General features: G+C 63.4%; 5 protein-coding genes across 12 annotated transcripts in view; 2 read left to right on the plus strand and 3 right to left on the minus strand.

The window, feature by feature from the left end:
• The first annotated feature begins 5147 nt into the window (after window positions 1-5147).
• Window positions 5148-10767, plus strand: HMG20B (high mobility group 20B). Of its 3 annotated transcripts, none has more exons than XM_049639607.1 (10): window positions 5148-5266; window positions 5544-5599; window positions 5949-6057; window positions 6576-6779; window positions 7420-7540; window positions 7873-7916; window positions 8173-8245; window positions 8521-8736; window positions 9370-9502; window positions 10087-10767. In XM_049639607.1, exons 2-10 carry the CDS (start codon window positions 5562-5564, stop codon window positions 10097-10099), a joined length of 951 nt encoding a protein of 316 aa, XP_049495564.1. In that variant the 5' UTR covers window positions 5148-5266; window positions 5544-5561; the 3' UTR covers window positions 10100-10767. The 3 variants fall into 3 exon arrangements, with proteins under 3 accessions (XP_049495564.1, XP_049495562.1, XP_049495563.1); XM_049639605.1 differs by having other exon boundaries at window positions 5152-5266; window positions 7870-7916; XM_049639606.1 differs by lacking the exon at window positions 5148-5266 and having other exon boundaries at window positions 5299-5599; window positions 7870-7916.
• A 2615-nt stretch (window positions 10768-13382) lies between these two features.
• Window positions 13383-17132, plus strand: GIPC3 (GIPC PDZ domain containing family member 3). Of its 2 annotated transcripts, none has more exons than XM_049639609.1 (6): window positions 13383-13798; window positions 14536-14721; window positions 14870-15087; window positions 16413-16496; window positions 16820-16869; window positions 16981-17132. In XM_049639609.1, the coding sequence occupies exons 1-6, from the start codon at window positions 13574-13576 to the stop codon at window positions 17130-17132; spliced, it is 915 nt and encodes a 304-aa protein (XP_049495566.1). In that variant the 5' UTR covers window positions 13383-13573. The 2 variants fall into 2 exon arrangements, with proteins under 2 accessions (XP_049495566.1, XP_049495565.1); XM_049639608.1 differs by having other exon boundaries at window positions 13386-13798; window positions 14870-15050; window positions 16355-16481; window positions 16802-16869.
• A 2783-nt stretch (window positions 17133-19915) lies between these two features.
• On the minus strand, window positions 19916-30842 carry TBXA2R (thromboxane A2 receptor). Of its 2 annotated transcripts, none has more exons than XM_049639603.1 (3): window positions 30419-30842; window positions 25380-26224; window positions 19916-21203 (listed from the first exon to the last, which is right to left on the minus strand). In XM_049639603.1, the coding sequence occupies exons 2-3, from the start codon at window positions 26163-26165 to the stop codon at window positions 20958-20960; spliced, it is 1032 nt and encodes a 343-aa protein (XP_049495560.1). In that variant the 5' UTR covers window positions 26166-26224; window positions 30419-30842; the 3' UTR covers window positions 19916-20957. The 2 variants fall into 2 exon arrangements, with proteins under 2 accessions (XP_049495560.1, XP_049495561.1); XM_049639604.1 differs by lacking the exon at window positions 30419-30842 and adding an exon at window positions 29309-29429.
• Window positions 30843-34618: 3776 nt separating this feature from the next.
• CACTIN (cactin, spliceosome C complex subunit) lies at window positions 34619-48383 on the minus strand. The gene is made up of 10 exons (XM_049639613.1): window positions 48127-48383; window positions 45177-45657; window positions 42267-42362; window positions 41613-41758; window positions 40585-40747; window positions 40376-40490; window positions 37247-37439; window positions 36464-36586; window positions 36047-36333; window positions 34619-35857 (listed from the first exon to the last, which is right to left on the minus strand). Exons 1-10 carry the CDS (start codon window positions 48291-48293, stop codon window positions 35367-35369), a joined length of 2262 nt encoding a protein of 753 aa, XP_049495570.1. The 5' UTR covers window positions 48294-48383; the 3' UTR covers window positions 34619-35366.
• Window positions 48384-50488: 2105 nt separating this feature from the next.
• PIP5K1C (phosphatidylinositol-4-phosphate 5-kinase type 1 gamma) overlaps window positions 50489-65799 on the minus strand; it is a 49767-nt gene continuing 34456 nt past the window's right edge. The window contains exons 10-19 of one of the 4 annotated variants that reach the window (XM_049639617.1): window positions 65617-65665; window positions 63900-63984; window positions 62236-62397; window positions 61380-61518; window positions 61230-61262; window positions 59942-60046; window positions 57487-57607; window positions 56285-56362; window positions 53585-53668; window positions 50489-53428 (exon numbers count right to left, since the gene is read on the minus strand). In XM_049639617.1, the coding sequence (XP_049495574.1) occupies window positions 53426-53428; window positions 53585-53668; window positions 56285-56362; window positions 57487-57607; window positions 59942-60046; window positions 61230-61262; window positions 61380-61518; window positions 62236-62397; window positions 63900-63984; window positions 65617-65665 (859 nt within the window). In that variant the 3' untranslated portion in view covers window positions 50489-53425. The remainder of the gene's footprint in view (window positions 53429-53584; window positions 53669-56284; window positions 56363-57486; window positions 57608-59941; window positions 60047-61229; window positions 61263-61379; window positions 61519-62235; window positions 62398-63899; window positions 63985-65616; window positions 65666-65799) is intronic. The other 3 variants (XM_049639615.1, XM_049639614.1, XM_049639616.1) reach the window with 3 other exon arrangements.

Below are 65799 nucleotides of genomic sequence, written 5' to 3' on the forward strand. Positions count from 1 at the left end.
TTTCCCAGCCCAGGCACTGCTGACACAGGGCACCAGATCATTCTTTGTGGGGATGGGGGTGGGGGTGGGGGGCTGTCCTGTGCATCCCAGCACAGGAGCAGACTCCGGCCCCCTCCACATTGCTACAACCAAAAATGTGTCTAGGCTTTGCCCAATGTCTCCCTCAGTTACCCTGGGTGGCAACCGCTCACTGTACTAGAAAATTCTCTGCGACAGGGGTCTGAAGCTGCATGGACAAAACCAGCAAACGCTTTCAGTAACAATGACCAGCCCGGCCCGGTTCTGAGGGAGAACATTAGTTATACATTCTTTTAATGTTTATTCATTTGAGAGAGAGAGAGAAAGAGGGGGGGGAGGGGCAGAGAGTGAGGGAGACACAGAATCTGAAGCAGGATCCAGGCTCTGAGCAGTCAGCACAGGGCCGGACGTGGGGCTCGAACCCACAAACCTTGAGATCATGACCTGAGCCGAAGTCGCAAGGTCAAGGGGCGAAACCACCCAGGCGCCCCTAAGGGAGAACATTAGTTAAACTCATTAGACCCTTACAAAGACCTCCTGGGGGTGGGGGTAGACTCAGTTATCCCACTTCACAGAGAGGCAGACTGAGGCTCAGAGAGTTTGTAAATTGCTCAAGCCACACATGAAGGGCTCAGGGCCACCTCCCGGAGCTTCTGAGGGTCCAGCAGCAGCCGGGGGGGGGGTGCCCCCTCCTCAGAGGTTTGAGACCCCAGCCCCCACACCCCTTCTTTCCAGCAGCTATGACCTGTGTGTCCTCATCCCTTCTTTGTCCTTCCCAGCAGCCCCCCTGTGTTAAATTTGTCCCTAAACAAGCCCGAGGAGGGCTGGGATGTCCTGAGAGAGCGCGAACCGCATTCTCGATTCTTCTGTGTCTTCCTACGTGCCCCGGAAAAGCAGTCCACGGGCCCCAGACAGCAGCGAGGGCTGTCACAGCATCAGCCAGGGCTGCTTAGACCGTGGTGGCCCCTCGGACTGCCTGGCCACGCAGGGCACCCGGCCACGCAGGGGCAGGTGACGGAGCGAAAGCGGCAAGTGGCAGGCTGATGTTCACATCTTCAGCATGGTGGCGGTGCGATCATTCAACACAAGATGTGGCCTCACGTTGGCACAGAAACATACACGTGTACGTGTGTGTGTGTCGTGTCTGGCATTGTGTTTCCCCCCACAAACGCAAATCAGCGGGTGGAAGTCCTAACTCCCCAGGACCTTGGAACGCGCGACCTCACGTGCCCATAGGGCCATCGCAGACATGCTGCGTTCGGGTGACGTCACACGGGTATAGGGCAGTATTGACCCACTGAAAAGGGAAATCCGGACACAGACACACGGGGCGAAGCCAGGTGACAAGGAAGGCCAAGAGAGCGGGGTGGCACCTGATTAAGCCAAGGAACACCAAAGATGGCCAGTGACCCCCCCAGAAGCCGGAGAGCCTGTGGCACATTCTCCCTCGGGGCCTCAGAAACAACCAGCTCTGATCGAGTCCTTGAGGTTGGACCTCTAGGCCCCAGAAGTGTGAGGCGATACGTTCACAGTAGTTCAAGGCCCCGGTTTGTGGTGTTTTGCTGGTGCAAGCCCTAGAGGACGATCATTCTGTGCATGTGTGTGTGTGTGTGTGTGTGTGTGTGTGTGTGTGTGTGTGTAGGAAAAGTTTTAGTAAGAAGCGTAACAAGCTGATAACGGGGAATATGGTGGATGCGTGGCGGCCTTAATTACACAGACTTTACTTCGGATTTCCACGTTATTTGCATCGTAAGATTAATTTCAAAAACAAAGAAGCTTAAGCCATCCTTAATGGATCTTGTATTTCCAGGTCTGCAGGTTGGGATTCTCTTCCTGGCCTCCGACGACACAAATTTCCCGATGAAACGCAGAAATGTTGGCAAAGAAAGGAACGCACGCAATTTACGACTTTCGGCAGCCGTGGTTGCTGGTTTTCCCCGAGAGCTGGGTATTGAGAGGCGTTTACGTTGCTAAGAAAAAGCAAGGGGGCGCGCCTGGCTGGCTCTGGCGGTGGAGCGCGCGCCTCGCCTCTTGATCCCGAGGTCGTGAGTTCAAGCCCCCAGGTTGGGTGTGGAGGCTACTCAAAAAAAAGAAAAAGAAAAAACGATTCGTAATTTGGGGGCTGAAAGGATCTGCTTTTGAAATGCACGCAGGATGTCAAGTCGAATCGGATAAAGGCTGCTACTCGTATACGTCGCTTGTTGGGGGGTGTGGGGGCGTGTGGATCGCACGAAATGGACTGAATCCATTGCAGTTTGGACTGAAGACGCTTTTGTAATTTTTTCCAGAAAATGTCCATGCCACGAGATGTTTTTTTTTTTTTTCCTCGATGCCAAGGAGCTGCAAATTGCCTTCAAAATCGACCTCAAAACACTTCATTGCTTTTCGATGTACCAGAAGACCCCCGCCCTGGATTTCCTCAGGTGGTACCTTGGGAGTGGGGACGACAGTTTCGAAGGCAACGCCAGGTCACTCAAGCCCAAGGGGGCGGGGCTTGGAGGGCGCGGCTTCCCCCGCCTTCCAGCGTGGATTTGTCACCTGGATTGTTTCCAGCCGAGGGGGCGAGAGGCAAGGGTGACCGACGAAGCAACAGCAGGGGCTGCATGGAGTCCGGGTCTGTCAAAATTCCAGGGCGCGGTCATCTTCCTCGACCCTGGGCTGCCTCGTAGGAAAACAGGTTTACTGAGATTTCATTCACGTGCCATAGAATGCATCCATTTAAGGGGTGCAATTCCGTAGTTTTTGGTATATTTATAGCTATGCAACCAGCACTGCGGGCTAATCTTAGAACATTTTGATCACGCCCGAAGAAACTCCGCGCCCATGAAGCAGTCTCTCCCCACTCGCCCTCCCCACTCGTTCCCCAGCCCCAGGCAACCACTCACTTCCCGTCTCTGTGAATCTGCCTGTTCTGGACATTTCGTATGAATGGGGCCACACACTTGTGGCCTTTTGTGGCTGGCGTCTTTCACAGAGCATCAGGTTTTCAAAGTTCACCCTTGTCGCAGCGTGAGTCAGCAATTTATTCCTTTTTATGGCTGCTAATAGTCTCTTGAACGAAGGGACCACATTTTGTGTATTTACCCATTTGATGGGACACGTGGGCTGTTTCTACCTCTCGGCTGCTGTGAATCATGCTGCTGTGAACATCCGCGTACACGTTTCTGTGTGGACAGGCGTTTTCGATTCTCTTGGGTGGATCCCTAAGAATGGGGCTTCCGGATCGCGTGGAACCTTCATGTTTATTTAGTGTTTCGAGGCGTTGCCAGGCTGTTTTCCAAGCGCTTGCAATTTTCTGCATTCACTCCTTTGTGTCTTCAGCAAGTATGTAGCGAGCAGCCCATAGGGGCACTGCGCTAGGGGTTGGAAGCGTTAAAAACCACCTGCCCCTGGGGCGCCTGGGTGGGTCAGTCGGTTGAGCATCTGACTTGGGCTCAGGTCACGATCTCGCGGTCCGTGAGTTCGAGCCCCGCGTCGGGATCTGGGCTGATGGCTCAGAGCCTGGATCCTGCTTCCAATTCTGTGTCTCCCTCTCTCTCTGCCCCTCCCCCGTTCATGCTCTGTCTCTCTCTGTCTCAAAAATAAATAAACGTTAAAAAAAAAAACAACAAACCACCTGCCCCTAAAAGAGCCACTTAGGCCAAGACACGACGTGCAGCTCCATACCTAACCTAACAGCACTTTCAACTGCCCCCCAGAAACGTTAAGTCTTAAAGGATCAGTCGGGAACTTTCTCATAAGCACCAAGTAGGTAATTTGTCTCCTGGGCCCTCTGCACCTCAAAGAATGAGATAATCTGCATAATAAGACTTCCTGCTTAGAGAAGTGACCTTGCGTGGGACAATCCTTTCTTTTCTTTTGCTAAGAACCTCCTTGCCCCACCCGGCTTCCCATAGAAACCTTCCATTTTGTACAACTCTTTGAGCCCCATTCGCGAATCCCTTAATAAAGCCAATTAGCTCTTCAAATTCATCCCGTTCAATTTTTGTTCTTCAGGGGCCCCTGGCTGGCTCAGTCATAGAGCAGGTGACTCTTGATCTCCAGGTGGTGAGTTCGAGCCCCACACTGGGGGTAGACATTACTTAGATAAGTAAATAAAGCTTAATTTTTTTTTTCTTTTGTTGTTGTGCTGTAGCAAACAAACGTGTGGAGAAAAAATAAGACAGGGTGGACGGGGGAAACCTCATCGAGAAGGTGACATTTTAGCAAAGACCTGAAGGAGATCAAGCTGTGAGCCTGGCGGATAACCTGGAGGAAGGGCACAGCAGGTGCAAAGGCCCAGGGGTGGGAATGAGTGAAACGGACATGTCTGTGTTTGAGGAGCAGCAAGGAGGCCGACGGAGGAGGCGGATGACGGCAGGGAGGTGATGTGGGCAAGGTGTGTGAGGTCTGATAGGACGTGGTGCACAACCAGTGACCCCAACTGTCATCGCGGGAGTAGGGCAGTCCCAGGCAGACCATAAGACCACGCTGCCGCCTGGGGGCCCCCAAAATCCCAGAGCAGAGGCTCCTGCCCCTCCATGTTAACGAGGTTCTTGCAGCCTTCCTGTCCCAGCCTCCTGGTCCTAACCATCGTGCAAGGTCCCCATCGCACAGGAGGGAAAGCCGCGCACGTCCCCGGGAGGCGGGGAGAGCAGCCCCTGCTGGCTCAGGGCAGGACGAGGCACAGCCGGACTCCGGAGGCCCTAAGTTCAGGGAACGGAAAGCTGACTTGCCCGCCAGGTTTGCAAGACACTGAGAACAGGTCCCACCTAGTCCTGAGGCAGGGGGCTGCCGGGAAGGACCTTAACCCTTTCCCTAGCAACCTGCCGCTGTCTCCATGACAACTAGGGAGGGGCCCGATCTGGCCCGGCAGGTCCGGGATCCCGCAGGGGCGGGGAGTCTCGCCTTCCCCGGGAGAGGAGGAACCCGAGCCGCGCCTACTAGCCCTTTAAGGGGCTCCGCCCTGCGAGGCCTCAAAGCGCCCTGATTGGCCCCGAGAGCGGCCGAGCGCAGCCGAACTTGACGCACCCGCCCGCAGCCTTCCCTCTCCACCTCCCACGCGGCCCGGCGGCTACCCCAGCCAATCGCCGGCCGGCGCGCCAACCCTCATCTGCATGGTCACACCCCAGGGAAAGACTGCACCCAATCCGACAACTCGAAGAGGCGGCATTAGCATGCCCGAGGCGGGGCGAGCGGCAGGGGCGGGCTCGGGGCGGTTGGTTGGAGCGTCGTAGCAGCGGAGAGGTCCGGGAAAGTTTCTTTGGAGGTGAAAACAGCCGCGGAACTCTGGGCCCTGCGAGGGGGTGGGGGCGCGGGGGTCCTGGGGCTGGGGAGAGGCCCCCCCCGGACTGGAGGAGGGTGGGCCCGGGCCTTCCGGGGGACCATCGCCCAACAAAGGATCCCCGGGGCGCCCGCCCTCGAGGGCCTCCCCGCCCCTGGATCCGGCCCCCCCCCACCAAACGCCCCGGGCCCGGCATTCCGGGGGGCTCCCCCGCCGTCGGCGACTCGGGCGCCCCTCACTCAGCCACGCGTCTGCCTTCCAGGTGGGGCCGGGAGCGGCCATGTCCCACGGCTCCAAGCAGCCCGGCGCGGCCGCCGCGTGAGTGCGACATCCCCTCCCCCAGCCCACTCGGGGCTGCAGCCCAGCCCCCGCCCGCCCTGTCGGAACTCCTGGATCCCCGTCCCCCAGGGTCTTGACTCCCCCCACACACACCCGGGTCAGGACCTCCCCGGTGGGTCCCCGCCGGCCTCTTCCCCCACCCACCCCTGCCACTCCCCGGCCCAGCCCCTCCCAGGGGTCTCTGCCGCCCCTCTTGTGCTCCTGCCCCGTCCCGCGAATAATGACCCCGTCGGACGCCTGCCCCCAGGACTCAGGCCCCCTCAGTGCCAGCTCCGCGGTCGGGGGTGGAGGTGAGGGTGGGGGTGACCCTGGCGTCCCGTGGCTCCAGGCCGGCGGGCGGCAAGGCTCCGGGACAGCACGGGGGCTTCGTGGTGGCTGTCAAGCAAGAGCGCGGCGAGGGCCCCCGGGCCGGCGAGAAGGGGTCCCACGAAGAGGAGGTGAGAGTCCCTGCACCGTGATGGGGGGAGGCCCTGGGTCTCGCCCACCGCCTGGAAGCTCCACCCCGGGCCAGATTTGAATTCGGTGTGGCTCCGCCCACAGCCCAGATTTTCCTCGCGGATCTGAGACCCCCGCCCCGTGCCGCATGCCACGCCCCCAAGGGGATCCTCAGTCGCTAGGTCCGGGCCCCGCCCATCGCCCAATACTGCCCTGTGGGAGGCACCTTCCCATCGTCCTATGGGCCTTTGCTCCAGCACAGAAGCCACGCCCAGACCAGAGACCACACCCACAAGCCCGCCCCATCCCTGGGCCGAACCCCGTTGCAGATGCCACGTGCCCCGCCCCTCCGATCCCTCACCCCCGGCCGGCGCTCCCCGAACCCCCCCCTCCCCGCCTCTCCCAAACCTGACCCTTCACCAGGCCATACCTCCAGGCCCTCGCTCCTTGGATAGGCCCATCCCTCTAGCCCTGCCCCAGCCCTCCAGGCCCCTCCCAACGGCGCGGTGCGGTTCTGCAGCCGGTGAAGAAGCGCGGGTGGCCCAAGGGCAAGAAGCGAAAGAAGATACTGCCGAACGGGCCCAAGGCACCAGTCACCGGCTACGTGCGCTTCCTGAACGAGCGGCGCGAGCAGATCCGCACCCGCCACCCGGATCTGCCCTTTCCCGAGATCACCAAGATGCTGGGTGCCGAGTGGAGCAAGCTGCAGCCTGCAGAGAAGCAGGTGGGACGGCGGGGGGCGGCGGAGGGGGCTGGCCCAGGACCACTGACCTTCACCCCGACCCGCTGGACACTGCTGAAGCCACCCCCGCCCCCAAAAGGACCCTTGCTTTGTTGGGCCCTTGCTTCTGCCTGAGAGTTGATCACCCATGAGCTCTCCCCAGCATGCTGAAGCGAGTAGGGGAGGGTGGCAAGAAGAGACGTAAAGTCAATAACTAACGTGGATATGTCTAAAGAAGCAGGGGTGGGGGCTGAGGTCTTATGCGATACCTTCCGAACTTCAAATCTTGGTAATTAACTGAAAGTTGCAACAACATCAGGGGAACAAAAAGCACCACTGGTTTGCACCGTCTAAGTGGGATTTCAACCAGCAGAATGGGTTCGGGAGGGCAGTCCAGCCCACGGATGGGAGCCTGTGGTCAGAAGGCAGGGAGTGGTTTATAAAGGCGGGAGTCTGGGGGGAGGAGGGAGGTCTCTGAGCAGCAGGCTGAGAAGCCAGGTTTTCCCTGGAAAGGCGGGCCGTAGGGAGCTAGGGGCAGGTTGGGCACCGTGAGCTGAGTGATGGAGATGGCTGTGGCCTTGGAGGCCTGCCTCCCGTGCCCCTGGGCCCGGCCGAGCCTCCTACCGCCCCCCCCCCCCCCCAGCGGTACCTGGATGAGGCCGAGCGGGAGAAGCAGCAGTACATGAAGGAGCTGCGCGCCTACCAGCAGTCAGAAGCCTACAAAATGTGCACGGAGAAGCTTCAGGAAAAGAAGATCAAGAAAGGTGCGAGGGGACCCAGCCCCCCAGGCAGCTGGGTCCGGGCTCTGAGTCAGGCCACCCGGGCAGACCGCCCCGCCCTCCATGGGGCTCTCGTCCCATCAAGACGAGAGACCCCCTAACCAGACAGCTGTGAGTGAGCAGGGCCGGGCGATGCGGACGTGGGGGTACGCAGACACTGGGGGGCCCAGGCAGGAGCCTGTCCCAGGATGAGTAAGGCTAACACGGGGAGGGGAGGAGGGTATCCCAGGCAGGGGGATCGGCACTTGCAAAGCAATGTGGGGGGTCCGAAGAGACCTGCCAGGCTGATCCTGCCCTCCTCCCTCCCCAACTAGAAGACTCGGGCTCTGGGCTCATGAATACCCTCTTGAACGGACACAAGGTAAGTGCCCCTCCTCCAAGGACAGTGCCTGGGCAAGAAAGGTCTGGAGGTCTTTAGACCCCTGGGTGAGCCAGAACCAACCTCACACTCACCGGAGGAAGCGAGTGTCCCGCCTCCAGGCAGAGGTGGGACAGCCACATCCTGGGAATGTTGTTACCCAGATGGCCAGAGGAATCCCTCCCAAGCTTCAGGGACGTCCCAGAGGGGTTTTGGCTGCCCTCTCCCCCAAAATCGTCACCTTGTCCTGTCATCCCAGGGTGGGGACTGTGATGGCTTCTCCACCTTCGACGTCCCCATCTTCACTGAAGAGTTCTTGGACCAAAACAAAGGTGAGCACTGAGCAGGGGTTCTTGGGGAAGGGGGTGTTGGGAGAGTGGGTGGGCCCGGGCGGGAGGTAGCAGGCCCCCGGGGAGGGGGGGGGGCGGGAATTTACCTCTCCAAGCCTAGGTGCCTACGTCCCGCAGCCCCCACCCCCGGAGCTGAGGTGTGGGGCTGGAGGCAGAGCAGTGACAGACGGCCAGGCAGGGGGACACAGCTAAGGCAAAGGCCCGGCAGAGGGAAGGGAGGTAGCGCCAGGCTCTGATCCGGCTCCCCCACGCCGCAGCGCGGGAGGCAGAGCTGCGGCGCCTGCGCAAGATGAACGTGGCCTTCGAGGAGCAGAACGCCGTGCTGCAGAGGCACACGCAGAGCATGAGCAGCGCGCGCGAGCGCCTGGAGCAAGAGCTGGCGCTGGAGGAGCGGCGGACGCTGGCGCTGCAGCAGCAGCTCCAGGCCGTGCGCCAGGCGCTCACCGCCAGCTTCGCCTCGCTGCCTGTGCCGGGTGCGGAGGCCCCGCCCCCGGGCCCGCCCCCGCCCCGCCCCCGCCGGGCCGCCCAGCCCACACCCTCTGTCTTCCGAGCTCCGCCCCGCCGGCACCACCTCCTGGCCCCGCCCCCGCCGGCCCACCTGGCCCACACCGTTTATCTTCCGAACCCCGCCCCGCCGGCTCCACCCCCTGGTCCCACTGGCACCGCCCCCAGCTGCTTCGGGCCTGGAGCCCCGCCCCCGCGACCCGCCAACCCCGCCCCCGGCCGTCCAACTCCGGCTCCGAAGGACCCCTCCCCTTCCCGAGCAAAGCCCGCGCCCACCGCCCCCCTTCCTCTCTGGCCTTCCACGCTCTGGCCTGAGTCGACCTCGGTTACCTCCTCGCCAATTTGTCCCCGCCTCCCCCACTGCGACCTCGCCCCCACCACTTTCCATTTTCTGACCCCTTCCCTCAGCCGACCTGGATCTTTCTGGGTCTAGACGTCTTGATCCCCCACCCGACCCCACTGACGCGCCGCGCCTTTGGCCCCCTCCCCGGGACCCTGCCCTTGCAGACCCAACCCCCCCCATTCTCTGACCTCCGCTTCCGGGGATCCCCGCCTGCGTGGACTGCCGCGCTGGGCTCCCGTGACCCGTCCCTTCTCTCCAGGCACGGGCGAGACGCCCACTCTCGGCACCCTGGACTTCTACATGGCTCGGCTGCACGGCGCCATCGAGCGCGACCCCGCCCAGCACGAGAAGCTCATCGTCCGCATCAAGGAGATCCTGGCCCAGGTCGCCAGGTGTGTGCCGGGGCGAGTCCCGAGGCTCTGCTCAGTCCAGGGGGGGGGGCTGTCCGGCCTGGGGCTTGGGGGGCTGCCTGGGGCTAGACGTGCTTGGCGGGCCCCGTGGAAATGACTGGGTCTCACCCTCCACCGTGGTTCCCGGAGTCTGTGGGCGCTGCCGGGTGGGATCCGGCCGTGGGATCTAATTCCGAGGCCACCGCCCACAAGGGAAGGTACCAGGTGGGGCTTGTTCGATGCAGGGGGCCGGTGGTCGGACCACTGTGGGGCGCTGATGAGGCCGGGTAGCTTATTCACACTGCCGGGTGGGATGTGCCCGTCCCTCTTGGCCAATGAGATCCACTGTGGGGTGGGGGAGGGGGGCCTAGGACTTCCTACAGCCGCGCTGCTCGGTGGGCTTTTCTGGGTGGCTCCCGGGGGCCTGGATTAGGTGGGATCGACCCCAGGCCCCCTTCGTGGCATCTGTTTGGAAGTGCTGAGGGTTGGCGGCTGGCCTGTAGTGACCCCTGGGATGGGAGTCGGGGCTGTTAAATGGTGGGGGTCCCCATCACGAGTCCCCCCCCCCCTCCTCTTTCCCGGCACAGCGAGCACCTATGAGGGTATCCGCCGCCCCATGGATCCAGAGAAGACCAAGCTCTGGTCACGGCCCCTTCTCCCCACCATGGAGGAGGATTGGGGGTCCACCTTTTGGGGCCGTGCCCAATCCTGCACCTTGGGGGCTCTAGCCCCCCTCAAATTAAATTTCTACAGCCTCCCTCTAGCTTTCAACTTCCCCAGCACCCCGAACCCAGAAAACCACCTGCTGTACGAGGCACATCTAGAACCCAGAGCCCCGAGGCCCAGCAAGGCCTGCTCACCTTGCACGTCACACTACAGGGACATGGGGACACCACACACGGGCCGCGTAGCCCAGGACACGGGGGGGGGGCCACGGCAGCTTGCACATCCAATGTGGGGAGGGATGTACCTACTCTACCGGGTCTTGAGGACCGAGCCCTGGGACACAGGAGAGAGAAGAACCCACAGCTGACACACTGGGACTCCCAGCAGGTGCTCCCCACAAGCGCCCCCACGTGGGCGCGCAGCAGGGACAAGCCTATACTCCAGGCGGGGCCCCCTGCCTGTCACCCCCCAGATTCCTGCACCCCAGCGCTGGGGAGGCTGGTACCGACCAGCCCTCCCTCATCCAGCTGAGGGGCCCATGTGGAGGCAACCTCTGCCTTTGCTCAATCGGGACTTTTTAAATAAAAAAAGTGGAATTTGAATTCCAGGTTTGTGGATTTTGCGTGTATGTGTGTGTTGGGGGGCAGAGGTGGGCCAGAAGACGTGGCCCCCAAGACGCCCCCGCGGCGTGTTCCGGACCTGCCCTCCCCCAGCGCCTGGCAACCCCACCGACCCACTGAACTGTCTGGATTTGCCTGTTCTGGATGTTTTTCACACATGGGGTCACGTGCTCTGCGGCCTTTTGGGTCCGGTTCCCTCCCCGAGCGTCCACAGGGCAGCGGGCCTCCTGTTCGCCGCTGAATAACATCCCGGCGTGTGGACGGAGCCCCCGGGGTTGTCCATTCACCCGCTGATGGGCATATGGGTTGTTTCCGCCCTTTGGTGGTTGTGAACCCTGCCGCGACCGTGTGCCTACGGGCGTCTGATCGCCTGCCCGCCGTCGCGCGGGGCTTCTCCCCGGGAGTCAAACTGCTGGCTCGCTGAGCGATCGTCTCCGAGACCGTTCGCGTCACGGAATATTGAAGACATCTCGAAACTTCGGGAGGAGCATTTGACAAAACACCCATATCGTGGATCGAATCGTGTTCCCTCAAAAACTATGCTGGAGCCCTAACCCCGGGCCCCGAGCATGTGACCTTATTTGGAAATAGGGTCGTTGCAGATATAATTAGTCAGGGTGAGGTCATCCTGGAGCAGGGTGGACCCCTGAGCCAATATGACTGGTGTCCTTATAAGAAGATGAAGATTCGGACACAGACTTGGGAGACAGCCACGTGACCACCGAGGCAGAAATGGGAAAAACACAGCTGCCAAAAAGTGCTGGAAAGGTCCGGCCACCACCAGAAGCTGGGGCACAGGGGAGGCCTCTGCTGAGGTCTGTGGGGGACTGGCGGGGGGCGGGGTGGGGAGAGCGTGGTCCTCGCCCATAAACTGATTTCACACTTCGGGCCCCCGGAACCGAGAGAGTACATCCCTGTTAAGCCACCCAGCTCGTGGTGCTTTGTTATGGCGGCCCCGGGAGACGGACACAAGCAGATAATGTCACCTCCCCAGCCCAGGTCCCTCGTCCCACCTCCTCTTGGCCCAGGTACGCCCACCGGAATTTGCAGTCTGCCGGGCGGTTCTTGGTCTACTGTTAGCCCTTAAGTATGTCTTCCAAAAAGAAAAGAGTACCGTTTTGGGGAGGGGGGAGGGTTCCTCGGTTTTTCAAGGTTTCAGAGTGTGCAATTCTGTGGTTTCTCGTGCGTTTACAGAGTTGTGCAATCAGCAGCACGCTCTAACTCGAAAACATTTCCGTCACCCCAAAGAAACCCTGGGGCGCCTGGGTGGCTCAGTGGGTTGAGTGCCCGACCTCGGCTGGGGTCATGATCTCACTGCTGGTGAGTTTCGGGCCCCACGTCGGGCTCTGTGCCGACAGCTCCGGGCCTGGAGCCTGCTTCGGATTCTGTGTCTCGCTCTCTCTCCGCCCCTCCCCTGCTTGCGCTCTGGCTCTCCAAATAAATAAATAAATAAAGATTAAAAAAAAAAAAAGAAAGAAAGAAACCCTGTACCCCTCAGCAGTCACCACCCCCCTCCCACCTCCCACAGGCCCTGGCAGAAACGAGTCCACTTTCTGCCTGTGGATTTGTCTGTTGTGGTCATTTCACGTAAATGGAATCACACACCATGCGGCCTTTTGTGCCTGGTTCTCTCACTGAGTGTTGTGAGGTTGTTGTTGTTGTTGTTTTTAATTTTTTAAAAATGTTTTATTCTCTTAATTATTTTTTAACGTTTATTTTCGAGAGAGAGAGAGACAGAACGTGAGTGGGGGAGGGGCAGAGAGCGAGGGAGACAGAATCCAGAACGGGCTCCAGGCTCTGAGCTGTCAGCACAGAGCCCCGCACGGGGCTCGAACCCGGGAACCGTGAGATCATGACCTGAGCCAAAGCCAGACGCTCAGCCGACTGAGCCACCCGGGCGCCCCTCTTTCCCTCCTTTTCCACCTGTAACCTGGAGGTCCCTTCATTTCCTCGCCAAAGACTGCTTGAAGGCCTGCTGCGGGCCAGGCACTGGGCACCCGGGATATGGCCGGGAAGAGAGAGGTCAGAGCAGCCGGCCTCCCGTAGCTGACACTCCAGTTGTGGGGACGGCCAGCTGGTGTGTCAGCTGGTGCTCAGCACCAGGGGGAAGAATCTGGGGAAAGAGATTGAGAGGTGGAAGGAGGAGGCAATATTTGATCAAGTGGCAGAGGAAGGTGAGGGGGGGGGAACCAGTGGGTGACTGAGAGATGGCATTCCAGGCAGTAGGAACAGCGTGTGCAAAGGCCCCGGGGTAGGACGGGCCTGGCCCATTAGAGGAAAGGCGGGGGGGCCCCCTTTTGGCGGGTGCGTTGTGAGGAGGGGGAGACCGGGAGGAGGGGAGGGCGGGAAGGAGTTGGGGCCGGTCCTGCAGGGCCTTGTGGGCCTCTGGAAGGACTTGGGCTTCTACCCCAGGGGAGGACGGGGCCCTGGGGGGCTGTGGCTGAGCGGGGACGGGAGGTGGCTGAGGTTATCCAAGGGTTTGTCTTCCCCCACCTTGTAGGAAGAATTAAATGAGTGCGCCTGGCAGAGACTGGGCGCTCGGCACGCTCCCTGGTGATCCGGGTCCCCCACCCCCACCCCCGGGAGCGCACAGCTGGCCCTGGCAGGGCCCGGACACCTGGGACCGCCCCCACCCGGCACCCCGCGGTGTCGCCTTCCCGGGCGGCTCGGATTCCCGGATCCCCTTACCCCAGCGGCTCGGCTGTCGGGCCCCGGGCCGGGGGAGGGGGAGGCTGCAGGAAGCGGCGGATCCGGCGGCGGCTGTGGCCCGGGTGGCCGAGCTCCGGCCATGGAGAGCGCAGCGGCCCCTGAGGCCCGGGGCGCCGAGGCCCCGCGCCCGCCCGCGCCCCCGCCGTCGCCCGCCGAGCCCCCAGCCGCGCCCCGCGCCCGCCCGCGCCTGGTTTTCCGCACGCAGCTGGCGCACGGCAGCCCCACGGGCAGGATCGAGGGCTTCACCAACGTCCGCGAGCTCTACGCCAAGATCGCCGAGGCCTTCGGGATCGCGCCCACCGAGGTGAGGACGCCGCAGCCCCGGAGCCAGCGCCCCACCCGTCTGACCGGGGAGGGGGGGGAGAGGGGTGGGGTCCGGACCCCCGGCCCGGGGGGCCCCGGCTCGCCTCCTCCCCCGATGGAGGGGAGCCGATCGCCGGGTCTCAGAGGCGCATCTCCCAGATCCTGGGGTGCCCAGGCTCCAGGGACCCTCTTCCGTTCAAAGCCCTGCGCAGAGCCCGCCCTGCGCAAAAACAATGAGCATGTTTTAGGGTGAGCGGCTCCTTTAGATTGTCCGGGAGCCCACGCCGCCGAACCAGCCCGCAGCGACCCCAGCCCTCGGGTAAGCGCCTCTGTGGTCCCTGGGCGCGCGGCTGGGGACCGGGGTTCCAGGAGGCCGCGGGGCTCAGGGGCTGGGCGTCAGGGCGGTGCGGCTCGTAGCCCCCAGGGGGCGCCGGCAGATTCAGAATCGCCTGAACAAGTTGGTCTGGGGTGTCCGGTCACCGACGGGGTATAACTGAACGTGTAGGGGTGAAGGAGGGCTCTCTTCCCGCGCAGGGCCTCCCTATCACCCCGTTCTGAGGATCCCACGCCCTGCCCTTTCCCGTGGACCGGGATCCCGGCGGCTGGGTGATCAGACCAGCGGCGAGCCTCTTCGTGCCTCGGTTTCCCTCTCCCGAGCGCATCCCCCCGGTTGTCCTGTGCAGACGGAGGGCGAGGAGCGCTGTCGCTAACTCTGGGCTTCCCCTCCCCTCGGGACAGATCCTCTTCTGCACCCTCAACAGCCACAAAGTAGATATGCAGAAACTCCTGGGCGGCCAGATCGGGCTGGAGGATTTCATCTTTGCCCACGTGCGCGGCGAGACCAAGGAAGTGGAGGTCACGAAGACCGAAGACGCCCTGGGGTTGACCATCACGGACAATGGGGCCGGCTACGCCTTCATTAAGGTGCCCACGCGGGGCGGGCGGCTTCCCCGGGCGCTCCGGGACCTGGGATGAGCCGCCGGCCCCCTCGGGTCTAACCGGGCTCTAGGGAGCTGGGGGCGGGGGTGTCGGTGGCTGGGGCGGCCCCCTGAGTGACTCTGGGTCCCTGCAGAGGATCAAGGAGGGCAGCATCATCAACCGGATGCAGGCCGTGTGCGTGGGCGACAGCATCGAGGCCATCAACGACCACTCCATCGTCGGCTGCCGCCACTACGAGGTGGCCAAGATGCTCCGCGAGCTGCCCAAGTCACAGCCCTTCACCCTGCGCCTGGTGCAGCCCAAGAGAGCCTTCGGTGAGGGCCCCCTGGGGTCCCGGGGGCAGGTGGGGTGGTGCTGACGAGCTCTTCCAGAAGTGGGTTGCCTGGAGGCCCGGTACACCGGAGGATGGGGGGAGGGGGGGCGACGGGACAGGATGGAAGGTTCTAGAAGCCTCTGGTGACATGACGGGGAGCTTCCGGCACTGTGTCGGGCACAGGTAGGCAGTTTCTAGATTGTTACAGCCAGCCGAGGGGTGGAGGTGTGTGTGTGGGTGGGGGTGGGAAGACTGGGACGGGATGAGAGTTTCTCAACCTCAGCGCCATGACATTTGGGCCCAATCATCCTCTGCGGTGGGGGCCGTCCTGTGCGCTGTACGATGATGAGCAGCACCCCCGGCTTGGACCCAGCGGCCGCCAATGGCAACATCAATGTCACCTGGGGGCGGGGGAACCACCCGCCCCTACCACCAGGTTAAAAACCTCTGTTCTAGAATGTTTAGGATGGTCTGTTGAGGACTTTCTCGAGGAAGGAGCCGGATGTCAATTTCCATCCTGGCGCCCCGTCTTATTTCCTCATGGACTCCCCTCCCCCCCCCACTTTTTTTTAATGTTTATTTTAGTTTTGAGAGAAAGAGCATGGGGGGGGGAGGGGCAGAGAGAGAGAGAGAGAGAGAGAAAGGGAGAGAGGATCCCAAGCAGGCTCCGCACTGTCAGCACAGAGCCCACGAATTGCAAGATCGTGACCTGAGCCAAGACGAAAGATGCCAAGTTGGATGCTAGGCTCCCCCCCCCCCCCCCCCCCCCCGGGAGGCTCAGTCGGTTAAGCTTCTGACTCATGGTTTCGGATCAGGTCATAATCTCGCCGCGGTTTCATGAGTTCGGGCCCTGTGTTGTGCTCTGTGCCAGGACTCTCTCTCTCTCTAAGTAAATACATAAGCTTAAAAAAGAAAAAAAAAGTGAGACAACGCTTAGCTAACGGAGCCACCCAGGCGCCCCTAGAGAGACTTTTTAAAAACAGGAGAGATGGGGCGTCTAGCTGGCTCAGTCGGTGGAGGGGACGACTCTCCATCTTGGGGTCACGAGTTTGAGCCCCGTGCCGGGCAGAGAGATTTCTTAAAAAAAAAAAAAAACAAACAACATAAAAAAACAAAAAATAAAGAGAAGGGAGATTTGGGGGAAGAAAGGATTCTCAAGCAGGGTCTCTGAAGATTCACCCATGGACGTAAAGGAGGGCTTTGAAGGATAGAAGGTTCTAGAAAGGCTCAACGGGCAGCTTCCGAGGGATCCGCGGACGGGGATCCTGCAGAACAGATGCCCCTCCCCCACCGTGTCCCCCGCAGATATGATTGGCCAGCGGAGCAGAAGCAGCAAATGCCCCACGGATGCAAAAGTGACCAGCGGGAGGGAGACCCTGCGACTGCGTTCCGGGGGGGCCGCCACAGTGGAGGAAGTGGTGAGTGAAGGGGACGGGAGTCTCCAGGGGCTCTTACAGCAAGCACTCCGCTGACTCAGTGCACCCTCGGGTAAGACCCTCCCCTTCGTCCAGCCTGGTCCCCGCCCCCCCTCCCCCCACCTCCTGCCTCCTGCAGGATGCCCCCTGGTCGTGTGGCAGGACAATAGCGGTGACACAGAGCGCTGACTCCTGCCAAGCCCCGCTCCCCTGTCACCTGAGGGGCGGGAGCCCCTGGAGGGGCTGGGCTGGAGGGACCCCGGGCTTCTGACCCTCTGCGGTGCTCCTCTGTCCGCCACCTCCCCCCCCCCCCCCCCCCCCCCCCCCCCCCGGTTGTGGGGGGGGCGCCCCGGAGGGGCGACGACCTGCTGGAGAGCTACATGGGCATTCGGGACCCCGAGCTGGGTAAGGGGCCAGGGTAAGCCGGGTGGACCCTGGGGGGAGGACAGCCCACAGGGAGGAGGCAGGGGCCCCAGGGAGCACCCTCACCCACCTCCCCTCCTCTCTGGCCCGCAGCGTCCACCATGGTGGACACAGCCAAGAAGACGCCGAGCGTCCAAGAGTTTGCGCACCGTTTAGATTCCGTCTTGGGCGAGTTTGCCTTCCCGGACGAGTTTGTGGTGGAGGTGTGGGCCGCCATCGGCGAGGCCAGGGAGGCCTGCGGCTAGTCTGCCCCGGCGCTGAGCGCAGCCCCAGCCCAGAGCCCAGCCCCCTGCCGCGGCCCTCCCCGCCGGTTCCCGAAGCCCAGCCCTGCGCCAGAGCCCAGGCCAGCTCGGAGACTGGGCTCCTCTCTAGAACCCAATCCACTCCCGAGACCCTACCCAGTTCCAAAACCCAGTCCCCCTCCAGAGCCCAGGCCAGCTCTGAGACCGAGATCACCTCTAGAACCCCTACCAGTTCCGAGAACAAGCCCAGCCCTGAGGTCAAGCCTTGCTCTGGAACCAAGCTCCGTGCGGAGACCCAACCCAGCTCCAAAACCCAGCCCTCTTCTAGAACCCAAGACGGCTCCGACGCGAAGCCAAGCCCTGAAATCAAGTCAAGTTCTGGAGCCCAGCTACGTTTCAGGACACAGCCGAGCCCTGAGATCAACCCCGGTTCTGGAAGCCAGCCCGGATCTCTGACCAAGCCCTGCCATAAAACTCAACCGGACTCTGGAACTCAAGACAACCCCGTGACCCGACCGTACCCGGACACCCCGTCCAGTTCAGGGACTCTCGTTAGTTCTGGAGCCCGGGCCAGACTCAAGAAACAGCCCGGCCGCAGTGGCCACACCGGCCCAGGATTGGAAGAGGGCCCCCAAACCCAAGTCTGCTCACGAGCCCAGACGCAAGCTGAACCTCGGTCCAGACCCAGACCCCAGCCCTGCCCTAAAACCCGAGTGCCCTCAAATACCCACTCCCAACCCGGGGCCCGGTCCAGTTCCGGTGAGGAGTCCAGCTCAGAGACGGAGCCCAGTTCTACACCCCAACCTGGTGCTACAACCAGGCCCGTCTCCAGAATTCACACAAGGTCTGGAACCGCAGCCCTCCCTGAGGCAAGGCCCGCCTCCCGAGCCCAGCTCGACGCCGAGCCCCGCTCTCACGGCAGAACGCAGACCAGCTCTAGAACACCGTCGGACTCCGGGACCCAGACCGACCTCGAAGCCTGGGCAGTTTCCAGAGCTCAGTCCCGCTCAGGCACTCCACCCAGCTCTGGAGCTCAGCTCAGTTCTGGAGCACAGGGCGCGTCTGAGATCCCGTCTGGCTCCCCAGGGCGGTCTGTGGCTGAGGCCCCGCTAAGTTCCAGAATCCAGCTGAACCCCGGCATCCTATCTAGGCCTGGGACCCAGACCAATGCAGCAACAGACTTAAAGTCCACAAATCTGTCTGGCGCTGAGAGCAGACTCAGTTGCGGGACGCAGACTTGTCCAAGAGCTCGGTCGACCTCTGGGACTCAGCTCGTCTCAGAAGCCCTGCCGAGTTCTAGATGCCAGCTTCAAGCCACGGCCCAAGGCAGCTCTGGTATCGAGCTGAACTCTGGGAAGCAGACCAGCTCTGGAACTCAGCTCATCGCTAGAGCCCAGCCCAGCTCTGGGACCCAGCCCAGCTCCAGAAGCCTGATCAGTTCTAGAACCCAGCTCAGCTCTGACACCCAGCTCACTTCAGAGACCCAGCCCCGTGCAAGAATTCAGCCCAGCTCTGGAGCCCAGCTTGGCTCCAGAACTCAGTCTAGCTCGGAGACCTGGCTCAGCTCTGAGATTCAGCTCAGCCCCGAAACCCAGCTCTGTTCTAGAGCCCAGCTCAGTCCCAGGATTCAGTTCAACTCTGAGACACAGCCCAGCTCTCGAAGCCACACCAGTTCAAGAATACAGCCCAGCTCTGGAACTCACTTCAGTTCCCGAACCCGGCCTGTTTCTGGACCCCAACCCAACTCCAGAACCCTGATCAGTTCTGGAACCCAGCTCAGTTCTGAGACCCAGCCTGCCTCAGAGACCCAGCCCCGTGCAAGAATTCAGCCCAGCTCTGGAGCCCAGTCCAGATCCAGGATTCGGTTCAGCCCTGAGACCCCGCCCAACTCTGAAACCCAGAGCAGTGCAAGAACTCAGCCCAGCTCTGGACCTTGCCTTAGTTCTAGAACCCAGCCTGTTTCGGGAACCCGCTCCAGCTCCAGGACCCAGACCAGCTCAGAGATCCAGCACCTGCAGATCTCTGGCCTTGACCTTAGAACCCAGGCTGGTCTCACTTCTCCAGCCCCCAGAGCCCTGACTCTGGCCCCTAGCACAGTCTCTCGGCCTCAGCCCCGGCCCCATGATCTGGTACATGGAACCCAGGCCGACCCCGGCCTGAGCCAAAGCCCAGCAACTTCCTACCCGGCCCCTCAGCCACAGATCCCCTCAGCCCCCCAGAAACCAGCCCTCTTCCCCAAGCCTCGGCTCGGACCCCAACAGTCCCCCCCACCCACCATATCTGTCTGCCCCCAGGGAGCAGTTCTGCCCCCAGGGAGCCCCTCCTGCATTCCCAGCCCCTGAATGCCTGGCTCAGGGACCTGTCCCCTCCCCCATGTTCAAGGAGTCATCAGAGCCCCTCCCCCACCAAGGGGAGCTATAGTTTGAGGAGGACATCTGTTGGCCTCCGTGGTCTCCCCCATCCTGCCTCCTGCCCCTCCCAGCCTGGGTCCCCCCTGGAAGCAGCAGGTGACCTCATTCCCCCAGCAGGTTGCAGGGGTGGGGAGGGGGGCGGGTGGCAGGGAGAGTGGAAACAGGGGCTTTAGTTTCACCGGGGCCTGGCTCTTGAGAGCTGTAAGCAGATCCCAGGTCTGTGGAGTGGAAAGCTGGCAGGGGTGGGGCGGGGCGGGGTGGGCTGGGGGGGAGGGGGAGAGGCCTGCGGGCAGGAGGTGGAGAAACGGGGAGCAGGAGGGGAATTCCGTCCTCATGTACCTCGAGGGCTCGTGGGAAATAAAGGCACCTCCCACCCCGGCAGCTGGATGTGTCATTTCTGGGGGGAGTTCCTGGGAAGACAGAGGAAGGGGCAGGCAGGAGGGTTTAGGGGGCTGACGTGACCACACCGGGTGCTTCTCAGGCGTCTACTCTGTGCCAAGCTCTTTGCCAAGCGCTGTGCATGAGCTCGGGCACCTGCACGAGCACACACACACACACACACACACACACGGGTGGTAAAGGCTCAGTCCTCTGTCCCTCCCATGGATGTTTATTGAGCATCTGCTGTGGGCCAAGTGCCTTCTGTTCAAGGCCCTGGGGTCTGAAGTGGTGTGGGAGCAGCTACCCGAGTGAGGGAGTGAGCCCTGCTTGGGACGGGGGCGGGGGGGCTGGGTAGCAATTGTTCACGTCCCAGTCCTGCCTGTCTCTGTCTGTCTCCTCTCTTTTCCTCACCTGCGAATGGGTTTAATGCCAGAACCCCAGGGACTGTAGGATGACAGGAGACCGGACCCACAAAGTGCTTAGTCAAGACTCCAGAAAGGAGGTGAGGAGTCAGAACCCAGCCCCCTCCCCTCCCCCTTCCCCTGCACCCCAGCTCTGCTCAGGCGGCCGCCCGCCTGTCGGTGAAGATCTATGCCGTCTGGACCCAGAGGGAAACAAAGACGGCCGGCGGGGCTAAGACGTATTTTGGCCAGGGAGGGGGTGTCCTGCCTATTCCTGCTCAATATTTTCTAAACAGGGCCTTCTTGGGTGGGGGTGTCAAGCTGACCCAACGGTACCCCCCAGTAAGCAGGTCGTATCGGGTCCGAGGGCCCCCGCTTCTGGAGGATTTCTGGAAGGGGAGGCTTGCAAGTCTGATCTCCTCGGACACCCACCCCACAGGCCTGCCCACCCTTGGGGGGAGGGGGGAGAAGGGACGGGAGGGAGGAGTTAGGGAGTCCCCAGGGCGGATGGAGGACAGCCCGCAGGCCTGCCCTTCGGCGTCTCGGTCCTTCCGACGCTCCCGGCTCCTGGGGCTTCCGAAGAGACCGGCCGTGACCCTCGGGAGCGCCCCGACCGGCTGTCCCCCCGCCGGGTCCTACTGCACCGTGGGCCTCTGGGTGAGCTGGGGCTGCAGGGACAGCGACCTGGGCCGGGCGCCGAGGCAAGGGTGGAGACGCCGGATCACGGCCCGGCGGAACAGGATGTACACCCAGGGGTCCAGGATCTGGTTCCAGGTGGCCACGCGCAGGTAAATGAGCAGCCGTTGCTCCGTGGCTCGCGACAGCTGTCCGGTCGGGCTCATGGCGGGCGGGCTGCGCAGCACCGTCTGGGCGATGAACACCTGCCGGGGGTCAGAGCGGTTAGCCAGGGACCCCGCCGGCCCCCAGCCCGGCCCCTCACCGGCCCCTTCCCTGCGGGCCCCCCCCCCCCCCCGCCCCGGGGGCAGCTGAGATCCAGTGCTGGTTGTGCCCCGGCTTTGCTGTGTGACCTCGGGAGAGCCGCCTGACCTCTCTGGGCTGCAGCTGATGGAGCTAGAAGACAGCACGCTTTTCCTGCCTCTCTCGGGGGCACAATTAAAAATGGTGGGAAAGAAACAGAGACCTGGAGGGGGAAGCAGGCGGAGTCACCGTTCCTGCCCCAGCGTTACTGTTCGATTCGTGCGAAAGGTAGAATACAACATTGGACTATAAAGTTGCCCATGAAATCCTTAATTTTTTTAAGTTTATTTATTTTGAGAGAGAGGGAGAGAGAGCGAGAGCCAGGGAGGAGTAGAGACAGAATCCCAAGCAGGCTCCAGGCTCCGAGCCATCAGCACAGAGCCCAACGCGGGGCTCGAACTCACGAACCGTGAGATCATGACCTGAGCCGAAACCAAGAGTCAGACGCTTCACCGACTGAACCACCCAGGCGCCCCTACTTAATTTTTATATCATATATTTTATTTTAAGTAATTATATCTTGCGTTGAAATTTATATTTTATGTAATTATATTTTATATGATTTTGACACAATTTTATATTAAATAATTCCATGTTAAACTTGTATACTGAATCATTTAAGTATATTTCATTACTGTTGACATTTGTGTTTAATATTACATATGTCATATAAGTTATTTACAAATATATAATACAACGAATAGCTAATATACTGTTAATTATAATATATAGTATTTAAAATATATATTACAAGTATAATCATATAACTGTATCATTGATACAATTAGGTACAAATGATAACTCAATAACAATGTAATAGTTATAATGTATATTTTGTAACTATAATGAAAATTTATGTTAAGCATGATCATAATTCACATGATGTTAAATTCTTCTATTAAAATAAACTGGTATATTGAAATTATATTAACATTGGGACACCGGGGCTGGTTCAGTCTAAAGAGCCTGTGACTCAGTCTCAGGGTTGGGAATTCGAGCCCCACGTTGTGTGTAGAGATTCCTTAAAAATAAAATCTGGGGGGGGCGCCTGGGTGGCTCAGTCGGTTAAGCGTCCGACTTCAGCTCAGGTCACGATCTCGCGGTCTGTGAGTTCGAGCCCCGCATCGGGCTCCGTGCTGTCAGTGAGGCACCTGTTTGGGATTCTCTCCGTCTCCCTCTCTCTCTCTGGCCCTCCCCTGCTTGTACTCTCTCTCTCTCTCTCTCTCTCTCAAAATAAACAAACTTTAAAAATAAAAGTAAAATAAAATCTTTAAAAACTTGTATTTATATTGTTTCCTGAGCACCTACTGTGTGCTGGGCAAGGCTGGGGGCAGACACACTGGGTCCCTCCGGCGTGGGTCCGCAGTCCCCACCAGGATGGTGGCCAGGCTGTCAGAGCGTGCGGGTGGGGGTGGCAGAGCCACGGTGGAGGAGGGGTGAGGCCCGCAGGAGCCCAGAGCGGGCACCTGAGCTGACCGAGGGGGAGGGGCGGTGACCGGCTGGCGGGTGGGAGTTTCCCCAGGTGAGTTCGCAGGGAGCGTCTGGGGGCCTGTCTTGGGGGGCGATGGGAGCCAGGGGAGGCTCTAGAGCGGGGGGTGGTCAGGGGCCAAATCTGGCCCTCCGCGTCTTTCTGCCTCCTTTTGTTTGCTTTGTCCTTTGCTTTGGTTTTGTTGTTATGTCGAGAATGTCCTTCCACGTGTGAACAGTGGGAGAAAAAATAGAAAGGAGCATATCTGTGGCACGTGAAAACGACATGGGATTCAAACCTCGGCGTCCACGAACGGAGCCCAGGGGCGCAAGCCACGTGCATTTTCCCCGTCGTCGGTGGCTGCCTTCACGCTCCCTTGGGCCGGGCCGAGTCGCTGTGACGGAGACCGTGCCTGGAATATTCCCTGCCCGGCCCTTTATGAGAAAGCTTACCCCCAAAGGGGACTCAGGAATTGTTTCGTGAGGCAGGGGTTCTACCCGGGATGCCTTCCCCCTTCGGTCTAGCGAGCGAACTCCTATTCATGCGTCAGAGCCCCAGTTCTGACGACTCGGAGCAGGACGGAGCTCCTTCTGGGTGTTACCAAGAGCCAGGAGGCTGGAGGGCAGGGTCCTCGTCGGCCGACGGCTGTGTGTATCTCGGCCGGGGGAGGGAAGCAGGGAGCCTGCGAGGAACCCGTTCCCGGGGTGGGTGCCAGCCACGGGCACCTACGGGTTCCCGCGGGAGCGTCAGTTACAGGACGGTGCTTCTGGCTGACGGAGGTGTTCTTGACCTGTCCTCGGCGTGTCCCTCCCAGGCCTGTTCTCACGGATCTGAGAACACTTATGTATTCACTTATTACTAGTGCATCCCTCACATGTACTGGGCGGCACCTGAGTCGGGTCCCTCCAGGGCTTCTCCCTCCCCCCCGGGGTAGAAGCCCAAATTCTCCCCTCGGCCCCCCAAGGCCCTCGGCGACCTGTGCCCGTCCCCTCTCCGCCCTCCCGTCCTCCCTCCCTCCCCCTCCCCCACTCTGCTCCAACCACACAGGCCTCCGGGCTGTTCCTCCCACACTCTAGGCAGGGTCCTGCCTCAGGACCTTGGCCCATGCTGCGCCCGCTGCCTGGAATGCTTTCGCCCTCAGAGCTCCACACGGCTTACCCCTCTACCATGTCTTTGCTCAAATGTCACCTTCACCAAGAGGCCCCTGACCAGGATCTGCCCTCCAGCCTGCAATCCCTTGGGACAGACACCCAGAACGGGCCCTGCTCCGCCCTGAACCCTTGGGGCTGGCGCTCTGAAACACGGATAGGAGTTTAACTGCTAGACAAAAACCAGGAAGGCGTCCCAGGTAGAATCTCGCTGAATCGCTAAACGACTCCTGAGTCCCCTTTGGTGACAAACTTTTTCTTAAAGGACCGTATAACACTCGAAACGCGGTCTCTGTCGCCACTAAGCTCTGCAGCGTGAAAGCCCCATGGAACCGAACGGGCGCGGCCGTGTTCCAACAGGACTTTATTTCTGGAGGCGGAAATGGGAACTCCGTGGCATTTGCACGTGTCACAAAATACGATGCGTCTTTGTACCTTTCCTCTAACCGTTCACATATGCCAGACGTTGTAGCAAAACAAACAAACGAAAAAAAACAAGGCAAAAGCAAGAACAAATCCGCGATCTTTCCATTCGCGGGTTGCCTTGTTTTGGTTTGTTTTTGGGGTTCTGTTTTTAAGTGATCGCTACGCCCGACGTGGGGCTCGAACTCACGATCCTGAGACCAGGAGTCGCCCGCTCCAGCGGCGGAGGGAGCAGACTAAGTTCACGGCCCGCCTGCCCCGCTGGCAAGAGCTCCCGGAAGCACAGGATGTCTGCTGTGTCCTCGGCGCCTAGAGCGGAGCCTTGTACACAGGAGTCGCTCGTGACACGCTTGTTGGAAGAACGAACGAATGAGCGAGCTCATTTCGACCTCGCCATCACGCTTTCGGATCCCCGTAACCAGACAGCAAGGCTGGAGGAGGAGGGGAGCCCGGAGCCAGAGTCACACGGCAAGTCCTCATGGGACGTGGGCTGGGGACCGCGTGTCTGACTTCAGACGCCAGACTCGTCCCGATCAAACAGAAATGGAAAGACAACCACCCCGAGTGGCCAACTTACACCAATCACTCGCAGGGCTTGGGCCCAGCCTCCCCGACTCGGAAAACCTGGGCAGGCCTGGGTTCCAGCCCAGAACCAGGCACGGAGTAGACTCAGGAGATGTTTGATGATTCAGCAACACTACCTAGAGTGGCTTCCTTGGCTTTGTTAAGAAAACTCCTATTCATCCCTCAAGACCCCAGCTCCCACGCCCGTCCCCTGGGAAGCCTTCTCCGATGCCCCAGATGGAATCCTGGAGCCCCTCCCTGGGCATCCCCGTCGCGCCCCCGGCTTGGGGGTTATCTGCGTCCCGCTCGTGAGCTCCTCGAGGAAGGACGCCCGAACCCTGGGGTCCGTGCCCACGTTTTCCCGGGCGGGTGACAACCGGGAGACTTAAATCCATGCGGCTGAGCCCGGTCACCAGGAGCGGCAGGAGCCCCGAGCAGGCCCCCCCCCCCCCCCCCCCCGCCCGCCCGCCACTCACCAGCAGCGGCATCCAGCAGATCGTGGCCACCACCATGATGCCCGTGAGCTGAGCCATCATCTCGACCTCACAGTCCCGTGGGCGCTGCTGGGCGGCCTCCTGGCCGTGGTACACGTGGCACAGAGTGGCCACGCTGATCGTGTTGAGCAGGAAGGACAGCCCCACCGAGAGGCCGCCCAGGAGCGAGAACAGCAGGCCGAAGGCCACGTCCCCGGGCTGGGCGCCGAGCGTCAGGAAGCACCAGGAGCCGGGATACTGCACCGTGTAGCGGCCGACGCCCAGCAGGGGCAGCAGGCCCAGCGCCAGCGCCGAGGTCCACACCAGCCCCACCGTGGCCCAGGCGCGGCGCCGGGAGGCGGCCGCGGGCCGCGAGAAGGGCCGGGTGATGCCCAGGTAGCGCTCCGAGGCCATGGCGGCCCCCAGCCACAGCGGGCAGAGGCCGAAGAAGACCATGACGACGCCCATGAACTGGCAGAGGCGGCAGCCGGGGTCCACGGCGCGCCAGTCGAAGAGGATGGCGTGCTGGGCCACCACGATGGCGCCGGTGACCAGCAGCCCCACGAAGTCGGTGAGGACCAGGCCGCAGAGGAAGGTGAGGAAGGAGGAGCGGGCGTGCGAGCCGCCCTGCCGCGCACCGGCCAGCACGCTCAGGGCCAGCAGGTTGGACGCCAGGCCCACGAGGCAGAAGGAGGCGGCGAACCAGGGGGAGGCGATGAGCTGCCGCTCTTCCAGGGTGATGTTGGTGGGCCGGAAACAGGGCCCCGGGGCGCTGCCGTTGGGCCACATGGCGCCGGGTCACCAACCCATCGGGCCGGGGGCGGCGGGCGGGGGCGGCTCGGGCACACCTGGGGGAGCAGGCAGAAGAAACGCGGGTGATCCACGCTGCCCTTGAATCCGCGCGGGCCTGGCGAACTCCTACGCGGGCTTCAACGCCCCAGTCCAAATGACCCTCTTCGCTTTTCTTTGTTTTTATGTTTGTTTATTTTGAGAGAGAGAGAGAGAAAGAGAGACAGCACGGGCAGGAGAGGGGAGGCTACGAATGGTGACACCACGACACGAGCCGAGATCAAGTCGGACACTCAACTGACCGAGCCGCCCAGGCGCCCCGAATAACCCCTCTTTGAAGAAACCTTCCCCGACTTGCCTCGCTCCCCGCTCAGTCGTATCACTACCCGTACCGCCTCCAACTCTGTCCTGCCCCGGTGGCCGTGACCCTCAAGGGTGAGGACCACTGCCGTCTCCTCTGTGACCCCTGGAGACCTGTTAGTATTTTCTGGGTGTCCGAGAAGAACCCAGAGAGAGGCCCTGGGTTTGAACGGCAGCCCCAGGCACCCCCCGGCGTGGCCCCAGGCAAATGATTTCTGCCCTCCGGGCACCACCGCCCCCTGCTTGTCACCCCTCTGAGCCCCTGTCACCCCTCTGAGCCCCTGTCGCCCCTCTGAGCCCCTGTCGCCCCTCTGAGCCCTTGTCGGACTGCAGAATCCAGGATGGGTGGGGAGGGCAGCTGGACATCGGCCAGAGGTCCCGGCTCCCAGGCCGGCTCTGAGGTCAGCCTCTGGGTCACCAGTTGTCGCGCACGCATGGCGGGGGGCCCGACACCTCCCGCGTTTTAGGACGACGCTTCCTGGCACATGTTGCAATCGTGTGGATTCTTCCCCGCCGCCCCCGTTTTCAGGGCATTGTTTTCATAATAAGAAACAAACCCAGAAATCCGGTTCCATTCTGGGAACAGAAACACGGCTCATGGGCAGTGACAGACTCCCCGGGGATGGGCTATAAATGGCAGCGAGAGGGACCTGGTCCTCGCGGTGGGGCCGGGCGACAAAACCAGAGACATCTGGGCCTGACTTCTGCGAATGTGGACGAACACACCAGATGTGGGGACGTCAAGGAGAAATAAATTGAGAGATCATTCAAAAAACAGCTCCCGGTTCCCCAAAAGACAGGAAGGCTCCCTGTGTGGGCAGCAGGGGTTCCCGGGGTGGGGGTGGGGAAGAGCGGGTGAAGGCGGGCAGACATGGGAAGTACGGGGGTGGCCGGGCAGGGAAAGCTCACAAAGGTCCTACTGTGACACCCATTTTGCAGAGGGGGCAAACCGAGGCACGTTAGTTAAATCTCTTGTCCGAGGTCCCACAGCCTGGCCCGAGTTGATCTCAGGGGGTAAATCCAGGTCTCGTTACGTATAAATGCGTGTAAACGATTCGAAGGTTTGCCAATAACCAGATGGGGGGCGTGGGGTGGAGATTTCCTTTAAGGGATGGGATTTTCTTTCTTTTTTTTGTTAATTTTTAAATATTTTTGAGAGAGACAGAGCGTGAGTGGGGGAGGGGCACAGAGAGGGAGACACAGAATCCCAAGCAGGCTCCAGGCTCCGAGCTGTCAGCGCAGAGCCCGATGCGGGGCTCGAACCTACAAACTGTGAGATCATGACCTGAGCCGAAGTCGGGCGCTCAACGGACTGAGCCACCCGGGCGCCCCCGAGGGACAGCATTTCCTACAAGTGGGTCAGATGGGCCCGGGGTCCAGGCCTCGCTGCCTACCCTCTCACTGACTCTGGTCTAGTCGCACGCCTCGTCCCTTCCTGTAAGGGGCCTGATGACGGGAACGAGTGGGTCCGAGTACAGGGCTCAGGGCCTCGTGGGTGCCCTCAGGGTGGTGGCCGTGGCCACCTTCCCACGTGTTCCCTGCTGTGCTGGCCTGGTCCCTCTGCTCAGCGACTCCTTACCCAGCTTCTGACACCCGCACCGACTTTCCCTCCCAGGCTGAGCGCCCAGACCACCTCCTCGGCGGCGGCGGGGTGGGGCCTCCGGTGGGAACACTGAGGCCCCGGGAGAAGTGCGGGGGCAGCATGGCGGGGGGCTTTCCGCGGTGACCCGCAACCTTCCCCTCCGCGGCAGGGCAGGGGTGCGTGCTCTGCCGTCACAGATTTGGCCTGCATTTGGATTCCCCTCGGGACGGGGCACTCTCTCCCTCCAGAGCTGGAGTGCACCGTTGCGGGACATTCCCGGGGACTTGGGCTGTGCCTGCGACCACTGACCTCACCCCAGGCTGGAGTGACCGCGAGCTAGGGGCTCCTCCTGGGCCCACAGCGCCAGCCCCTGTGGGAGGCTCCGTGAACTGCTGATTCGACTGCTGATTCACCCGGAGACCGCCTCACGCCTCCCGTGTCTGGGAACAAACCTGTGACCCAGAGCTCTCGGCCCCAGGGGGAGGCTGGAAACTGGCCTGACTCCCTCTGGCCACAGCCTCTGGTTTCCAGTCCCCTCGGGGACAGGTCCTGGTGACAGCTGCCTTCCCGAGTTCCCCAGGCAACCACGCCAGCCCCGCAGGGGCACCTGGCAAAGCCTCCCTTCCCCTCCCCCCACCCTCACCCCCAGACGGGCTGGGAGCGGACGGCAGGGCCCTGTCCTCGCCACAGCCCGAGGTCCACAATCAGCACCGTGTGGCCCTTCGGGGGAACCCATCCTCCTTTCTGTGCCTCGTGGGGGGGCCTGGCGCCCAGATCCGCTAGACAGACTCAGGATTCCGTGGCCCAAGAGCAGGGGGTCCCGCTTCCAGAACCCGCAGGGCCTCGAGTCGAGAATTCCAAGGGGCTGAGGTTCTAGAGCTTTGATGGGAACGTGGCTGGGTCCTGGGTCCAGAACTTCCGTCTCAGCTCCTGGCTCCAGGGTCAGCCCACCTGGGTGAGGCCTGGTGGCTCCTTCCAGCTGCCCCAGAGCCTCAGGCACCAGGCCTCCCATGCCCAGCCCCCTGCGGAATGCGATCTCCGGTTCCCAAGCGCCAGGCCCCTCCTCTGCCTGTGGGTGGGTCCCTGGCTCTCCTCCCCCACCCCCTCCTGTCGGCCGAGCCAGCCATCTCTCAACACGTCTCTCCCCCTCTCCCCCCACTCGACGGCTTGCAAGGCCTCCTGTCCCCACGCCCAGGCTCACCCAGACTCCCGCAGGGGCGACGCTGACCTCTGACCGGCTCGCCGGAGTCCCAGGCTGGGGGGGGGGTAAACTGTGCCAAGCCTCAGTGTCCCCTCCTCCGTGAAACGGGGAGAAAGCCTCAGCGTCCCCTCCTCTGTGAAACGGGGAGAACCACGACACTGAGCCGCCTGCTGGCATTCCGGCTGATTTTCTGGGCCCGACCTGCTCCCACCCAGGCCCCTCCCCGCCCGGGAGCCTTCCCTGCCCTGCGGGAGCTCAGAGGTCGGCTCCTGGCCGGCCAGGCGCACGGGGGCAGCCCTGAGGTGGCCCCAGCACATTTGCTAAGTGCTCTGAGCGCCGTCCAGGTGACCAACGGTGTCACCTTTTCAGGGACCAGGCCAGCCCGGGGCCTGACGCAGGCTCGCAGGCCCACGGGTGTGGACCCCTCCACAGACACCGCACACCAATGTCAGCCCCCAGGCCTGCCCCACCTCCCCTCACCACACCATGAGGCTTAATTTCCGGGACCTTTTCCTGTTTGTGACACCAAGCCGGCCCCCACCCCAGAGGGTGCAAAGTGGGGCCGCCAGGGCCCGCCCCACTAGGTCTGAGCCCAGCCTCCGCCCTGACTCAAGGGGCCCCCGGGAGCCTCAGTTTCCTTATCTGTACAGTGGGTGCTCTCCAGGGCTCGCCACTCACCTGCACAAGAGGGCAGGTGTGAGGTGAGGGGACAGGCCTGGGGGCCCTTGGCCGTGGTTGAGGATGGGCACTGAGTTACAGTGATGGTCCCGACGTGGGCTGAGACCGGCCACACACGCACAGACACGGGCTCGCAGCCACGCCCAGCGCCTTGCACCCTCCCTGCGGCGCCGAAGGACCCTGAGTGGCCCCGCAGGCTCCCAGGGAAACACAGAGGCACGTCGCGGGCCACACCGGGACAGGCGCCGGGCGGACGGCAGGGGCACGACGGCACACTCCGGTCGCAGACCTGGTCTCAGCACCGCCCGGGGACACCTAGCACCTGGCGACCGGCGGTGGGGGGGGGGGGGGACACACCCACAGCGGGGCGGGCCGCCGGACACATCCTGCCCGCGCTCACGCCGCGCCCCTAACCTGGCGGGCCGGCCTCACCTGGAGACGACGATCCGTGGCCTGCGCTGGGGTCGCCCCTGTCGCACAGCCCGGCTGGCCGACGTGCGGGTGTCGGGCTCAGGCCGGGGAGGGCGGAGCGGGGAGCAGGGCGGTCGGGCCTCCCGGGGCCCCCGGGGAAACCGAGTCACGGCCGGGGGCGGGACGCACAGAGGACCCCGGCGCTGCCCCGTTTCCGCAGGGCACGGATGGAGGGCGCGGCAGCTCAGGACGCCAGGCTGCGCGACGTCCTCCGGGGCTGGAGGAGGGGCGCCGAGTCCTCCCCGCCTGGAAGCGGGGTCCGCGGGGGCTAAAAATAGCCCAGGATGGGGGCTCCGCGCAGCGGCCCGCGCCCTGTCGGTCCCTGTCTGTCTCTCCTGCGTCTCTCACCGGCCCCTCCCCCTGGCGCTGGCCACGCCCCTCAGGCCTGGCCTGGCCGATGGGGGTCAGGGGGCGCCCCCCAGTCCGCTGGGGACCCGGCTCGGCCCCCTGGGCTCAGGGACAGGGATGCGGTGGCCGGGGCCCTCTCGGGGGACTGTAGCCTGGGCCCCCCCCCCAGCTGGGCCCCCTCTTTGCACTTCTGCCGCCAGGCCCCGCGTTGTTCACCGTCTGGGCAGCACCCGAGATCGGGAGGGGCCGGGCGTCCCCCTCCCCTCCCCACCCCCCCTCCCGGCAGAATCAGGCCCCGAGGGGCCCAGGGCTCTAAGCCGGTGAACCTGGTGGGGCTGGGCCTGGCACACAGTAGGTACCTAATCAATGCGGGGGTCTGTTTAGAGGGGAGGACGGGCGTCCTGCTGAGACAGGCTTTCCTGGAGCAGGTCGGTGGGACGCGGTGGGTCGCCGCATTCCGGGGGGAGGGTCCTGTGAGGACAAAGGCTTGGAGATGGCAGTGAAACCAGCGAAGGGACCGCCCCTGGAGGGCCGCCTGCAGTGAGGGGGTCCGTTTCCCCCTGGCCTCCACCCCCCACCCCAGTGTCAGGTGGGAAAGGCTGTCGGCCCGGTGCCCGCAGGACTGATGGGAGGATGAGGCGTGGGCTCCCAGGCAGGGTCCACTTCCTTTTGAAGACCCCCCCCCCCCCCCCCCCCCCCAGACCCAGGGCTCTGGGCCAGCCTCCTCAGCCACAAAAACAGAGGGTGACCAGGCTGGGGACGGCTACAGCACGGGCCTGTGCTAGACGGTCCTTAGGTGGGTGAAGGGGGTCCGGGAGCCCTTGAAGCTGCGTGCAGGGCAGGACTTGGGCGTGGAGGGATCCCCTGGGCCTCACTGGCCCCACGTCAGGCCCCGAGTGGGCCAGGACTGACCGGTTTGGCCTAGACTCTGCCCCACCCAGTGCTCGGGGATCTGGGAGGGTCGCCTGAGGTCAGGCTCTGAGTGAGGACCACGTGCTCCCGCCCTCCCCTGCGTGTCTGACACCCCTTCTCTGGCTGCCCCTCCACCATCCTTCCCGCCTCCAAGCCTTCACTCACACCCAGCATCCTTCCAGAAGGCCCCTCCCCTGCCCTATCCCATTGTCTGAGGCCCTGAGGCAGTGAGCCCATCAGCTCTCATCCTTCCCGGTAGGGGATCCCCCCAACTCCCAACTCCGGCCTCTGGCAGAGCCCTGGCTCAGAGGACTCCCCCCCCACACCCCGCGCCCCCCGCCCCGTAAAGCCTACTCTCCTACCCTCCAACCCTCTTCCAGTGCAATTCTGTGTCCTAGCCCATGTGGCCGGACAATGTGGAGTCAGACCTGCCCTCGAGGATGCCCCCCCGTGGCTGGAGAAAGAAAGACCGGGGTGGGGAGCGTCGGCGCCGGGGCTTTGTAGGATGGACAGGAGTTCGCCAGGTCCGAGAGACACGGTGGCGACAGACACTCCCCGTTTAAAACTTAAGAGAGGAGACCGAGCGTGCGGCTTCCGGGAATCGCAAGGAGGCAGATGTGATGGAGCGGCTGTGGCGCGGGGCTGGAGGGAGGCTGTCCTCTCCCCACTTCCTCTGGGCCGAGATAACAAGGGCAACGTCCCTTCTGGGAACCGGCCACAGCAGGCGTCGGAGAAGGGCACTGGACTCGCATTTGGCCTGGGCCTCGCGGCAGCTCTGCGCGGCGGCGGGGAGAGACGCTCGTGAAGACAGGGAAAGACCGGGGGGGGGGGGGGCCGGCTGGCTCCGTGGGCGCAGCGCGCAACTCTCTTGGTCTCAGGGTTGTGAGTTCGAGCCCCATGTTAGGTGTAGAGCTTACGTTAAAAAAAAAAATATATTAAGAACAAACAAAAAAGATGGGGAAACTGAGGTCCGGAGGGAAGAAATGATGCGTCCACGGCCGCGTGTGGGTGGGATTTGAACATGAGCTGTGACTTCCACCGCCTCCTGTCCTCCCTGCCTCCCCGACCCCACCCCGCTCAGTCAGCTAGGGAGGCCTGGGAGGGGCGGAGATGGCCTGGGGGGAGCGGACGGTGGGAACGAGGCCAGGCTCAGGATGTGCCCCCCGTGGCTGTGGTTTCCGGTGGGGGCCAGGAAGGGAGTGTCTATTCTTAGCCTCCACAGCCAAGGGCGGAAAACGACCCGGTGGGGGGTGGGGGCAGCTTAACGCCCCGGGTGGACCCTGGGCCAGGGTGGGGGCCACGGTGCCTCCCGTCTGCCTGAAGCGCCTCCCTGACCCCTAGCGCGTGGTCCTGTCCGGCTCACTCACTCACCGGCTGTGGCTCCCCAGTGCCCGGGGGAGGAGTCCAGGGCCTGGGCTGTGGCCCTGCCCTGGCCTCACCTGCAGCCCCGTCCTGCCCAGCGCCTGTGCCCCTTCTCCGGAAAGTCTTGTGTTCCTTCCCGGGTCCCCAGACCCACTGCCTGTCCCCGCCGTAGCCGTACCTTGAGCTGGGGGTGTCTGAGCCCAGGCCTCCTCCCTCCCCCCGGGGGCTCCTGGCTCTAAGCTCCCACCGGTCGGGAGGGGGCGGGGGGATGGCCATTCCGTTCTCCCTCCTAGTGCAGCCGTCTCCCCCCCAGGGCCGGGTCGTCACCCCGCCAGGACTGCAGAGGGGGGTGTGAGGGGCTGGGACTCTCGGGGGAGCAGATGGGAGAAACTGATGCCAGGACATGGGCAGTGGCCCGGGAGGTGGGATTCTCCAAGCTGCAGAAACCCGGATTCTAACCCTGACCGCCGCTTTCCAGGCCTGAGGATGTGGGCGGCCTCGTAAGGACAGAAGCGCGCGCCCTCCCGTGGAGCCAGGCGGGTCCGGATGGCGCCCGTTAAAGGCCTCAGGCGTCCTGTGAGCAGGCAGCCAGCTGGGGCCAGAGTGCCTCCTGGGCCCGCCCCACTCAGCCCTGCTCCCAGGGGCCTGTCGCGACCTCAGGGACAGCGGCACCCGCCAGGAACCAACTGGTGCCAACCGCCCAGATCCAAAGGAGATTCTGAGATCGCTGTGACAGTCAAGTGATGTCGTCTGCCAGGGGGTCTGAAGGGGACAGCCGTGCCCCATATGATGCCACAACGGGTGCTCCTCACCGCGGACCATGGTTTGGGCGGGCCGGGGTCTGCGGCTCAGAGGCCCCTTGACCAGACGCACCTCCGGGCTGAGCCAACACACCGTGCTGCCCAGCGACCTGGTGTGAGGGCAGGGCTGGGAGTGACCAGCGGCCTGGGGAGGGTCCATCTCGGCTGTGGATCCCGGACCGGATGCCTCCCTGTCGTGGGGGGTGGGTAGGTACCGAACAGCATCCCCCCACCCCCACCCCCACCCCCACCCCCCCCCCCCCCACGGCCGACATCCCCTGGGGCCTGGGAGGGCAGCTACTCCCCTTCCAGCATCCGCTCCTTGTGGGAGGGGCAGGGGCGAGAAGGCCTGTGGACTTCCAGAAGCTTCCTGAGGGGCTACTGCTGCGGACTATTTTGAAGTGTCATGGTTGTTTTTAAAAGGTCTTTCTCGGGGCGCCTGGGACTTTGGGCCCAGCATCGAGCTCTGTGCTGACAGCTCAGAGCCTGCCTGGGATTGTCTCCCTCTCTCTGCTCCTCCCCCACTCGCACTCTCTCCCAAAAACACTAAAGCCAACAGTTAAAAACTAAAAAATTAACCAAGAAAAGGTCTCCCTGGCTGCGCTGAGGGCCTCGGTTGCGACGTGCCCGCCGTGGCTCCCGTTGCTCCCCAGGACGTTACCGGCCGGACTGCTGGCTGCGGGGCGGGGCGGTGGGGGGGGGGGGGCGCCGGTCTGCAGAGCTTCTGAAAATGTAGAAGTACTCTAAAATAAAGTGTTTATTAAAAAAACATGCAACTCTGTGAATAGGCCAATTAAGTGAAAATAAGGTATTTCCCCACACCTTAAAAAAAGTCATTTTAGAGAAACAACCTAAAATCTTTCCGGGGCGTCCGGGTGGGCCGGCCGAGGAGCCCAGGTGGGGCTGGCCCCCCTTCCCACGGAGACGTCTCTGTAACAAAACGTTGAAAGAAACGTTCCTGGGGCGCCCCTTCCCCCACCGCTGGCAGCGTGTGACCCGGCGGCGGCCGCACCTGTCAGGCCCGCAGAAACGCGGAGGCAGCTCCGTGGTGGCCAAGAGAGGATCTCCAGGAGCACGGCTGTCCCAGCGTGGGCGGGGGATGGGGTGGGGGGGCACCCGGGCCCGATGGGGGGCACCGCGGCTGCACGCCCAGAGGCCGGGGAGGCCTGACCCGCACCAGCACCGGGGCGGGGCCGGATGGGGGACCAGAGTGCGGGGGTGGAGGGGGCGGGGTCCCGCAGCCGCCCTGGACTCGCCCCCGCCCCCCCCCCCCCCAAGGCCTGGCACCCCCAGCTCAGGGCGGGTGCCGTGGGGCAGGGCTCGGGCCGCAGTTCCCCCGCCCCGTCCTGCGTGTGAGGACCCCGGGCCGGCCAGGCCGGCCTGCCTTCCGCTCTCCCAGGCGAGGGGCTCCCCCGGGGAAGGCGAGCGTGCGCGCGGGGAGGGCCCGGGGAGAGGTGGGCCAGTCCGGGCGGGAGGGGCCCCGGCCGTCACCGCCGGTAGCGGTAGCGCTTGAAGTGGAACCAGAGCTGGAAGATGCCGTTGGCGAACTGGCAGCGGAAGCCGTGGCGGTGGGAGTACTCCCACTCGCGGTTGACGATCTTGAAGGCGATGTCCTCGTAGGGCGGCCCCGCGTGGAAGCGCAGGGTGGCGAAGTCCTTGTTGTCGGCGCAGGCCTCCAGGAAGTACTCGGGCGTGGAGCGCTTGTCGATGAGGTCGGGGTAGAAGATGTTGAACTTGTAGCCCTGCACGATCTTGGGCGGCGGGTTGTCGAAGTCGTAGTGCGTCTGGTTGTACTTGTTCCACTCGAAGCCCGTGTGCACGCGGTTGAAGAAGCGGGGCTTGCGCGGCCGGTACTTGTCGGCCCACAGGTAGGCCTTGCCGGTCAGCGGCATCTCCACGCTGAACTGCGCCTCGTCCTGGCCCATGCCCTCCTTGGCCCGCCGGAAGAAGATGTCCTCCGCGCTCTCGCTCGCGTCCCCTGCGGGCGGGGCCGCGTGTCAGCCGCCCCTTCCGTGCCCCGACCTGGCGGGTCCCCCCGGGCGGGGGCACCGACGGCGTGTGTCCCCACCCCCACCCCACCCCGAGACCGGAGGCGGGCGGGGGGGAGGGAGGGGGGGGCCAGGGCCCCCCAGGGGCTCGGGGACACGTCTCCCCGCACGGCCCTCACCTGTGACCTGCAGCTGCTGCCGGGACAGCTGCAGGCGCTGCTGGTCCTCGTCGGGCTCCAGCACGTGCGCGTCCAGCGGCAGCTCGTGGGCCGTGAGCAGCCGGGGGCTGTACTTGCCCGCGTCGTAGTCGTCCAGGCTCTGCTGGATCAGGTCCTCCTCCATGAGCACGGCCTCCCCGTCCGCCTCGCCCTCCGCGGGGGCCGCCCCTTCCGCCTCCGGCTCCCCCGAGCCCCCCTCGGAGGAGGAGGGCCCGGGTGGGGTCGGGGCAGGGTCCTCAGGCTCCAGGCTGCGGAGACGAGACGAGACGAGACGAGACGAGACGGGAGGGATGGCGGCGGGCGGCGGGGAGGTCGCGGGGGGCGGGGCCTGCGGAGGTCCCCGGCCGCGGGGTGGAGGGGGGACCTCCGGCGACCTACCTGTGGCCGGGCGACGGGGGCTCCTGCTTGAGGATGGGGAACAGAGGCTCGCTCTCCACACCCTGCTCCTGCTTCAGCTTGTACAGCTTCTGCCGCAGCACGTCCTGGTGCCGCTCGCGGAGCCTGCAACGCCGGCCGGCGGTCACCCCCACGCCCGGGGCCCTGTCCCCCCCCCCCCCCCCCCCCCCCCCACCCCGGGCCCCCCCCCCCCCCCGGGGCCCCCCCCCCCCCCCCCCCCCCCCCCCGCCGATCTCATGACCCCCTTTCACTCAGAGGGAGGACCTGGAGCCTGGGGGAGCAGCAGCACCGCCCCCCCTCCCAGGCCAGGGGTGTGGAGGGTGGGGGTGGGGCGGGGCGTCTGGGTCCGGGTTTGGGACTCAAGGCCACAGACCCTGCTGGGAGGACCGAGTCCCTGAACGGGGGAACGGGGGGTTCGGGGGACTCGTGCGCCTCGCGAGCCACCGAGCCGGGCTGAACGGCACACGGGACGCGGGGGCGGCGAGGAGAATAAACTTAGAGATGTCGCCGCAGTCAGCAGCACACAGGGCCGTGTTTACACAGCGCGGCCAAACACGCCGAGAATCTGTACACGGAGGGTGCGCAGTGGGCAGAAGGCGCGCGGGGGGGGTGGGGTGGCGTGCAGGGAACAGCGGGCCTGGGGCCCGCGTGATGCCAGCTGACCCCCACCCCCACCCTCCTGCGCAGGCCCCGCCCCCAGCGGGCGTGTCCAGCGGGCCGGAGGGGCGGGGCGGCTCAGTGACGCCGGCGTGACGTGACGCGGACCTGGCGCGCGCCATGTGGGCTCGAAGCTGCTGCAGCAGGCTCTCCCAGTAGCCCATGTCCAGGTTGGGGCCCCCGGCCCGGATCTTGCCCTCGATGCCCTGGAAGATGACGTGCAGCTGGCCGTACGTCTTCCCCTTGAAGACCGACTGCACGTCAGAGCTGACCGAGGCGTTGACCCCTTCTCGCCGCTCACCTGCGGGGGGGGGGGGGGGCGCTCAGCGGGGGGAGGGGGCGGCGGCAGGGCTCCCGACCCTTCCCTTGGACCCTTCCCTTGGCCCACACGGCTCCTCCCCTGACCCTGGCTGGACCCTGCTAACACGGAGCTGGCACCGGGCCGCGGATCCTAGTCGGGAAGGCTCTGAGTGGGGCTGGGGTTGCCGGGCGGACATTTCTCAGCCTGGCATCGGGGTCGGCCAACCCCCAGCCAGCACTGCGCCCCCACCCGCATTGGAAGAGCGAGGAGGGATGGATCGCCCGCCAGCCAGACTCTCAGGAGTTCAGATTTTGCATCTTGGGTAAATAGTTCACCCTCTCTGGGCCTCAGTTTCCCCTAGTAAGGAGAGCAGCTCCTTTCCCAGGCACTGCGGGAAATCCCGACACCGCCCCAGAAGGCAAGCCCGCCCCTTCTCGGTCCCATCCAGATTTAGCTGGGGACACAGGGACATGCCCCCGGCTTCAGACTGAGAAGCCCCTGAGGGCAGGGCTGGGTGCCACCTGACCCTGCCTGCAGCCTCCTTGTTGCTCCTCAAACACACTGAGCCCTGCCCCAGGGCCTTTGCACATACGCTGCTTTCCAGCAGTAACATGCTCTTCCTCATCCAGCCTGCCTCCCAGACCCCACCAGTCGAGAACCCTGTGGACCGGGAAGCCTTCCCTGGACCACCTGGTTGCTCCCCTCGGCCTGGATGCCTGATTAGTGGCTTCCCCAGGGCAGGGACCTTGCTGGGCTTCTGACTGCTGCCTCCTAGCACTGCGAGAACTCGGCGTGCAGCTTCTGGCACGTGCGGGGTGACACGTGCTCCCGGCTAAGAACCGGCTTCTGACACCACGGCCACTAGACACTGGCTCCAACAGAGCAGACAGGCTCAAAAAGGACCCAAGTCCCTCTAGGCAACCACCGTGGGACCCCCGAGTCAGCATCTAGACACTCGTCCCCTCTGCCGACACCTGGATGGCCCCAGGCAGCCCTGTCTCAGACCATACAGCAACGGCAGGGCACCGAAGCTGCCTCCCGCCGGCAGGGCCGCACCCCGTGCACACCTGCACAGCTCACGCCCCCCACAAGCCCCGCTCTGCCACACCGCGGTGTAGAGATCGAGTCGCGGGTTCGGATGCCGCCCCAGCATCCCGCGGGGCCTGGCGGGGTCCAGGCGGGGGACGGAGGGCTCTGGGACAGCGGCTTGGGGAGAACCCACAGGGAATGGTAACGGGGCCCCCCGCCGCAACACCCACACTGCTGCGCGCCCACGTCCAGGTAGACTTTCCCATGAAAGACGAAAGAAAAAGCCCAACTTAATTTACAAGCACAACACACGCTCTGCGCGTCTCCGGGAACGATCTTGGAGATCAGGCCGAAAAGAGAAACGGAAACACAAGCGCATCTCTGAGGACACCCGGGGCCAGCTGGGACCCCAGCCAGGACAGGGGAGGAGGGACAGTGGACGGAAGGGCCTCTGCTGTCACTGAGAGAAGGCAAGCGGCCACAGAAGGGGGTGAATCGGCAGCTGGCAAGAGACGACGGGGGACTCGGCGCAGGGGACCCCCGGCAGGGTGGCCCTCGCTCTTCCACAGCCGGTGGGTCAGGGTCTTCTGTGTCTGGGGAGCGCCCCGCCCCCATCACCTGGCAGAGCACAGACGTGACCCGTTTCCCGAACTACACGCTGTCCAAGAACTTCCCGCCCTCCCCCACGAGTTACTGGCGGATGTGTCCCACACGACGAGGGGACAAAGCACAAGAAAGGGGGACGTGGGGCAGTAAAGAGGGGCTCCGACACGAGAGAGTGAGGAGGCAGTGCGGGGTGACAGACGACGCGCACAGGGACAAGGGGGAAGGAGGCCCGGGGTCGCCGAGGGGACCCTCTGGGGGGTCTGGCCGCCTCCCCAGTTCCGCGGGAGGCCCGGGCCTGGATCTGTGCCCAGAGCCACACCTGTGGCAGTCAGGGCCCTTCCGCCCAGAGGTCTACACCCAGGGCCTCACTGCCCCCAAGGGAAATCGCTCCGCACGTTTCCCAGAGCAAAGGATTTCCTTCTTTCTCCAGAAGTTACTGCAGGATGTGCTGGCTGAGAGGGCGCAGGGAAACAAAACAGCACTTAACAAACATGACGAAAGACATTCCTCCTTTTCCTAAGAGGAAGCCGTCCCCCCAACCTGGGCTGAGCAACAAGGGCATTTACATGGGCCTGGGGGAGGGGTGGGGGGCAGGCACTCCAGGCCCCTGGGGGTGGAAGGGGTGGAAGAGAGAGGAGCACGGTCGGTCAGCAGCTTCTAGAACAGGGGTCTCACCCAGGGTGATCCTGCCCCCAGGGGACACCAGGTGATGTCTGGGGACATCTGTGGCTGTCACGACTGGGGGGGGCTCCTGACGATGGGAGGGCGGGGGTCAGGGCCGCTGCTCAGTACGCCCAGGGCCCAGGATGACCCTCCCCCACCCCCCGAGGGTCACCTCCCTGGACACTGCGCGGAACCCTCTGGAGGGAATGGAAAGCGAATTAGGAAAAAACACCAGATTCAAGAGACCGGGGCTCTAGGGGCTTCCTGGACAAGTGGACAAGCGGGGTGCCGCCCTCCCTCGAACACACCAAGCTTCTGGCAAAAACCCGAAACCGAACAAAACGGGCCCCTGCTGGTGCCACTCCCGGGAAGCCCAGCGCAGACGCCAAGCGATCTCTGAAGGAAGGGAGTCCCCGCCCTGGGCTGAGCCCCCCCCCCCCCCCCCCCCCCGGGGGAGCCGCGGGGGCCAAGCTCCTGGGGCTCCTGCTGCAGCCCGCCGCTGCCCCCTGGTGGCTCCCGGAGAGGCCTTGAAGGTCCCCGATGGGGAAACCGAGGCAGGCGGAGAGCCCCGGGCTGAGACAGCTCCCAGCCCGCCGGCGCCCGGATACGGGCCCCCCAAGAGCGCGGCGCGGGGCTACCTGGGCCCTTGCCCGAGGCCTCCAGCTTGCGGAGCTTGGCGATCTCGTCCTCCGTGATGGTGGTCATGTCCCGCCAGAAGTCCGCGTTCTTGCCCTGCTCCAGCTCCATGTACACCTGGAGGCGGAAGGTACGGAGGGGCGGTGAGGGGCGGTGAGGCGCCGGGGGGGGGGGGGGGGGGGGGGGGGGGGGCGGCGGGGCCGGGCGGCACCTGGATGTCCTCCAGCAGGTCCTCCATGTCGGCCACGGTGAGGCCGTTGAGGAAGGTGTAGGGCTCGTGCATCTCCACGGCCAGGTCGTCGTCCTCGGCGCTGATGTACTTGGCCAGCAGGTCGATGGGCTTGGCCCTCCCGTCCCGGATGCGGATCTTGGAGCTGCCAGGGAGCAGGGAGGTGGCGTCAGGACCCAGGAGGCCCCCCCCCCACCTCCTGAAGACCCTGCTTCGGGGGTGGGGTGGAGTGGGGGGGTGGCTCGTGTGGGCGCCAGGGGAAGAGCCTGGCCTGCAGGGGGTGGGGGACACGGAGGTCTTCCTGGAAGAGGGGGCATTGGGCGGTCGGAAGACACAGGCCGGGGCCAGAGGGGCAGAGAGAACCACCTCCTTCTAGTGGAAGATCTGCTCCCCCAGGGGCAGGGGAGGGTCTGAAGCATCAGTGCCACACCCAGGGGGACGCGTGTCAGAAACGGACACTTGTCCTACCCCAGGGGAGCCCCGGAACCAGGTAGGTCCGAGCCCCAGGGGCTGGTGCAGCTGGTGGGCAGCAGGACAGAGGGGCTGGGAGCAGGCTCCTGGTGCGCACGCGCCACCGAGGCTCAGACACCTGCCGTGTGGCCTCAGGCGTTCCCCTGCCCCCAGGAACCTCGCGTTCCCCGTCTGTAAACCGGGCTGATGAGCACGTGGCCCCGCGGGCTGCAGCGTGCAGAGGGAGAGCCACGGTCGGTACCGCGAGGGGCCCGGCACCTGGCTCAGCTCGTGTGGCACCGCGACACGGAGCAAGGATCATTCGGAGGTCTCCTCGGCACACAACTCAATGCGGGAGACAGGAGGAGATGGGGGGGGGGGCATCGGTGACAGGCTGGAGGGAGGAGCAAACAGGAAGTGGTGCACGCAACAAGGGGCAGGCAGGGACTCCCCGGGGAGGCAGCGGGTGGAAATCCGAAGGGCGGGAGATCGCAAGCGGAGCAAAGGGCCCGTGCAAAGGCCCCGGGGCAGACGGGGCTCCGGGCGGGGGCGGGGCGCACCGCAGCTTGGCCTGCTGCAGGTGGAAGTGGTCCTCCTGCTCCTCCCACGTCTTGAAGTGCTCGGCCTCCTTCTCCCGCTGCAGCATCTCCAGCTCCTGCTCCCGCATGGCCTTCTCCCGCTCGCGCTCCAGCCGCAGCTGCTTTACCTGCAGGCGCACGGGGAGGGCGGGGTGCTGCAGGCGGGCCTGGCCGGGGGTCTTGTGGGGCCTGCCCTGTACCCTCTAGGGCCACGGGGGACCCTGGGGTCCGGAGTGGGACTACAGCCCGGGCCTGGCCCCGGCCCTGGACGCGGACCGGCCAGGGAAGCCTGAGGCCTCAGATGGACCCTTGGGCCGAGGAGCTTCTTTCTGCTGGAGGCACGGCAGCCAGGAGCAGCCGAGACCACTCTGGCCCCGCCCCCCCCCCATCCCCCGCCCCGAAGGAGGCGTCTGAGAGCAAGGCCCAGAAGTCACGGGGCCCTCGGAGAGGTGGGAGGAGACGGCTGGTTGGAGACGCAGCCCGCACCCCTGGATCCAACCGTGTCTGAAGCCAGCCTCCCCGGGGGTTTCTGTGTCCACCCACCGGGTCGGTCCTTCACTTAAGCCAGGGTGGGCCAGCCTCAGGCCCTCGCGAGGGAAGGCCGGCCCCGTGCAGGCCGGCCAGGGGCAACCCCACCTTCTGCAGCTCCAGGCGATTGTCCTCCTGGATCCTCTTGTTCCGCTCCTTCAGCTCCTTCTCCTCCAGGTGGCCGATCCCCTTTTTCTCCAGGGCCTGGAAGGGCCAAGCACATGCCCGTTGAGCAGAGACGCCTCCGTCCCGCCTTCCCGGGCACCGCCCCGGGGTCCCCTGTGCCACCCCCTCCGAGACCCAGACGCGGATCCGGCAGGCCGAGCGGCGGCTTTGCAGGTAAGGGGGTCCGGCCCCGAGGAGTGACGTGCCTGCGGCCACAGCGCCCTGACCTCCTCCGAAGACGCAGCCCCCTTAGCATTCCCAGAACCAGCGTGACAGGACCGCTTAGAGCAGCCTCCGGCACGGGCAGCCCCTGCAGTAACGTGCAGCGGGGAGGTGGCCGCCCGCCCCGGGGGCTCCCGAGCGTCACTCACGGGAGCACCCCACCCGGGACCTGCCAGGCTGCTGCACGCAGAAGCCCAGCTGGGTCAGCTCGGGGTGCTCACGCCCTCGGCACGTCCGACGCCCGATGCGAGCGAGCAGGGGCGGGACAGAGCCGGAAAGCCCGCGTCGCTAGAAGGGGCACTGTGGTCCCCGTGCTCACAGACCCCTGGGACATCACGCCCCACAACAAACGCTCCTTCCCCGTGTCCTCACGTCCTGGAGGGCGCTCGGGGCGCAGGGTCTGCAGACCCCTCGAGGACTCCGACATCACAGCTGCTGCCCTAGCCGGGTGCCCAGCCCGCACTACCAGATGAGCGCTCCCCCACCGACCCGGCTCCGAGGGCTGTTCGAGGACGCCCCCCCCCCCCCCCCCCCCCCGCCACACACACACCTGCGCTGCCTGGTTTGGGGCCACCCCTTGACGCCCGTGCCACCCCCTGGCCTCCCCAGCCTCAGCCTGGGCTGCCGCCTCAGGCGTTAACGGTGACCGGACTTCTCGCCCCTACGGCCACGCAGAACGGCAGCCCGGGGCACGGACGCGAAGCTGGATGGCCCAGTTCCAATCATGCTCCATCACTCACCGCGGGAGACCTCGGGCGGCCGCAGCAGGGAGAGTCGGCTCAGGGAGAGCGCTGTGAGCAAGGCCGGGCACAGGGCGCCTGCCCACTCCGCCAGCCCGTGGCCCCGGGACGGGGGGGACAAGCGCTGGTGCTGCCCAAACCGTGGGCCTGCCCGGAGAGGCCTCAGAGGCTGAGCGGGGGGCCGACCCCCCACGTGCTTATCACAGGAGGGGCCGACGGCCTCCCGTGGGGCCAACTCTCCAGGGCCGCTGCGGCTCCAAGAAACACTAGGGAAAATATCTGAGCACACGCACGTGCAAATCACACCAAGCTCGCTCATTTGACGCTCACTGAGTGCCGACCGTGAGCCAGGCTCTGGGGACAGAGCTTGCCCTGCGGAGCTCACGGCCTGGCAGGAATCACACGTTATGGATCAGACCCCGTGTTTAGATGTCAGCTTTGCAACGAGACCTCTCTGCACCCGCTTATCTCATTTTTGGATGAGTGAGCGCAAATGGGGGAGGGGGCTGGGGAGGGGGAGGGAGGGAGGCAGAGAGAGAATCTCAAGCGAGCTCCACGCTCAGGGCAGAGGCCTACTTGGGACTCGATCTCATGACTGTGAAATCATGACCTGGGTTGAAATCAGGAGTCGGCGCTCAACCAGCTGAGGTACCCAGGTGCCTCGTGGCTTGGCTTATCCTACTTTTAATGTTTATTTATTTTATGTTTGAGGGGAAGAGAGAGAGGAAGAGAGAGGAAGGGAATGCACACTCACGAGTCGGGAGAGGCAGAGGGAGAGGAAGACACAGGACAGCAGAGAGTCCGACGTGGGGCTTGAACTCACGAACTCACAAGCCGTGAGATCGTGACCTGAGCCGAAGTTGGACGCTCAACCGCCTGAGCCCCCCACGCGCCCCGGACTGGCTGATTTCAAACTACAGCCAGGGCATCCCGACACCTGCCTGCCTTCTCTCCTCTGCGCGCTCTGCTAATCTGCTTCTCGACAGGCTCTCCCCCACGAGACGGCTGGCTCCGCGGGATCTCTCTGCTGCTCGCTGACGCCCGCCAGGGCCCACACGGCCTCCAGCACCAGCGGGCGCACGGCACACGTTTGCTAGTAAAGCGCTAGGGAGGGCGAGGCCGCGCCGAGAGGAAGAGCACCCGTGGGGCCGAGGGGGCCGGGCAGGCCCTCGGAGGCGGGAACGGGTGAGCTGAGATCCTCAGGAAGGAGAAGGAACCAGCCAGAGAAAGAGGTGGGAGGGTCCCGGGTCGGGGAATGGCGAGCACAGGCGCCCCGAGGTGGGCTGTGTGTTCAAGACCAAGGCAAGAGACGGTGCCTGGAGCGCATGCGGTGAGCGGCGGACCCCTGGCATCTGACCGTGGCCGCCTGCTCTCGCGCCCCCAGGCCCTCCCTGCCCGCTCTCACCCCCCACGACGAATGGGTGCTGGGTTAGCGTGAAGCTGTGTCCAAAAAGATCCGTCCACTCACCAGCCCGGGAACCCGTGGAGACCTTTAAAACAGGGTCTCTGCGGGTGGAATTAGTTAAGACGAGGTCACATGGGACCTAAACAGTCTCCCAGCTGATGACTGGTGTCCTCGGAAGGAGGCAGAAAGCGGGACACAGAGGCACAGGGCGCAGAGGCGCAGCCTCCAGGGCTGGGAGGGAGGGAACGCCGTGCTCTCAGTCACAAGCGCGAGGCGGGACTGGCGGGTAAGGGACCGTGTGTAACTTTCGTCGAGAACGAGGTGTTGGCGACGGGGACCACGGAGCATCTGTAACCGGAATCCCGCCTTGGGCGAGCGACGCAAAGGCCCCAGAGGCCGGGGCTCGTGAGCACGCGTGCGGACGGAAGACACCCCTGAGGGCAGCGCCCCACCCGGGCCGCGCGCCGGGCCCCGCCCCGGACTCACCTTGTTCCAGATGAAGGTGCCCAGGAGGTTGTTGTCGCCGAAAGGGTTGTCGGTGTTGGTGTAGCCCATGTACTCCTCCCCCCAGCCCATCTTCTCCCGCTTCTTCCTCTCCTTGGCCTCCTTCTTGGCCAGCCGCCGGGCCCGCTTCTCCTCGGGGGTCTCGAAGGCCTTCATCAACTCCTCCTGCTGCTTCCGCTCCTCCCGCAGCCGCAGCCGCTCCTGCAGGCTGTGCTGGTGGCTCAGGGCCGCCGCCGCCTCCCGAGGGCTCTGGGAGCGGTCCGGGGAGGCCGAGCCGGACGCCGAGGAGCCCGGGGACCAAGAGCGCGTCCGCCGCCGGCGGGCCCACCGGCCCCGCTGCTGCTCCTGGCGCTCGTCATCGGAGTCAGACTGGGAGGACCGGCCCCGCGAGCGCCAGCGTGGGGGCGGCGGACTCTGGCTCTGCCGCCTTCGCCGCCGCCACCGGTGTTCGTCCGAACCCGACCTGGGGAGGGAACCCGCAAAGGTGCGCTCGCTGCCAGTCTTTTGTTTGACAGATGTTCACCGAGCACCTGCTATGCCAGGCGCTGTTCTAGGTCCTGGGGACACAGCGGTGACCAGCAGTGCCACCCACGGTCCCCGCCTTTGGGAGGCTCACGTCAACAGATAAACACGCAGCGTGACCCTAGACAGTGCTACGAGTCACAAAGAAGAGTGACTTAGCGTTAGTGGATGCAGATCTGAGGAGGCAACTGGACGATGTGGGGGAGGGGGCTACAGGGAGAAAGTGATCTGGGCAGCAGTCACAGCAAGAGCAAAGGCCCTGGGGCAGGAATTTACTCGGCGTGTTCAAGAAGCAGTGTGGAGGCCCATGTGGCTGGAGAAGAGCGTGAACAGGGGGGAGTGAGGAAGGAAGGAAGTGAGGGCAGCGAGGCAGGCTGGGGCCAGATGGCACAGAAGCTCTAAGTGTAGGAACCAGAGGACCTGATCTGTCCAAGGCGACAAGAGAGAGCTTACAGGAGAAGGTGGTGTTTACACTGGTCCCGCAAGCTGGGCAACAGGGAAGTGGAATGAAGAGCCAGGAAAAACACTGGGCAGGGGATGGAATGTGCGAGCCCTAGAGAGAGATTCTTTAATGCTCGGGGCCCTTTGAATGTGTACAGCAGCAACCAAATTTCTTTATTTTGTTAAATGCTCCACCTACGAAGCTCGGTGACAAAGCCTACACCCTGGAAACCAATTTCTCGGGAGTCCCTACGTGCAGACTACGCATTCGATCCAATTTTCATAAACCACATCGACTCGAATTACAGACCTAGGATGACTGATTCTTGTAACTCAAACACCAGAAAACAGCAAACGGAAAACATGCAGGCACGACAAGGCTTCCTGCTGTACGTGAACCAGTGGGGAAAACACCAACACCAGGGACCCCAACCAGGGTCAGCAAGCTTTCTCTGTAAAGAGCCAGACGGTCTAGGACACCACTGTGCTGTCCCTACTGCGAAAGCAGCCCCGGACAGACAGGAACAAAGGGACATGGCTGGGTCCCAATACACTTTCACTTGTGCACGCCAAAACCTGAATATATTCGGAGATCTCATACAATTTCCACATGTCATGAGATACTCCTTTTGACTGCTTCCTCACCATTTCAATACGTAGAAACTGGGGCGCCTGGGTGGCTCAGTCAGTTAAGCATCCGACTTCGGCTCAGGTCATGATCTCACAGTTCGTGAGTTCAAGCCCCGCATCGGGCTCTGTGCTGACAGCTCGGAGCCCGGAGCCTGCTTCCGATTCTGTGTCTCCCTCTCTTCCTGCCCCTCCCCTGCTCACCCTTTGTCTGTCTGTCTGTCTGTCTCTCTCTCTCTCTCTCTCTCTCTCTCTCAACAATAAACATTAAAGGAAAAAAATATAATAAAAATGTAAAAACTATTCTTGGTTCACAGGCTATGGAGTCTTGGAGTCACAGGCTTGTAACTTTTTGGAATTCCTGGGTTGCAATGATCTTAGGAGACTCAAAAAAGGAAAAACCACCTTCTCAAATGTAGAGGGAAGTCAACCATGTCTGACTACAGCCACTCTGGCCATGGGGTGAACGGGCCCAAGGGATGGGAGACTGGGCATGCTGGGAAAGCCCCCATGGAGATCTTGAGGAAACTTGGGCCACAGTGGGGCAGGGACTGGCCTGAACGTCACGGGTCACATCCCGGGACCTAGGTCTGGAAGTTGGTCCCTGGCACCGTTCTCGTCCCTCTATGCCGGAGGAGACTCCAGCCAAATCTGGCCAGGTGTCCCATTTCCAAAAGAAAGGGGCTGCTGGCCGCGTGGAAGCTGAGACCCAGGTCCTAGGAGTCAACCCAGTCCTGCCACCTGTCACCAACAGCTCTTTCGTCTGACACCCACTTCCGAGAGCAAGTGTTGCCGCCCCGACTCATGAAATCCCTCTCAGACCTACCCGTTTCCCCACCGAGCCTCCCACTGCCTCCTCTCTGACAGCCACCGCCGTCTGTTGCCTAGACAACTGCACCATCCTCCTCCTCCTCCCCGTTGTCATTCCAGCCAGCCTCCTCAGTCCCTTTTCCACGCGAAAACCGGAGGAAGTTCCACAAAGTAAGTCAGACCCCATCGCTCTGCTCAAAAACCTCCCCATGGCTCCCTGCCTGCCTCCGAGCAACGGCCAACCCCGTCACCACGGCACACAAAACTGCGCGATCCGGTCTCCTCTTACCGCTCCGACCTCGTCTCCTACTCCCCTTCCCGTCCCGCCTCGCTCGCTGCGCTCCTTCCGTTCCCTCCAACCACCAGGTGCCCTGCCTGGAACGCCGCTCGCCTCCCTTTCGCTGCCTGGTGAACTGCGACTCGTACTCGGACGTCCCCTTCTCCAGGAAGCCCTCTCTGACTAATCCGTGGGTCTCTGGCTCCCCGAGGGCGGGAGCCGGATCCCCAGCGCTGTTCACGCAGAGACCCTCACCTGCGCTCCCGGCTCTGCCGCCTCCGCCTGCGCCGTACTTCGTCGTCCCGGCGCCGGCGGTCTCGCCGCTCATGGCTCCCGCTCCGACTTCGGCTCCGACTCCCGCTCCGTTGCCTGCGGCCCCTGCGACCAGCCGACCGCGAGCGCGAGCGTGTGTCCCGACCCATCAGCTGAGACGGTGGCGGCAGAGCTGACACAAATATCCGGGGCCTGCGCCGGGGGCCTTCTTCCCCTGCGGCGCGCGCCTGGCTGCCCCGTCCGCGCCTGAGCCGGGAGATGGAAACCTATCTCGCCGCCCCATCCCGCGGGGACTCCGACTCCCCGTAACTTCCCCACTGCCCTCAAACGTGGCCCGCGTGACGGACTTCTGCCGGACTTTCGTCTCCGGGGTTGGGGGCTCGCCCTTTAGGCAGTGCTAGGGGTAGCCCCACGTGGGTCCTCGCGCCTTGGTGGGGGGGCGGGGCTAGGAGCCGTGGGCGGAGCCAGAGCGAACCAGGAACTGCGAGCGGGGCGGAGCCTGGGGAGGTGGGACCAAGAACAATGGGCTCCGAGGGAAAGTGGAGCCGACGTGGGCGGGGCCCCCAGGGAGGGACCAAGAGGAGGCGTGGTCTGGGGGCGGGGCCAGGGGAGGCGAGCGACGCTAGCGAGGTCTCAAGCCGGTGCGGGCGTGAAGCTGCGAGGTCGTCGGTTGAGTCCAGACTGCTCCGGAAGGCGACGGAAGGCGACGAACTGAAACCAGGTCGGAGAATGAAGAGCCTTGAGGCTGGGCCGACCCTTGAGAGCGACCATCATATTCCATCGCTCGAAATGAATACGTATGTGTTTCCAGGGTTAAGTTAAAAAAAAAAAACAAACTTGGATAACTCCACGAATTCACCGTCAACCCATTTTACGGACAGTAAAAACTGGGGCTCAGAGATGGAAAGTCACTTTAATAAACAGTGCCCCCACAGCCCCAACGAGGCAACATGGAGCTGGGATCTGAACTAGGTTGGGGCAGCTTTGTTCTGTGGGTGCTGGGGTGTCACAGGAGGGCTCTGAGCAGGGACAGATGGGCTGGGGGCGGGGGGCACGCTGGTGGAGTCCCTGCTGGACTCGTGAGGAGGATGGACCACAGCAGGCAGCTCTGGAAGACCCTGAAGTCCTGTTCCAAGCTCCCCCAGCCCACCCCAGAGGATGGTACTTGATATCCTAGTTGGAAGCTCTTCAAATGTTTGTCTTGGAATACTTCACGACATCATCCTAAATGCTAGCTTTGCATGCTCTGCTTGGAGCCAAGGCGCAGAGTGGGGCTGCTGGTGGGGAGGACTTTCAGAAGACCACCTCTTGATAACAAACCTGCTTTTCATGGGATGCGGACGGGGGGTGGGGGTGGGGGGGGGGGGGGTGGGGTCTGGCCTTGTAACTTTCTTTTCTTAATTTTTTTTTAACATTTATTTATTATTGAGAGACAGAGCATGAGCAGGGGAGGGGCAGAGAGAGAAGGAGACACAGAATCCGAAGCAGGTTCCAGGCTCCGAGCTGTCAGCACAGAGCCCGACGCGGGGCTCGAACTCACAAACCAAGAGATCGTGACCTGGGCGGAAGTCGGACGCTCAACCGACTGAGCCACCCAGGCGCCCCTGGCCGTGTAACTTTCAAAATGCACATGTATCTTTGACAGTATCTGAATACTAATCTTTGAACTGACGTGATGGTGAGCACGTTCCAGATCATCTCATCTGCACGTCTAGTTTATAAACGAGCTGTGCCGTTCTGCATCCTGATTTTAACACTGGACTTCCAAGGTCCTGCTTACAAATGGGACCTTTCAAAGCAGCGTTTCTTGGATTGGAAATCCTGGACAAATACTTTTGCTATAAAAGGGGTCCATGCATTACTCAACTTGAGCAAGTTTGGCAGAATGAATACAAACTCTGGGGAGTGTTTGTTCTTTTACGCTGGGCTGCACTGATGTCAGAAAATTATACAAGTTTTCTGAGTTGAACTGGAACCCCAAGCAGGCCACGGCTACTAAGGAAGGCATCTAGGTCCTGTTGTTATTTAAAACAATTTTTTTAAAATGTTTATTTATTTTTGAGGCACAGAGTGCTACGAGGGGAGGGGCACAGATGGAGACACAGAATCTGAAGGAGGCTCCTGGCTCCAAGCTATCAGCACAGAGCCGGACGCGGGGCTCGAACCCACGGACTGCGAGATCATGACCTGAGCCGAAGTGGGACGCTCAACTGACCGAGCCAATCAGGCGCCCCATTCCTGTTATTTTAAATCTTACCAAGGTTTCCTTCTGCTCTCGTTCAAAGTCAGTCCTCACGTTCTCCAGCAGACCACCGGCACGCACAGAGGCAAAGAGAACGAGGGCTGATGCTTATTACCCGATTTATTAGAGAGATCTCTCCAACGTAAAAAGAAGGAGGGGTGGCGGGGATGGGGAGCGGGGGCCCAGGGCTGCATATGTTATTTGGGGCCAGCAGCGGCTGCACAGTTACAGAGGTGCCCACGGCTCTGGGTTTGAGCGAGACGGCATTCTGTGCCCGATGAGGCCGCGCTCCAGATTGTCACACACCAGACCATAGGGGCTGAGCACACGGAACCCCCTGAGAGAATTAAGACACACGAGGTTTGCAGTTTCGTTGTTTTGAAATCAGTTCGACCATAAAAACGAGATGGGGGCGGGGCAGGCGATGCAACGGAGCCACCAGAGAAAAGGCGGTGGAGGGCGTTGACCTGCAGTGCGGACCCAGGGGCTGCAGCGACAGTACCATGGCAAGGGACCCCAACCGGAAGGGGAGTATTGCACTGAGCCAAGTGGTGGAGGGAGGGGGCGAGGCTGGACAGAGGCCAGCGAGGGCTCTCAGGAAGTTGCACCTAGACAGTCTCAGGAAATGCCTTTCTTTTGCACAGACTGCCAGCCAGCGCTCAGGCTCTCAGCTCTCAGGGATCGCAGCCATCAGAGATGAGCCAGGAGGGGAGACAGGGTGTCGCCACGAAGGAATTTAGATTCCTGTGCGGGGGGGGGGGGGGTGGGTGACAGCTGGCTGGGTCCAGAGCCTTCCTCTGGGTGGGGGTGGGAGCTGGGAAAGGCCATGAATTTGCTACACATTATAAATAAAGTCTTGCCTTCCGGCCCCCTGCCCGGAAAATAAGCAAACCCCTCCCATCGGCACAGTCTGCAGGCCACGCTAGCATCCACGTGACAGTTCTCTGAAAAGGGACAAAGGATGCAACCAGCACAAAACAGGTCTCCAAGGGGGTCTTAGTGACCTGCACAAAAATAGAAATGTTATGATATCCAGGAGGCTTGCAAAGTTCTCTTGTATCAGCATCCCAGCAATGCCTTTGTCCCGTGATTCGGGAAAGCCCAAGGGGGCCAGCAGGGCTCCCCCGCTCCCTCCTGAAGCTCCAGGTGGCTGACGAGCCCTGGACACGGGGCGCGCTGCTCCGGGACTGTGCCTGCTGCTCTGGTCATCCCTGCAGAACTCACATCCGTGCCCGGGCACGGGCTCTGACACCGGCTTCCGGGTGACACAGTGGTCCTTGTTAGTCATCAAGGTCTGAGATGCACCTTCGGACCTCTGTCTGCTCCGCCGTCATCCCCTTGATGGGAAGGGGTAGGGAGGGACCGGCGACTTGTGGCATGCAGCCAGGGCACCCGCAGACAGATGCTGGTCTGAGATCCAGGTGAGGACGCTGCCCAGGGTCTGGACAAAGGCTCCTTGGGCAAGAGGGAGAGGACATAGTTTTGCTTCTCATCTGGGACACCCACGGGCTTGTTCTGACGGGTCGTCTGAGGGCTGTCTTCCCCGGGCTGCATGCTGGCACGTCCCGGGAGCCCCTGTGCCAGCAGCTAGGGGACGGCCCCCAGCATGCAACCTGGTTCTCCAGGGAGGAGTGGACAGCAGCCAGGCCAGCAGGCTCCCTCCAGGTGCACGAAGCGAGCCGGGTGAGGGGACACGAGGGCAGACGAGGGGTCCACACAGGGAACGGCAAACTATGCAGCCCCCAAGGGACTCGGAAAATCAAAGTCCTGGATCAGCAGGTTCTCCACCAGGGAGGCCAGGGCTGGGAGAAATTCTTCCAGGTGAGGCTTCTGCTCCAAGCCAGCTCCCAGCTCTCCCAAGCAAGCGAGCCAGCCAGTGGGGGGCAGAGTGGGCAGGGGGAAGCCACCCCCACTGTGTCACCTTTCAAGAGGTGGGAGTGCATTTGCGTGGGGGCAGGACAGACCCTGCGATGCTGTCGGCTCCCACCGTCCCCTCTGGACACGATGGGGTCTCTGAGCCCGGAAGGGGCTGCCCCTGCTGAAGATGACAAACTAGAAAATTTTTGTTTTTCACGAAGAATTTCTTCTCTTATCATTTAACTCACAGATGCATCGCTGTCTTAAAACAAACAAACAAACAAACAAACAAACAAAGAAACAAACACCCATCCCAGTCCTGGGGGGCCTGGAACTGGACAGCTAGGCAGCCTGACCATGGGGGGGACCCCTGTGCCGGGACGTGATCTCCGGAAGTCCCACGGCCTGGGGCCCAACGTCGCCCTTCGCTTGGGCCCCTCTTCTGGACAGTGAGCAGGCCGTGTGGGGACCACAGGGAAGTCCACTGTCCTGAGCTCTGGCGAGAGGGGCGGCCGCCGGCCATTCCTACTCAAAGGTCAGCTGGCAGGCAGGTGGTGGGAAACAGATGCAGAGATTACAGGCATCAGCGGGGTGGAGAGCCCCCGCCCCCCAGACCACCGGTCAGCCACCCCCAAGGACGGATGTCACGTGCCTGGCCACAACACCTAGCCAGGGGGGGCCTGTGGTCCCAGGCACCGGCGGGGACTCCGTGGTCCTTCCCTCCTCGGCGCCCCGTCCAAGCAGAGAGGCGGAGCCTCAGAGTGTGGGTTTCAGCCTGGGTGACCGGCCCCCCCCTCAGAGGGCGCCAGGTCCCCGAAGCCAACTGGCCTCGTTCCCTCGGCGACACACATTCAAGCACAGCAAAGAACCACAAGGTGCAGTGGGGTGGTTTCTCTTCTTTTCCCATCACGTCCTTTTTTTTTTTTTTTTTTTTTCCCCTTTTTTATCTTTTTCTAAAAAAGCACACGTGTGCTGCCGTCTTTGTGCAAAGAGTAAGGACCCAAAATAAATACATGATCGGACACTCAGGGAGGTTCACAGTCTCACAGGCGTAGGTAGTAGACGGGAGCTGGGGGCCGCGGCCGTCGTGGAGCGAGGTCCGGCGGGCGGGCGGGCGGCGCCTCCGGGAAGCAGCCAGGGCGGCAGCGAGCGCTCGGCTCTGGGTCGGTGACTGCATAGAAATTACTGCGAAAGGCAAGGGCGCGGGTGAGGACCCCCACCCCCACCCCCGCCCTGCCGCGAGGGCCCGAGACACCGGCCCCCTCCCGCCCCGGGCCTGCGTTTCCCCGTCTGTCCCGGGGCCCGAGAGGCCCCGGGCGTGGCGGGCCGGGGCGCACTTACTGTGTCGCTCTCGCCGTCGGAGGCTGGGTGGACCTGCGCGCTATAGTGCAGCGGGGAGTACACCCAGCTCCTCTCGTCGGCGGGCTGCAGGGCGGGCGGGCGCACGTGCAGGAAGGGCGCGCAGAAGAGCAGGGTGCGAGGAGGCGCGAGAGAGGCAGGCGGGAGGAAGGAAGAAACAGAAATAAAGGAGGCGGACCCCAACGCGGACGACGAGTAGGCGGCTCAGCCCCCGCTGTCCTCTCCCCGACAGGCCCCAGCCCCACCTGGACGGCCCCCTCGGGCCGGCGGGGCCGAGCGGCGGCAGTGCGGGGTGGGCGGCAGGGCGCGGCGCGGTGCACGGGTGGGGGGTGCAGGCAGGGCCCGGAGCAGCGGAGGGGAAGGGAGGGGCGTGGGGCGTGGCCTGTTTGCTGTCCCCTCCCCTCCTGCTCGGCCCTCCCCCGCCCCCTCCCGCCCCCTCGTCTCCGTCCTAGCCCCGGGGGCAGCGCTCCGGCCTCAGTCCTGCCTGCTGTGCGGCCGCTGGGGCCGCCAGCTGGGGCAGGGCCCTGGCGACCCTCCGCTGGGGGTCCCGGGTGATGTGGGCAGTCGGGGGCACAGGGTGGAGGCTGTTTCCTCATGCCCCAAACGCACAGATAGCCGGGTGACACCCAGGCACGGGCCACCCAGACAGCAAGCAACACAGGCCCAGCCAGGGGGTGGGCTCTTCCGGCTGTGACGGGGAAGGGGGTCGCCATTCTGGGTCGGACTGGCGGGGAGGGCACGTGTGCCTTCTGCACCCACCCACACGTGTCCGTCCTGGGTCTGCTCCCACCACAAGAATCCTCCCCACCCCCAGCTCCCTTCTCCTTTTTCTTTCTCTTCTCTCCCCCCCCCCCCCCCCCCCCCATTCTTCAGTGCCTGTAGACCTACCCCCTTGCCCCGCCTCTGCTGGGAGCAGTGGGCCTGAGCACGCACCTGCCCTGGCCACGCCCCCCTGGGCCGTCCATGGCCCCCAAACCCACGGGGGCCACAACCCAAAACGCCCCCAGACCTGCCCCTCCTGCCTCCGACCCCGACCACCAGCCTCGTCTCTACAAGGGGTGGCTTCTTCATGGCCTCGTGAAGGACAAGCACCAGCGTGCGGCCTCTATGCTCTCTGAAGAGGTAAGCCCGCCCCACCTTGGAGCCCCCACCTCTGCCCACCCCACCCTGCCCCTCCTCCAAGCTCTTGCCGCGGGACCTGCCCCCACAGGCCAGACCCCCCGGTACCCGCGCAAGGCACTGCCCGCCTCGGGGTGCCTCGGCCAGCTCATTCTTGCCCCTGGCCCAGGGATACACCCCCTGAGGGTGGACTCGTGCAGGGGCACACAGGCCCTGCGGCTGCTTACTGGTCACAGCACAACAAAAGCCGCTGCCTGCCTGGGAGTCCCCGCGCGGGGTGGGGGGGGGGGGGGAGCCGCCGCAGATAGACGACGTCAGGGTAGCTGCCCCTGTAGGGCAAGAACGTGGGACAAGAGGGTCTGTGCCTGCACTCTGCAAAGAGCCTGCCCAGGGAAGCGATGGTGGGCAGCAGGACGCAGAACCCCATGGTGACCCCACTAAAGTGGGGCCAAGGACACACGGTCCCCGGTTCTGCAGGCCCTCGGGCCTGACCCACCCATCTAGCCCTCACGCTCTTCCCTCGCCTCCCAGGTGCCCCCCACTGGCTTCCGCTGTGCCCCCCACGGAGCCCGGCCTTCCCTCTCCCACCTCCCCACACCCCGGTGATTCTAGGTCAGGGTCAACCCCTCTCCAGGCAGCCTTTGCAAAGCACTCCCCTGGGGGCCCTCGGGGCCTCCTCTTAGATCATCCTAGGGGTGTTGCATCCCTGACTCACGAGGACACAGCACGGCAGGAAGGCCTGGGGAAGCGGTTTCCACCTCTCGGGTTAGCTCAGTGCCGGTGACCAGGGATGCTCACAGGCATTTGGGGCTGGGGGGTGTGAGCCTCTGAGGGGCCTCGTCTTGAGAACAGAAACTTACTTCAGATACTCAACCTGTTCTGCCTGCTTGGAGCGCTGTGTGGCTCTGGGCAGGTTACCTGGCCTCTCTGGGCCCTCATTTATTGCTCATGATGCCAATTATCAGGCCACTGCTGCATGAGGTGCACATAGCGTCCCAAGCCCATTACGTAGAGGAGTGTCTCCCAGACACAGGGGCTGCCTGGGAGCCTGGACCCAGATTTCATGTAAACCGTGGGCCCTCGTGGGCTTCCTGGGGAGCCGAGACCTTGGTCCCTCCACTGTGAAATGAGTATGGAAAGACCACCTCCTCTCTCCTGCGGCTAAGAGCCTGGCTTTGCGGTCCCTTTGCTGACCCATGTGACCACCTGCTTCCACAGGGCAGACGCCCCTTGGGGAGCCATCGGCAGCGAGGTCTGACTATGGGACAATGTCCTCTGACCTGTGCCTGACTTGGGCGGGCTGGGGAGAGGGGCAGAGGCCGCCAGGGGCTGGGGTCAGATGCAGGCCCCGCCGCCACGGCCAAGTCCCCTTATCCCCGGCCGTGTGTGCCTACGGGCCCAGTGGTGACATCACCAGGGGACACGTGGCTGGTCTCGGTCAAGGTGCTTACTTCCCCAAGTCCCTTCTCAGAGGCCATGGGACAGCCGGGACCTGTGGCTCTCTGCTGCCCAGGGTGGTGGGTTGGGGGCTGGGCTCCCTGGAGGCCTGCTGTGGTCACTTACAGTCCCTGAGGAGCTCAGCGTCACGGCCCGCAGTCGGCGATGCCGGGGAGAGTAAATCCAGTACCTCCCATCGGTGAACTGGGCGGGCCGGGCGAGCGGGGGGAAGAAGCAAACAGAGGACAGGATGAGGCAACGGAATCCGGCGGGGAGGTTAGGTGGGGAGGGCGCGGGGGGCAGGGGCAGGGGCAGGTAAGCAGATGGCCAAGCGGGAGGTGAGTCTGGGGGTGGCGGGGTCCCGCTCTGGCCCGCTACCTCCTCCGCTGCCTGCAGGGCCTGGCCGCCCGCTCAGGTGACAGGACCCAGACGCGCACATCGAACACGGCCCCGGGGCCGCCTCGCACACTGATCCGCACAATGGGACACAAACCAAGCCCCCCGGGACGGGGAGAGGACGGCGGGGGTGGGGACGCACACACAGTGCACCTGTTACGACTCCAGGCCAGACAGAGGCCCCAAGACAGACAGCAGTGTGGTGTTAGCTAGGAGACAGCGGTGTGGCAGGACCCAGGGGCAGAGACGAGATCATAGGTCCGGGAGGGAGACAGGCAGGCCCCTCCACTGCACGAGGCCACCTGGCCACCCGGCACCCATCTCACCCAGGCTCCCGGCCCAGCTAACCTGTCTACCTGTGGGAGATGCAGGGCGGGAGGCGACCCCCAGCTCTGGAAGAGAGGTCCTGGGTCCCCGGGTCCCCGGGTCCCCGGGGCAAGGCCCCTTCCTGCTGCGACAGACCCCACCTCCTCCAGGAGCAGCCGTGAGTCCTCGGCCACGAGGTTGGCAGCATGAAGCACACCTGTCCCACCTGCCCCTCGCCACAGTCCCCTTACCTCCCCGAGAACAGAACCCACCTGGCCGTACCCCCCACCCCCGTCCCAGCAGGAGAAGGGCCACGCAGCCTGCAGCCCTTAGCAGCCAGCCCCGGGGCTGCCCGGGACCTACGGGGCCCTGTGGGGCTCGGACCTCGAGGACAGGGCAGTTCCCCTGACGTGGGGTGGCCTGGCCTGGAGGGCGCGGGGCAGGGCGTTCCCACAGCACGTGAACGTGTGGGTGTAAATGTGTGCGAAGGCACACTGGGTGTGCGAGAGTGTGCGGAGGGGCGCGTTGACCCGTGAGTGCGCGTCTGTGTCCACAGGAGTGCCTTGTGAGCGTGTGAGTGCGTCTGGTCGAGGGCCGGGCGACGTCGGGAGCTGCAGGGGACTTACAAAGTAGATGTCAGTGGCAGGCGTGTCCTCCTCATCCGAGGCCTGGCTGGCGGGCTCCGAGGCCTGGCTGGCCGTTTCTGCTTCGGCAGCAGCAGAGGCGCAGGCTGGGGAAGCCTCCACCCTGGGGACACAGGGACACGGGAGTCCTGGGGGCAGGGCTCTGGACGGCAGCCACCTGCCCCAGCCCCCGCCGCAGGGTCCTGCCTGCCTCCTCCCCTCTCATCAGCGGGGCAGCACAGACGCGAAAGACTCAGGAGGCCAAATAAAACAAAACCTCCCCATCACTGCTGAGGCCCGGGAGATAATCGGCCCTCCCGCGAACGGGTGAGCACACACCAGTGGGCGGGCAGGTCCCGGCGTCACCGTCACTCCCCGTGCGACCCTGAGGGTCCTTTCCCGTCCGAGCCTCAGTTTCCCCATCTGTGGAGGAAGGACGCCGGGGACCCACCATGTTGGGTCAGAACCTCTTTCTCCTCTTCACCGAGCACTTCCTCTGGGCCAGGCCCTTTCAGGAACCTTGCCTGAATTCACCCAGCGAGCCTCCACTGGGGAGGGGACTGCCACCCTCCTGAGTTACAGACAGGAAAGAAACTGAGGCTCCAGATGGAAAGTGAGGCGTGTCCTAAGCCGAGTGACCGGGGATGGATTCCATCTCCTGAGCAGAATGACAGGCTCTGAGATGGGGGAGCACCTCTACCCTTGGAGGGATGGGCTGTTTTGGGGGCAAAGACCGAAAGACGCGTTATGCTGTTAAGAATTCAGTTAAGGGCAAAAAAGCCACGGGTAGCAGAAGCCGCTGTGTGCGCACACACGGGTCTGTGCGTGTGAAATAAATTCTATTTTTTTTTTTTTTTTACCGTTTATTTGTTTTTTAAGGTTTATTTGAGAGAGAGAGAGAGAAATAGAGAGCGAGAGAGTGCGACATCAAATGTGAGAAGGGGGAGGAGGGGCAGAGAATCCCAGGCAGGCTCCGAGGCATCCGAGCAGAGCCCGATGTGGGGCTTGAGCTCACGAACCAAGAGATCACGGCTTGAGCTGAGATCAAGAGCCAGCTGCTCAACCGACTGAGCCGCCCAGGCGCCCCTCAAAATAAACCCTGGATGGCAAAGTGCAGCCTGGGAATGTGTGTCTGTGAGAGTGAAGTGAGGTCTCTCGAAACGCAATGGAAATTTTAAAAAGCACATAAAGCAGAAATCGTGGCAAAAGCAAGAAAAATTTGATCACGATGCCAATTATAGGACCAAGCACACCAAAGAGGAGAAACCAGGATGTGACACAACTGAGTGCCATCGATCGATACATCAGACAGAGCGGCCCCAGAACTTTCCATCCCTTCACAGAGAACACACGTTGTTCACACACGTCCGCTGACCTTAAACAATGAATCCTGTGGGGCACCTGGCTGGCTCAGTGGGTTGAGCATCCGACTTCGGCTCAGGTCATGATCTCACAGTTCGTGAGTTCCAACCCCACATCGGAGTCTCTGCTCTCAGCGCAGAGCCCATCTCGGATCCTCTGTCCCCCTCTCTCTCTGCCCTTCCCCCGCTTGCGTTGTCTCTCCCTCTCCCTCAAAATAAACAAACATTTAAAAAACGAAATCTGTATTGGAGCAGACAGGCTAAATGTTTTTAAAATCTACGTGGATTTTCTAGTCTGCTTCCTTCAACTTAAAGCTAAGATTAAGTACTGAAAATGTAAATAAAACAGTCTTCAAATACTCCAAAGTTGGGAGACACTCCTAAATAAACCTTGCAGCAGGGTCTCCATGGACGTGGGGGCAGATGGTTCTCTGGGGGCGTGCGGGGCAGGGCACGATTCTGGCCACAGGTGTCCCCAGACACCAGCCCCATGTCCTCTGGGGGCCAAGAGCCACTGCCTCGGGTCAGAGAGGCCGTGAGAAGCGAAATGACACGCTTCGGCAGGCCAGTATAGAAGAGCCGCTTCTCGCTGAGCCCACGGACGGCGGCATCAGCGCCGGGTGGCCCACGCGCGGCCGGGAGCGCCTCCTTGTCAGAGACACACGGGAGCCTGAACCCCCGTCTGCGCCGGAGGAGCAGGAACGCGCACGGAAACAAACCAGGAGTCCCTGAATCGGGCACACGACACGATGGGGGAAGCGGGCTGAGCCCAGAAGGCTCCCTGGGGAGCCGGGGCCCCACTCCTGCCAGCTCGGGGCTCCAGGGGCTGAGAAAGGATCCCAGGACTGGCGCACAGCCGGCGGCTCTGCCGGAGACCCGACGCCCCGGAGGAGCCCCTGCGCGGATCGCCCACTTCCCGCTGCCCGCGCCGCCCCTTCCAGGACCCCATTCCCGGCCCCAGAACGCGGACTCCATTACCCAGCCTGCCTCGGGGGCCAGCTGGCCACGTGGCCACGCTCAGCCAATGGGATCAGAGCAGAAGCCGAGAACAGAGTCGGGCAACGGGACGGCGGCCGGCCCGCTGGCTGGTGACTCACCCCGCGTCTTCCTCCTTGGGGACCACGATCTCCACGCTGCACGCGGACTCCACCTGCACCGTGACCTGCTGCAGGTCCTCCTCCACGTGTGTCTCCTCTTGGGACCTGGAGGCAGTGGGAAGCTGCACCTCACGCTCTCTCACCGGAACTCTGCCCCCCCGGGGGTGGGGGTGGGGGTGGGGGTGCACCAGGCAAGCTCCAGGCCGGTGGATCTCCAGTCCTGGTGGGAAGCTGGGAGCCTCCGTGGGGTGCTCCCTCTGGGTGCCACCTGACCAGCGCCCTGAGCTGGCCCAGCTCACCCCTGAGGTCTGCAAGGGGGCAGGGACTGACCGTGACCCCAGTACCAGCAGGGGAATAATGTGTGAATGGTGGCCTGGATCCTGCCCACCCTCCCGGGGGTAGCTGGGCCCTGGCCTGGAGGTGGGGTGGTTCCCGGGGGGGGGGGGGGGGGTTCAACGATCCAGGCCCTTGATGTAGACGCGTCAGAACATTCCGGCAGCCAGGAATGGGACAATGTCTCCGCAGAGCAACACCAGAGAGCAAAAAGGTTGTGGAGGCTGGAGGGGCAGCTGGACAGGGGGAAACGCTTTCCACCGAAAGTGCTTTATGCCATAACTTTCTTTCCAACTGGCAGGAATATTTAACCCCCAAACTAAGGAAGGCAAGCCCTACAGGTCACTTTAAGATTCAGCAAGAGAAACCACCCAAGTGCCCCCCGGGGGGGGGGGGGGGGGGGGGGGGAGGGGCAGGCGAAGCCCTGTGAGGTGGAAGAGAAGCAGCGGGGGGCTTCGCGTGCTCACAGCCGGCCTTGACCTGTAAGTGTGCACAACAAGGGGCCTGCGGTGGCACAGGCCTCTGCTTGTGTCAAGACAAAGGCAGAAACAGGCCGTGTGTACGTTTTCTCATAAGCTCATAATGTAGTTCCAGAAAGAGACAAAAAAACAAAAGACCCGTCCAGGGGTTGCCCCCATGGAAGGGAACGGGCATGGGGCAGGGGGGGGGCATTCACTACATTCTCTTTTGTACCCCTTCGAAGAAAAACTAATAAAATTAAAAGATCAACAGGCAGCTGCAGGGAAGGGAGTGGGAGGGTGGAAAGAATTACAAAGTGACTCAAGATTCTGTGCCGTTCTAGGCCCTAACTTAAATCCGCGCCCAGGCAAGTGGTCAGGGAGGCGGGGCTCTGGGCGGGAAGGCAGACGGGGTGCGAGGGGGAGGGGAGGAGAGAGGAAAGGCCTTGCGGGGAGACCGTGGGGCCAGGTGGGGAGAAGCTGGGGTCTCGTCTCACCGGCCATCCTGTCCGGAAGACTGTGTGCGCCGCCTGCAGAGAGACGCAAGCAGGTGGAACCGGTGGCGGTGGCGGAGGCCGCCCGCCCCACCCGGTACGGGATGTGGCCACGCCCCCGCCTCGCGGAGGGAGACGCCCCCGGCCCCTCACCGGTACCGTGGCTGCTCTGAGGTCTCCGAGGGAGATCGCTCTGGGATGGAGAGGGACGTGGAAGACAGGGTTGTGGCGATGGAGGCGGTGGTGGCCTCCTCAAAAGATGGCGGCGTGCAGGGCAGGAGGTCGGGCCGGCCTGTGGGGAGGAGGCTGTGGGCACCTGCAGGAGCCGGGCCCCCAGGGCAAACCTTCCGGGCCTCTGGCTCCACCTGTGGCTCGGCTCACCTTCTGCACCCATGCCCCACCCCCACCTGCCACCCAACACCACGTCCTGCTGGCCAGCTTTAAGAGGGCAAATGCACTCCAATTTACCCCTGGCACAACAGCTTCCGGCAGCCCACCCGTCCTGGGGGCCCACAGGTCCTGCTCCACCTGCCCACCTCCTCGCTCACTCTGCTGCGACCACACAGGCCTCTCACTGTTCCTCCAACGCGCCAGGCCTACTACTGCCCCGGGGCCTTTGCACATGCAGTCTCTCCCTTGATGCTATCCCCCCAGACCCTCCCTGCCTGGCACCTTTAACCTGGAAACTGGGAGGGACCTTCCAAAACACCATGCCCAACCCTATCAAGTGCTTCATCCCTCTGGGTGTCTGCACGCCTGGTGATGGGGTGGGTCACCTCTCCCTCCGCAGCACTCCCCAGAGGGCTGTAGATCTCAGACTGGGATGGGGGCGGGGTGACTGTGACCCAGGCCCTTCCCATCCAAGTACCAGCTTCAGGGAACCTCTCCTCACACTGGGGTGCTCCCTGCGTCCCCTCCCCTCTCGGCCCCCCAGGGACGTCGTCTTTCCCCAGCAGCCCCCTGATCTCTCCTGTCACCGAGGCGCCCGCTCCCCAGCCTGCCCGGTCACCTTCGTCCTCCAGCGTGGGGTAGCTGCGGGCCCCCCGAAGGTCATACTGGGCATCTTCCCGCTCGCTGGGGATCTGGCTGGCCGAGAAGGCGGCCGTGGGCCCCAGGGGCTTGACAGCCAATGACGCACCACGGCCCTTCTTGGACGGGGAGGACTTCAGGGCTGTGGAGAGAGGCGCACTGGCGCTCAGGGGCTGCCTGGGAGCCCCCGACAACCCTGAGGCAGGGGCCCCCAGCCCCCATCCCTCCTTTGCGTGGAAGCCTGCTCGCCACCCCCTCGAAGGCCGCTGCCTGCACACACGGCCCCCGCTGCCCGGCCTCCAGCTCGGCCCTCAAGCCTGGGCAACGAGCCGCTGTCTTTGTGGAGAAAACCCTGCCCTGCTTTCTACCCGGCTCTGCCTCGGGAGGCACCAGGAGGCCCCCTTGTCGCAGCCCGCCCTGGCTGTGGCCTCCACTTTCAGACAGGAAACAGAAGGCCTTGGGGCGTGCAGGGCTCAGCACCAAGGGCCTGGTCTAACCCGGGACGAGTGCCTGTGGAATGCGGCCCAGCCCTTCCGGGCCCCAGCATCCTCGCCTGTAACAACAGGGTCGGACAAGGTGGGTGAGCCCTGCAACACCCTCGGCACCGGGCCCAGCCCACCGGCCCCCGTCACGGTGTCCTCCCCGTCCCTGCTGCGAGCTCTGGCCCCGGGACGGCCGGCACAAACCCCAGCACACAGTACGTGCTCAATTCGCCTTGTGAACAGCCCTCCGGTACCTGGAGGCTGGTGAGCCCCCCGGACCACAGGGAGAATGACGCCCCAGGAGAGGTTCCAAGGCGTGGCACGCGGACGCCGATGAACAGCCCACTCTCAGCCCACTCTCGGGAGACAATCCCACTGCCGTCAAGATTCAAGCTCCCGGCTAGATGTCATTGAACGTAGCGTTGCGTTGGCTCGACGAGCCGGCTCCAGGGGACCAAGCTGGGTCACGGCCCACACAGGCCTGGCCCAGGCCGGGAGAGCAGGTAGGCACTGGGCACTTACCACCTACTGTGTGCCAGGCCCCAGGCTAGACACTGGGGACACAGAGCGACCAAGGCTGACGAGAACGCTGCCTTCTGGGGACACAGGGAGCGGGGGGCAGATGGCGGACAGACACATGGGGAGAAAGGCCCCTTCTGGGATGTGTGCCGGGATCTGGGACTCGAGGCCCAACAGACACCCAGGGGGCAAGAGCCGCCTCTGTCCTGCGTCCTCCTCGACAATGCCGGGTCCCGGCTGTTGACCGGCCGCCTCCTCGTCCACCAAGGTGGTTTCCTTGGTGACGGCACGAGGCTGCAAGTGGTCCCCCTCAACGTGCACCGGTGCAGGGTCAAGCCCAGCTGCTGCGTGTGTACAGATGAGGAAACTGAGGCACAGAGCGGGGCATCGCTTGCTGGAGGTCACCCCGGCAGGAGGCAGTGCAGCCAGGACTCGAGCTCAGACGGTGGGCCCCAGGCCCTGCGCTGGGCCCCGTGAGGGTGGTGCCCTGACTCTCCCGTTCTCTGGACCGAGTCCCTGACCGAGGCCCGAGGATGGCCGAGTAGCGGGAGGTGACCCTGTGGGCTCGCTCGGCTCTTGGCCGCCCTGCCTCCCGTCTCTGCACCCCGGGGGCCCTCCTGCCCAAAGTGCCTGGGAGGCTCACAGGAGTTCTTCCGGAAGACCGTGTTGCTCATGAACTTGAAGAAGCGCTCTGCGTAGAAGCTGGGCCGGTGGACAGAGACGGTGTCCTGGGAAGAGAAACGAGGGCCCGAGGGCAGAAGGGCGTGAGTGCCGTGGTCCCAGCAGGAGCTCCCCGGGTCCCACAGGACAGCCTAGGGCACAGGCCGGCGGCGGGGCAGAGCCGCCCATGTGGAGAGGGGACTGGATCCCCAGCACGGGGCTTCCTGGATGGCCCTGGGGGTCAGGTGACGGTGGCAGAGGGCAGGGTGGGAGGGAGACTCCGCCATCATAAACCTGTCTGTATTTCTAGTCCTTTGAACCATGGAAAGCAACAGCTACTCAAAGAGGTAGACGAATGAACGTCGAAACTCGGAAACCAGAGCAATTCTCTGAGAGCGAGTCTCAACAAAGGATGGCTGGACGCCTGTTTTGTAAGTGACGGCTGGTGGCGCACGGCCACGCCTGAGGTGGGGACAGGCGGCCGCTGCTGTCCCTCGGTCCCAGCGCTTGTGTGGGGTGATGCCGGGCTCCCCTCTGAGCTTGTCTCCTTGTCTGTGCGACAGGGAGGCTAGAGGCTGCCACTCTCGCCGGATACGATGGCACCCCGCCCCCCCCCTGCCCGGCCCCCCCCCCCCCCGGGGGTGATGACCACAGGTGCCCCCAGACAGGGCCCGGGTCCTCCTCCTGCTGTAACGTAACAGAACCCACAGGGGACTCGAGGCCTCCAGGGTGAAAGCTACACGTCCCATCCTCGCTGCAGCGAGGCGTGACCGCAGGACCGCGTTCTGAGAGGTGGTGGGGGAGACGAGGCAGTGACAGCCTCCGCCCTCTCCTCTGCCTGGAGTGCCCTGGGGCCACGCCCAGGAGTGTGCAGCGCCAGGCAGAAGCAGCCGGCCCTGGACTCCACGGGCCACCCCACCTGCCCCAGACTGGTCACGCCTGTACGGCTACGCTGACCACCGTTTGGGCTCCCAAACCCGAGCAGCCTCGGTAGGCCTTGCACTGCTTCTGGCTGCCATGGCTTTGTGACGCCGTGAGAGGGTTCCTGCCACCTGGCCCTTCTTGGTGCACCTTCTGGAAGCTCCCATCTGGACCGTCCAAACACTCTCTGAGGGGTGTTGGGGGCCGGCTGTGGTTCTGGACTTTACAGACCGCACGCACGCAGACAGCCCTTAGCATTTCAGTAAGAATCGGTCTGAAGGGAGCCACGGGAGGACAGGCGTGCATCGAGGCCCCAGCCAGCTCGTCAGCCCAACCGGACCGGGGCGCTAGGGCTGCTGTCGCAGCTGCACCCTGTTTGGTCCCCAACAGCTGGCCTGCCCGTGGGTGTGGCCAGTGCCCGAGCCCCCTCCGTCTTGCGCGTTTCCAGACTGCTCTTTGCCTAGCTGGCCCCTGACTCTCCCGGTCAGGCGGTCTTTGGGAATCCTCCCAGCTCAGCTTGGGCGTCCTCTCCTCCAAGAAGCCCTTCCGTGCCCCTCACAGTGGCTCAGACCCCACTGCCGGACGGCCTACGGCTAGCTGCCTGCCCTCTCCCGCCTTGACCCGGACCCCTTGGCCTGTGACTGCCGGGGCACACGGCCGCCCCCACGGGACACTGGCTCCGGGAAGGGAGGCCCGTGTTTCTCGGCTCTGGAGCACCTGTGCCTGGCCCCGGGAGACCAGCACGTCTGTGGACTGACGCGTGAAGGCACAATGCTCACCCCGTCGTGGACAAGAGCCTTCCAGGTGTGTTCCAGCTTCTTGATGAACCTGCAGAGAAAACGGGTGAACCAAAGTGGTCCTCTACTGGGGCGGTCCCGTCCCCAGGGGACACTGGGCCATGTCTGGGGACTGGGTGTGCTCCTGGCACCAAGTGGGTGGGAGGGCCCTGGCCCAGAGGAACT

The sequence above is a fragment of the Panthera uncia genome, chromosome A2 (assembly GCF_023721935.1).
Source record: "Panthera uncia isolate 11264 chromosome A2, Puncia_PCG_1.0, whole genome shotgun sequence".
Taxonomy (NCBI): Eukaryota; Metazoa; Chordata; class Mammalia; order Carnivora; family Felidae; genus Panthera; species Panthera uncia.

Coding starts and splice junctions, on each gene's coding strand:
- CACTIN (XM_049639613.1), bottom strand. CDS start 48,293: ATGGGTCGGGACACACGCTCGCGCTCGCGGTCGGCTGGTCGCAGGGGC. Junction 45,658..48,126: donor CGGCAGAGCCGGGAGCGCAG/GTGAGGGTCTCT, acceptor TTCCCTCCCCAG/GTCGGGTTCGGACGAACACC. Junction 40,748..41,612: donor CTGCAGCAGGCCAAGCTGCG/GTGCGCCCCGCC, acceptor GCTCCCTGGCAG/CTCCAAGATCCGCATCCGGG.
- GIPC3 (XM_049639608.1), top strand. CDS start 13,574: ATGGAGAGCGCAGCGGCCCCTGAGGCCCGGGGCGCCGAGGCCCCGCGC. Junction 14,722..14,869: donor CCGGCTACGCCTTCATTAAG/GTGCCCACGCGG, acceptor GGGTCCCTGCAG/AGGATCAAGGAGGGCAGCAT. Junction 16,870..16,980: donor CATTCGGGACCCCGAGCTGG/GTAAGGGGCCAG, acceptor TCTGGCCCGCAG/CGTCCACCATGGTGGACACA.
- TBXA2R (XM_049639603.1), bottom strand. CDS start 26,165: ATGTGGCCCAACGGCAGCGCCCCGGGGCCCTGTTTCCGGCCCACCAAC. Junction 21,204..25,379: donor TCTGCTGGATGCCGCTGCTG/GTGAGTGGCGGG, acceptor GACCCCCGGCAG/GTGTTCATCGCCCAGACGGT.
- HMG20B (XM_049639605.1), top strand. CDS start 5,562: ATGTCCCACGGCTCCAAGCAGCCCGGCGCGGCCGCCGC. Junction 7,917..8,172: donor CCCTCTTGAACGGACACAAG/GTAAGTGCCCCT, acceptor CTGTCATCCCAG/GGTGGGGACTGTGATGGCTT. Junction 8,737..9,369: donor CGCCTCGCTGCCTGTGCCGG/GTGCGGAGGCCC, acceptor CCTTCTCTCCAG/GCACGGGCGAGACGCCCACT.